Source organism: Hemibagrus wyckioides, linkage group LG13 (assembly GCF_019097595.1).
Source record: "Hemibagrus wyckioides isolate EC202008001 linkage group LG13, SWU_Hwy_1.0, whole genome shotgun sequence".
NCBI classification, from domain to species: Eukaryota; Metazoa; Chordata; class Actinopteri; order Siluriformes; family Bagridae; genus Hemibagrus; species Hemibagrus wyckioides.
Genome location: NC_080722.1, coordinates 63,511 through 135,599, shown reverse-complemented (window position 1 = coordinate 135,599; position 72,089 = coordinate 63,511). Strand labels below are relative to the sequence as shown.

Sequence of the window (72,089 nt, the reverse complement as noted above, 5' to 3'; positions counted from 1 at the left end):
TGGGCTTTGTGATGGTTCTGATCCAGTGCAGGAGTCTGGGCTGTGTGATGGTTCTGGGAGAGTGCAGGAGTCTGGGCTTTGTGATGGTTCTGATCCAGTGCAGGAGTCTGGGCTGTGTGATGGTTCTGGGAGAGTGCAGGAGTCTGGGCTGTGTGATTCTGGGAGAGTGCAGGAGTCTGGGCTTTGTGATGGTTCTGATCCAGTGCAGGAGTCTGGGCTTTGTGATGGTTCTGGGAGAGTGCAGGAGTCTGGGCTTTGTGATGGTTCTGATCCAGTGCAGGAGTCTGGGCTTTGTGATGGTTCTGATCCAGTGCAGGAGTCTGGGCTGTGTGATGGTTCTGGGAGAGTGCAGGAGTCTGGGCTTTGTGATGGTTCTGGGAGAGTGCAGGAGTCTGGGCTTTGTGATGGTTCTGGGAGAGTGCAGGAGTCTGGGCTTTGTGATGGTTCTGATCCAGTGCAGGAGTCTGGGCTTTGTGATGGTTCTGGGAGAGTGCAGGAGTCTGGGCTTTGTGATGGTTCTGATCCAGTGCAGGAGTCTGGGCTTTGTGATGGTTCTGATCCAGTGCAGGAGTCTGGGCTGTGTGATGGTTCTGGGAGAGTGCAGGAGTCTGGGCTTTGTGATGGTTCTGGGAGAGTGCAGGAGTCTGGGCTTTGTGATGGTTCTGGGAGAGTGCAGGAGTCTGGGCTTTGTGATGGTTCTGATCCAGTGCAGGAGTCTGGGCTTTGTGATGGTTCTGATCCAGTGCAGGAGTCTGGGCTGTGTGATGGTTCTGGGAGAGTGCAGGAGTCTGGGCTTTGTGATGGTTCTGATCCAGTGCAGGAGTCTGGGCTGTGTGATGGTTCTGGGAGAGTGCAGGAGTCTGGGCTGTGTGATTCTGGGAGAGTTGTGTCTGCATTATTGCTGTTGATTAAATCCGTTGGTGTGTGTTGTCACCACACCTGTTTGTGGTCTTCATGACACAGCTGAGGCCGGATGTCCAGTGGTGTTTCTAGGATGTTCCACTGCAGGTGAGATGAAAATCAGTCCCTCCGATACTGAGGTCCGGTTCTTCCTCTGGAAATAGTGGGCTGTTCCCTTCAGGTGATTGCAGAAACCCATGACTCTGGAGTTTAAGTATCATCACAAGTCATGAATTCAGAGTGTGAGGTTAAGAATTGGATCAGATGAGCAGCAGTGTTCCAGGGCCGGTCCAGTCTTTGATGGTCCAGTCTGTGATGAAGCAGAGGTGAAGCGTTCTGTCTCAGGGGACATGTCCAGACTCTCTCCTGAGAACTCTGAGAAGTGAAGAGATCCAGGTGGTGAGGTTCCGATTTGATCATGGCGATAGACTGAGGAGCTCAGCAGTTTAGGAGAACCTTGGAGTAGAGCTGCTGATCTAGTTGAGGAACCATTTGAAATGGTTTGGGAATCTTAAACCGATGGACAGAGCTGGACTTCAGTAGAGCTGTCCGGAGGTCTGAGGGCAGAGCCTGGACCTGCAGGACCTCACAGTTGCCTTGGAAATATCTGGGGATCTCCAGGTATTATTTTGTTCTTGATGGTGTCTCTTTGAAGATGGTGTGTGTGTGTGTGTTGACAATGCTAAACCGGTTGAACGTACTGTCAGGACGATATCATACTGAACCGTGCAGTGCTGTGTGTTTAGATCATTATCTACTGGGTGAGACAAATGCCATAAACATCAACAGTGTTACTGTTCATTATCTCTCACACACCTGCACATACCTACACACACCTACACACACACCTTCAGGCAAATCTCACCCAATCACATGCACATACTCATGGACAGAAAGCATACACCCTCGTATCTGTCTGAGGTACAAGAGCTCTGAGAACTTACTGAGGAGAACTTCTACAAACACAAGATATTCCTGTTAGCAAAAAGGCCGTGTTTAAAGAGGCAAGTTCCAGTTAGCTGTCCTGTGTGTGTGTGTGTGTGTGTGTGTGTGTGTGTGTGTGTGTGTGTATATCTAACACCAACTGATCTCATCACACACTGTCCAGAGAAGTGTCCAGTTCATCTGTGGAAAAAAAACACTGTCAGTGAGCACAAATCATGTGCTAAGGTTACCATAACAACCGTGTATAGCTGTGTGTGTGTGTGTTAGTTACAGGGTGTTTCCATCCAAACACTCATGGTATGTGTAATCTTCTGTGGTTAGTAGCCATGTGGTCCAGAGAACAACACACTTCCTTTTCTCTGTGCTAAAACTCTGACCGGAAAAGTGGGAATTGTGTGTGTGTTTGTTTGTTTACATAACTGCGTGTGTATCACACCAAAAGACAGCCAGGAAGATGGTCACACACACACACACACACACACACACAGAAAGTATGAAGAGTGTGGGTCGTGGCCTCCTGTGTCCCCTTACACACAATCTCTCTCTCTCTATGAATGGAGTGTCTGTGTGTGTGTGTGTGTGTGTGTGTGTGTGTGTGTGCGTACTCACTCAAGCATTGTTTACACTTTTATATATTCCTCCTCGTTTGTCTCTCTGTCTGTCTCTGTCTCTCTCTGACACACACACACACACACACACACACTAGTTTAGTCCTGAATGGAGTGTGTGTGCAGTCACTCATCCATTGTGTACACTTGTTATGGGTTCTATTCATTCCTCAGTGGCTCTTTGTTATAGTCTGAATGTTTCACACAGTGACACCACACACACACACACACACACACACACACACACACACAGACAGAGTAGGCCGTGTCCATGCTAACAGATATCACATGATTTAATGAGGAGTATAGATTAAGAGAGCGCCTATGATTGGTTAATGTGGAAAAGTGGGCAGGGTTTACTAACTTATAACATCTGACCCTTTTATTTAAAAATGATTTTTTTCTCTGCTGTGAAAGAAATGTTTTTTTTTTTTCATCTGTTTATTTTCTTTTGTTCATTCTCATACCAGCAGGTCAGAGGAAGACGTTTCTCTCTCTCTCTCTCTCTCTCTCCTGTCTCTCTGTGTAGAATATCCTTTCATGTGTCTCTCCTGTCTCTCCTCAGGTCTTGGTTGGAACAGTGTGTCTCTCATTGAAATGGACAGTGAGGTCTTATGAGCTCACATTCTGAAGGTTCTGGGAAGTGAAAGTGTGGTGAAGAGCTGACCGGAGGAAGACACTTCGGCTGAATCAGCAGGCTAGTCGTGTTGTGTTGTTGCCATGCCGATCCTGAAGCAGCTGGCGTCGGGTTCATCCGGGTCGAATCGCCGCTCTTATGCTGACCTGACGGTGGAGATGATTAGCGCACCTCTCGCCGATTTCCGCCACACCATGCACATCGGGCGTGGCGGAGATGCCTTCGGAGACACGTCCTTCCTCAGTATTCCGCACCAATCGTCCGGTCAGGTCCAAAAGAATGGCTTCCTGCCGCTCAGGTTCAGAGGCAGCAAACGCTCACAGTCCGAGAGGAACTCCAGTGCTATGAGCTACATGCTCCCAGCTAACAATGCTGTCTCTCTTCCTCATGTGAGAGAAGATCAGGACGTGAAACTCTGCCTTCCACAGAGCGCCTCCTTAAATTTTACAGAAATGAAGAGAAAACCTGTAGTGGTGTCTGGGTGGAGCTTAGAGGGAGAGGAGCAGTGTCTCAGAGAGCCGAGTCCCATGTTCACACCACCCTCTAGTGGAGGAATGAAACATGCAGAGTCCATGCTGTCCTTCCACATCGACCTCGGGCCCTCCATGCTCAGAGACGTCCTCGGCGTCATGGACCGGACCGAGCGGGACCGGCAGGACCTCACGGACACTCCGAGGCAGGGCAGGAAGGACCCGTGCCCCATCAAGAGCCCGACATACAGCGTTAACATCAACGACAAAGACTTTCTATTCATGGATGAGGATGAGGATGAGATCAGGGTTTAAAGAAGACTTCATCAATGCTTAACACATCAGGACAGAGCCCAGTAACAAACTGGACGTTTCTGTTATTAAGAGAAATAGCTGAAGTGTATGAGAGCATACACATATACACATACACACACACACATATACACACACACACATACAGACACACACACACACACACACATATACACACACACATACAGACACACACACACACACATACACATATATACACAGACACACACACACACACATACACACACATACACAGACACACACACAGACACACATATACACACACATACACACACACATACACAGACACACACACATACACAGTTTTAATTGGTGGTGCTAAGATTTAAAAGTTCAGTGCCAAAACATTGTTTACATTATTCCTAAAAACTGGACACTAGGTGACGGGTCAGTGTTCTGAACCCACCAGGACCTCAGACCGGACCGCGGTGTCATTGAACTGAAGTGTGTTCAGTGTGAGAGTGTGAGCGGTTAATGTGAGGAGTTTCAGACAGGATGCAGAAGAGTGTTAAAGCTTAAACAGATGGATGACCAGAGACACTCTTTAACTGTGGACACATCACACACACAGGACAGGGGTTAGAGTACGATGGAGATTGGTGATTATTATTCAGGTCAGATAATCAAATGATTAGAAACTAAAACGTAATGATTTAGAGTTCTACAGCATGATCAGAGATTTAAATCAGAAATACTTTAAACATTATAAACTAATAAAAACATTAGGGATACATGATCAGGATAAAATAATAATTTAGCTTTAAACTTTATCAATGTTCCTATCCTTCTGTAAAGCTGCTTTGAGACAAGGTCCAGTTTTAAAAGCTCTATAGAAATAAACTGAATTGAACTGAATTGTGTGTTAGTGCCACATCACACTCCCCACCTCATCCCTGTCTGCTGTCAGAAAGAGTTTATTTCTCCTAAATGCAGGCAAATTCTTCTGCTCGCATTTCTCTTTTAGGCTTTTAGTTTAGGGGTCAGAGAGTGTGGTCAGTTATGATATGCCCCCTGAAGCAGAGGGGATTAGGGGCCTTGCCCAAGGGCTCAACAGAAGCATTACAGAGGTAGAGGAACCTTCAGCTCTGACCAGCACTGTGTCCACTGATTATAATAAGCTGTATTTATCAGGGAAACATTAGCACTGGATTTCAGGGCATGGATGTGGATAACGAAACTGGTGAGGTGAATTATGGGAAATTTAGAATATTTTACAGAACATTGTTAGCATGTTTATGCTAAGTGTTTGTTTGACGTTCATGACGTGACAGCTTAAGAGGTTGTTTTGGGAAATGCGACAGAAAATATCTTTAATTTAATGTAGCATAGTGCTAATGTACTTTAACCTGAAGGGTGTCTGGGGTACACTAATGAATCTAGGGTGATGTTTGTGTTTGTTGTTGTTTTGTTTTGTTTTTGCACAGCAGCAGTGTGAGGATGGAAATGAACACTATGTGTAACATGTTTATGAGGACAATAATTAATATTTTAACATGAATATTATTTCTTTAGTAAAGAGCTGTGATAACAGTTTGCAGTCAGCTGTGTGTGTGTTTAAGATATTTTCCGTTCCTCTTTTAAATCAAGTGTATGCTGCTCTTTCTGCTCTTCCTGCTCCTTCTACTCTTTCTGCTCTTCCTGCTGTTCCTGCTTCCTTCCTAACCCTAACCCTTGGAGGGTTTTCGAGCGTGAATGGACTATTTAAGGTTATGCCACAGCGTCTCAATCGGATTTAAGTCTGGACTTTGACTTGGCCACTCCAAAACCTTAATGTTGTTTTTCTTGAGCCATTCAGAGGTGGACCTGCTGGTGTGTTTGGGATCATTGTCCTGCTGCATAACCCAAGTGCACTTAAGCTCGAGGTCACAAACTGACGGCCGGACATTCTCCTTCAGCAACCCCAGACCATCACACTACAACCACCATGTTTGGTATGATGATCCTATTATGAAATCCTGTGTTGGTTTTACTCCAGATGTGACTGGACACACCTTCTAAAAAGTTCAACTTTTCTCTCTTCAGTCCACAGAATATTTGCCCAAAATTCTTGGGGATAATCAAGATATTTTTTGGCAGATGTGAGACAAGCCTTTGTGTTCTTTTTGGTAAGTTCTTTTTGGAACTCTTCCGTGGATGCCCAGTCTCTTTCTTATTGTTGAATCAATGAACACTGACCTTAATTGAGGCAAGTGAGGCCTTCAGTTCTTTAGATGTTGTTCTGGGTTCTTTTATGACCTCCTGGAGGAGTCGTCATTGCACTCTCAGGGTAATTTTGGTAGGCTGGCCACTCCAGGGAAGGTTCACCACTGTTCCAAGTTTTCTCCATTTGTGGAAAATGGCTCTGACTGTGGTTCGCTGGAGTCCCAAAGCCTTAGAAATGGCTTTATAACCCTTTCCAGACTGATACATGTCAACTATTTTGTTTCTCAATTAATTTTTCACGTAGGGCCAGGCAGGTTTGGACAGCTTTTTTCCCTTAATAACTGAAACCATCTTTTAAAAACTGCATTTTTTGTATTATGTGTAATATTAAAATTTGTTTGATTATCTGAATTTTTTAAGTGTGACTTGCAAAAAATAAAAAAACAGGAAGGGGGCAAAAACATTTTGACAGCACTGTATACGTGATGTTTATATGGCACTGTGCAGAACCGCAGAAACTCAGGGTCTGAGATGAAGAAACTTTATTTTTATTTATAATATAATCAGCTACTTGTTACTAATATAATATGTAAGGGAGGTTACAGTGACTTCATGAATATATTAAAAATCATAAACACACACTCATCTGATGTGCATTCTTTGTGCTTCATTTTATAGAAGTAACATTTAAACATCTTTCTGTGTTTTCTGCAGTTCATTACGAGAAGTGACCAAAGTGACCTAAATGCACTGAGGTGGTAATTCCGACTTGAACTCCATTATGACCCACATGTATTGTGTAAATCAGCAGATAATTTGGGGGCGCGGTCAAGGGAATTGACGCCACCGGATCCTCTCCGATTAATGCGAGATGAGAGCGAGCTCTAAACTGAGGCTTCATTCAGCTGAAGGTAAAACAAGTTTAATTTAATCTCAAGAAATCATATTTTACAGATTAAACCTCTGCAGAGAATCCGGACATCAAACTGGGGTTTCAGGGCATGTGAAATGTCATTAGTTGAAAATAGCCGCTGAACACAAATGGACTGGCTTTCCATAAAAATGTGGTGAAATTTTTATCGTTTTTAAGTCGTTTTTACTTAAATGGAGAAAAATTGCCACTTAGTGTATTTAGAAAACATCAAAAGGTTTAGACATTTAAGTCATCATTATAAATCTTTAAGACAGAAGTATGTCCTTAAACTTTTACTAAACAAACAGAGCTGCATGAGTGTGTGTTTGAGGGACAGCATTACAATCTCAGCACTGGGGTTGGTTCTTTATTTTTTGCCCTAACTGCTCACGTGCCTGATTTATTTAATGGAAATGTGCTAATGCCTGTGCAGGGCAGTACGGGGCAACACCTCACACGTTTTCTGTAGTTTGTGGAAAAGGACTTGGGGTACAAAACATTTTTCTTTCACATTTCACATGTATTCTGACTTCACGTCGCTCATCCTTAAATATTAAATTGAAAAATTAAATCCATTTTACAGTGCTTTACACAACTTTACGTTAGTCCCTCCAACGCATAGTAACAATGAAAAATGGCTAATAAAACCAAACTAAACAAAACTCTTTTTATAAAATAAGAAAATAGATATATTCAGTCATAGTGTCATTATAGAGAGCATATACAGCACTTTATAGGGGGATTTCCAACTTACGGTGAAAATTGGTCTCTTGGAACTAGTTAATGACGTAGGGTGGGGTATGACTGTGTATATACACTTTTTCCATCATTTTGCCCCAGAAAGGAGAGAAGTGAAATGTTAGAACACAGCATATGACCGCTTAGAACCTAACAATTTAAGTTGATTTAGTTAAAAACATCTTTCTCAGCATAGAGGGTTTGGTTTGAATATTATGAACAGATAAGAGAAAAATAATGAAAAGACTGTGTTTTGTGATGCTTATTTTGGAGGTTGTTGGGATGTTCATTCATGAGCAGCTCAATTCTTGAAACCAGCACTGATTGCAAAAAAAACCTTGTGTCTGCATTAATACAGTCTGGGCAGTTTGGCTTTTTTTAGTTAGAGCCTTGCTTGACTGAGCTGTCGGGTCAATGTAGAGTCAGATAATAGCAAAAGTATTAATTGAGTAGTATTAAATAGAGCATTATTATATCGGATAAAAATATTTTCCACACAGTATATCCATTTATTAACTTTTTTAATTAAAAAAAAATCTATTATTTTCTTACTTATTGCCCAGTGATCTGTCTGTGAAGGCTTTCTGTAAGGTAAGTTGAGGTAAACATGATCCTTTCACTGTTTTACTCACCTCCTTCAGACACAAACTGTAGTACACTGCAGATTCTGTTTAAATGTATTTAATCTTGTGGTTAAATACTTCCTGATCTTCTCTGAAAACTTGCTGATGACTGAAGTAACCAACAGAGACCTTCTCCAACTCTTCTCCTTTCTTATTCCTTTCCTTAAGTGTGAAAACTCTATGGAGCATCACATGACAGCTTTGGATATCTTATGAATATCTGGATGGATATCTCGTTTTGACTTGTCCCTCATGATTTTATGTCCTGCAGGTTAAATCCCTGTCTGTTTCTCATGCTGCAGAAAGTAAAATCATTAGAAATTGTGTGAATTGACATGGTTAACTGCACTGAGTAGCATTTTATTTACTTATTTATTTTAAATAGTGGAAAATGTTCTAACACAGCATTACAACATGCTCCTGAGAACTGAGATTCTGACCTAACTACTCAATCCTGCAGGCTATATAAGATGGAGAGACTATAGAGGATTATTATAGGATTGTCCTGAGGGATTATAGATTACAGTGATTCAAAATTTGCCATGTTTTAAATTAACACTAAAAACAGAGCTGAAAATTAACGTGGTAAAATGATTTTCCTTTAATATCTTCCAAATTTGTTTGAAATTTGATGTGATTTTTTTTTCACGTTATTGATATGGCAACCAGAAAATACAGGAAGTTTCTTGTACGTGGGAATAACTAAACACAGTTAAGTACATGCTGTAGCATCCCGACTGAATAATGGTCCCAACTCTTGAACTGATGGTTCACCGTTCTCTATGCACTGATGCAACCGATTTCTGATGTTTCCCTCTACACGTTCCAACATGTCCACCGGTATTCGGGCTATTTCCTGCCGAATAACATTCTTCAGCTGAAGCAGGTTTGTGGGGCGATGTTTAAAAACCTCTGCCTTGAGGTATCTCCATAAAAAAAAAATCACAGGGCATTAGATCGGGCAAGGGCACCGCCCACGGGATGTCACCTCTAATCGAGATGAGCCGTCCGGGGAACATTGCCCTCAAACATGTTGGAATGTGTAGAGGGAAACGTCAGAAATTGGTTGCATCAGTGCATAGAGAACGGTGAACACCACCTTCAAGATATTTTGTTTAAAACAGCATAATTTGAAATTATGTTCTTTCATTATCAAAAAATAAATTTTGTTTATCAGCTACAATTTTTTTCATTCGCCTTCAAAAAAGGGCAGTTTTTGTGCCCCACCCTGTATAAAAAAAACATATAGCTAGCGCGTTGTATGGACAAGCAGCTATTTAGCAATCTCGCGCCGTCTATTTTATAGCATCAAAATGAACTGTAAAAACAAGAAGACAATGAAATCTGGAAACAAATGAAACTCGCACCAACCTTGTGCCTCCTTCAGTCAGGTACTGAACAAACAAAGTTAGAAAATATCTTTCAAGTTGCAGGCGCGACCTTACTATGTTTTCATTCCTCCACTTTTTTATGACACTAAGCCCTCTCCCTTTTTTTAGTGATACATCCTTTAAGATAAAGGCATGGACTTCACAGTAAAGGCAACAACTAGAAAATTAACATATTAAAGCAAACACCAAAATAACAATATAAAATAAATAAATGACAGATTATGAAGTAAAATTAAACCATAATAAGGGGTCATGTACACATGCTCTGTGTCAGGTTGTGCCCCGCTGTCCTCGACATCTAATGCTTGAATCTTCTCTCTGAACAAATCTCAGAACAGTGCTCCCTAAATTCCATCAGCATGTGGACTTTGCTACGAGAGGGGCGAACACGCTGGATGTTGTTTATTCAAACATTCCCGGCGCGTATCATGCGGAGCCCCGCCCCCACCTCGGCTACTCAGACCACATCTCTGTTATGTTGATTCCAGCATACAGACCACTCGTCAGACCGCTCTAAACCGGTTCTGAAACAGGTTAAGACCTGGCCAGCAGGAGCCATCTCTGCTCTTCAGGACTGTTTCGAGTGCACCGACTAAGACATGTATAGGGATGTTCAGGGCGGCCTTAAAAACAGCAAGGGCCAAACTGTCCTGAGCCATCAGAGAGGCGAAGCGTGCACACGCCCAGAGAATCCACGACCACTTCCAGGACAGTGGAGACTCCCGGCGCATGTGGCAGGGCATCCAGGCGATCACCAGCTACAGGACAACTTCACCTGCCTGTGACGGTGACGCCTCCCTTCCAGACGCGCTGAACGACTTCTACACTCGGTTTGAGGCAGAGAACAACACCACAGCGAGGAAGACCATCCCTCCTCCAGAGGACCAGGTGCTCTGTCTCACCACAGCTGACGTGAAGAGAACTCTATGCGGAGTTAACCCACGGAAGTCTGCTGGACCAGACAACATTCCTGACAGAGTGCTCAGGGAGTGTGCAGAGCAGCTGGCATATGTCTTCACTGACATCTTCAACATCTCGCTGAGCAGCTCCATCATCCCAACATGCCTCAAGACAATGAGCATCGTCCCTGTGCCTACAGTCTACAGTTTCCTGTCTCAATGACTATCGTCCCGTCGCACTCACACCAGTCGTGATGAAATGCTTCGAGAGGCTCGTAATGAGGCACATCAAGTCACTGCTACCACCCTCACTGGACCCTTTGCAGTTTGCATATCGTCCTAACCGCTCCACGGACGACGCTATCACCACAACCCTCCATCTTGCCCTCACCCACCTGGACTGTAAGGACTCCTATGTATGAATGCTGTTCATAGATTTCAGTTCGGCATTCAACACAATCATCCCTCACCAGCTGATTGAGAAGCTGAGTCTCCTGGGCCCGAACACCTCTCTCTGCAACTGGATCCTGGATTTCCTGACTGGGAGACCTCAGTCAGTCCGGATCGGGAACAGTATCTCCAGCACCACCACACTGAGTACTGGAGCTCCTCAGAGAATCAACATTTCTCTGCCCCATGCTGATAACATGGTTACCCATATACATCAGCTTTCCTCTGTCTGCTTTAATGCTTTGATCTTTAAGTTGATCAAGGTAAGTAGGCCTAGGTATGCTTGGTGATTCACTGCTCTTCATACTTTTCAGTGTTTTGATGCACTGCTCAACAGACACTTCAACCACAGACGCATCTTAATCTTTCTACTTGAAGACTAAGCAAAGTTCTGCAATGATGGCAAGGATGTCCATCAACATATATGTAGCTGAAATAAGTTTTTTTGCATATCCCTTGGCTTTAGGGTCTTTTTCTGTGCTGAAACTGTAATCAGAGAGTCTAAGCATCTGTACACTCTCTCATCAGTCTTATATATTGACATCCAATGTACCTCAGTCATTTTCAGGTTTGATTCATCATTTGAATTTTATTCAACTTTTCTCATCTGTTTGCTGATGATTTATAGAAATAAAGCAAACCTGTAAGAGTTTCCTGGTACTCTTTCAAATATGGCACAGTGTTTGCTGCTTGAGAACTGACAAGTGCAAGTCTGTGTGCAGTGCAATAACAGTTTATCAACATTGGATTTAAATGTCCTGTGACACTCTCTCCTGTGCCTGTCTCAGCCTTGGCCCCATCACTGCCAAAACCCATGATGACAGACATTGGAACATTTTTTTCTGACAGTTTAAAATTGTCTTTAAAATAACTTGACCAGTTTCATCTGCAACCTTCACATTTTCAGAATATGTACAAAAGTGTCAGGGTCTAATACTGTGGTGAAAATAACAAGCTTTTTCTGGCAATCAATGTCACTACTCTCATCTGCAAATATACTGATATATGGTGACTTCTGAATATTGCTACTTATTCCAGACCTAATCGTTGAGGCCAAAGATTACAGCATGTCATTTGATATTGTTTCAGAATAGTATGTTGCATTGTCACTGTAAGAAAGTTTTCGTTAGCAAGCCAATACACACTTTTCAAAGCCACTATAATAGCCTCCTCTTTCTCTGATACTGACTGATCCCGCAGTCTTTTGATTTGGCATGAGGAGGAAGTGTACTCATGCGAAAGTTGGACGTTCCATTCCATACTTTTATTATGCTTTAAACACAAACTACAATACATTCGATTTTTTTCCTCATCAAATCTCAGCCAACCGAAAGTTTTCAGCCGTAATTCTGGAAGCATCTAGAATCTTTCTTGCCACTCGACTCGGTCAGACTTTCTTTCCCAACCTCATTATTATTTTCAACACTATCGCTGTGATCTGCTTTTTCCTTTTCTAAAGAAATCATCAAGCGTTGGCTCTTGCTTTCGCTTCATCGCCCTTTTGAGATCAACCATGTGCTTTCCAGAATGACAACAAATGATACGATAGGTCGACGTTGTATTTTTAAACCAATAAAAAACCTTAGAACAAAGTGCGTGCTACCTTACTCAATTTTCCTGCAAGCGACATGAAACATTTTCTTATAAATCGAGTTATGAAAATGGGTGCGCTGGACCAGATCTGCAGATTTCTTATGAGATTTTTAGGACATGCTGATCAAGCTATCAAAGGTCAGTAAAAGAGGCCAAATCAAAATATCCCTCTAAATTTCTGCTGTGAATTTCTTGATTTTTTTGTTCAAAAATTAATTCTTAATTAATTATTTTATATATTAAAATGGAGGGAGTTGTATAGAAACACCTACAGCTCCTCATACATGGACTCGGACCAGCATAAGATGCCCTCAACAGCCCAACCCATGGCAGATTTGTACCGCCTCCCCTCGTCTGTTTTGGGCAGGGCTGACTGCTGTGGAATAAAAATTCTACTGTACTCACTACTAAAATCTGACTCCAGCTCCACACCGACCCGACAGCTCAGTCTAAGTGAGACTCATAGTTAGTAAGGCCTCAAAACTAATTAAGCCAATCAAGCAGACTAGATGAATGCAGATAAGAGATTTTATTTTGTAATCAGCGCTGACACAAGAATTGAGATGCTCACGCATGAACGTCCCAAAAACCTCTCTCCGGGGAACTCCAACTACGGCCTTTATATACATTTCCCTTATCTTCCCAATGCAACACGTCACTGGTTCTTTGCCTGGACAATCCCACCCATCTTTCTTTTTTAGACCTTTTAGATTCTTTTTTACACCATTATCTTTGAATTTACAACTTTTCGAATACCATTATAATTAAACTTTCCTGAATCATTATATTAAAAATTGGGCGTTTCCGCCCCCACCAGTGGGATTGTCTTCGGCCTCACTCTCGCCAATACCTCATTCTTCTTCAGGAGACAGCATGGGTAAGTTCTCAGTTCTCAAAGGGGCCAACACCCTTTTCTTTTATTAACCTCTACACCTCACGGGTTTTCTGATTTATCCGCTGTCTTCTACGTATGTACTCTAGATATTTCGCCTGGTACCACCATTGCCATCCAGCACGCGCTGCGTTTACTTCATGATGAGATCACTACCGCTCAAGGTACCAGTGGAGCGAAGATTGACCATAACAATCTAGGGTGCGTCTCTGCCATTGATTGGTCCAAGTTTGGAAAGCCTGGTACCGCAGAGAAGGCCTGCCAGACTGACATCATCGATACAACTATTTGTTCTTCAAAGCCCTTGCAGCCTGTGTGCAAGGCCCGTGACAGGCCAACATGCCGTGTTAAACCTTATATTGTTCTTAAGCTCAAATGACCTAACGAATAAACCTTTCCTGAGAACTCACTTCTGCTGTCCCCCTGATTATTTCACACATACCTCATACATATATTCTCATTTACAAAATTATCTCCCACATTCCCCCCTTTTGTGACTCAAGTCACAACACACTCAACTTGTTCAGACGCTATACATGCCTTATATACGTACATAAGTCAGCACAAGGATTATGTACTCGTATGATTCATTTTCAGTGTTTCACTACTATCATGGTGCTAGTAAACAATTATATACTCGTTAAGGAATGTAATAAGTACTCCAAGCTCTGTGCAGGTACCACTGCATGTAGTTCTTCTCAGTCTTGCTATCGCCCACCTCACTCGTTCTCTCACATTCGCCAGTCAATTTCATACCTACCTGGATCCCAACCCTACTCATCAGGTATTCCCCTGGTTACACGCAAGCCACGTTGTTTCCATTTCATGCCCGGTGACCAGCAGCACGACCGTGCCTGCCTTAGGTTGTCCCACCCAGTGAGATCTTACCCGTCTTTGGCTAACCGGCCTTCTTCTCTGGTCACCGGCTGCCCCCTTTTTTTTTTTTGGGTAGCAGCTTTCCCATTGCCCAACACCTCTGACTCTGGTGTGGCTTTTTGTGTTGCTGGTCTGTCTTCTCTTGATTCTTCAGTAGGGCATTATTGGGATCTATACCATGAGCCAGATTGGAACCTCAGTCACTCTGTCCTCAGTCACTCTCGAGATCTCATCTCCTTACCTACCCAGCCACTGTACCTGCAGAGAGCTTCAAGTGTGCAAACATTAAGTATCAACTAACTCTATGTTTATAACACATTCAGTAATGTCTACCACTCGTTCCCACACGACCAATAAGCCTGAATCATTATTATTATGTTCCCTTTAACCACAAATCAGCAGTTGTCATTAAGATGCATAAATGAGTAACATTCAATCATTCAGTAGTCATTATAAGACTTCTCCAGTGATCCCGGCACATTTGACACTCGGCATACGGATAGATTCATATAAAATCTGATTACACTTTTTCATCAGTAGTATTTCAAAACACACGTAAATGATAATAGTGTTGCATGCATAAACATTAGTGATTTAAAACACAATATAATACAACACGCCAACATAACATATTCCACATCCTTTTATGACGTCCCCTGTTGTTCTTCTGCCCATGTGACTTTGCGCCACGTAGAGGGGCCGTTGGGGGGCTAAGGAGAGGTTACTAGCACATCACTTAGCCCCCTCCCGATGATTGGAACGGCAAGGATCTCAGCAGCTCCATCATTTGTCTAGGAACATTGGTCCACAATACATCTTCTCCTAACTTGACTGTAATGACCTCTACCCTCTTCTTAAGTGGTACACCTATCCATATTCCAAATCTTCTCTTCCTTCTGTACGCAAGATTAAGTAACCGTTCTACACTATAATGTGCATGTTCTACCACGATGGGTAACTGTGCTGTCTGTCTCGGAGTAAATGCAAATGTTTGTATCTCTGTAATATACATCCTGTCTGCGTAAATCTCCCTTACTGATGTACGCCTATCTATAAAAGGGTACTCTAGCAATCCTAAATTTGGCTCCCACTCCCCCAAATCGTTTTTCAACAACCTACCCCATAAATACCTCCATATATGCCTCCAATCCCCCTCCATTATGCAATCATCTTTATTAAGTCCAATTCATCACTGCCATTGCTGGGTTTAAACGGAGACTCAATCTCGTGTCATCTGAACATATTGGCCAAACAATGTGTGCGTCATCTGTGTAATCATGGAACGCAGTAGTGGAACTACACAACACAACAGAACTGCAAGTATCACCAAAACCACACCTACGACTGTTCCTATCCTAAGTATGACGGCTCTCCAATTTGAGGAGAACAACCATGCCAGCCAATCATTTGTTGGTTTATGTGTTCTCTATGTGCTCGTCTCTAAGATCTTTCATCTGCCGCAATATTTTACTCAGGTTACCCTCTGGACCAGTGTGTATTGGAATGTAAGTACAACATTGGTCTCCAAACATAGTACACACTCCTTCTTCCGGGGCCCTCATGGTGTCCAGGATAAGCCTGTTCTGTAAGGCCATGGTAGATGTTGCATGTAGTTGTTCTTGAATCAAATCCAATGCTTGTATTGTGTAGTTCATGAACCTTTGTTGATTGTACCAAATATAGTTAATCCATCTCACGTTTTTACCAATCTGTGCCCATGGCAAGAAAAAGGTCAGTGCTCCTGCTCCTGGTCGACCAATGGCAGCATGTTCATCAGGGACTCCCACCGGAACCCCTCTCCAATCCACGTAAACCCCACTGCTCCTGTCAAATCGTCCCAAGTCGCGCTTAATTCGTCGACCTGATGTATTAATCTCCTTTTCTTGCAGCACAGTTAGTTTTCCTGTCAGCACCACTGTTGCACAGCATCCTCCCCACCCGGGTGGCAAGGTCTGCCTAGCAACACTATATCCACAATACCAGAATACATCAGCCAGTGGCCTAGTCCCATTAGATAGGTCAGGCTGGTTCAGATCAATATAGTCCTTTTTCCACTGTCTCCACACGGTAATCTTTAATCCTTTTGTATCTGCCGTCATGTCAGTCTTTAGAAATGTTGCCGACAAACACCTGTGATCCGTTTGAACATACGCAGAATGGGTACCTCTGTCCCTGACGCTCACTCACTCTGATGGGCGGATGTCCCTCAGTCCCGATCTCCTCATACTCACAGGTGCTATTCAACTTCTTCAACCTGGTTGGGCCGTAGGCACATGAGATAGAATGCATAAGACAAACGAATGGGCATAGGTGGCGTAGGTTGTGCTTGGTGCTGTTACAACCTTCTGGTCCTCTCATTGGAAAAACCCTGGGAGCTCGCGATGTCCTGTCATGGCACACTATGCACGAGGTGTTTCCTGCTTCGTGTGCTGTGTAACTTAGCCATTGGTAAAACAAGTTGTTTGTCCACAACTCCTGGTCTAGTCTACTCATGAGGCTCATTGACTGTGCAGTGTCTCTGCGTACTCTGGGCAGTGTTGTTGGTGATTGCTCAATATAATGTATTCCCCTAGTTTCATCATTCATTTGTCCGTCATCACCAAAGACTCGTATAAGGGTGTACGTCCATAGTCCTATGCACAGCAGTGCTATTACTACAAGTACCAATAAGCCCCAGTCCGTTCTGGTGATTCGATCACCGTTTCCCTCTTCTTCATTTATTTCTTGCTCATCGTTTCTCTCTCTCCCTTTTCTTTCAGTGTTCTCGCCGTGCACGGGCTCTAGTTCTATAGGCAGGTCCTGTATCTCCCACATCGTGTTGTGAAGGCCCTTCCCTTGGGTTGTCTTCTTCTTGTTCTGCTGGACTCTCCCACGGTTGAAACTCCTGGCTCTGCGGGTGGGGCGCTTGTACCGAAGGGGGTTGTGAGGCGGGAACAGCTGGATCACGCCTTCGCGCCTCGAATTCCCTTATCAGTGGATCCTGCTCCTGCGCTCTTTCACGTCTCGCTCCAGCCCCTGGATCTGGTGCTCTGCAACAGTGATTTAGATGAAACCAAGCAGTCTTACCTTCGACCTTTATGGCTGTTGGAGTAGCTAAGACAACTTTTAGTGGTCCAACTCGTCTGGGCTCATTCCATCTTCTCTTGAAGACCTTGACATACACCCAGTCTCCTGGGTTCACAGTCCTCAGCTCCTCGTCAATTTCGCTCGTCCTTCCCTCCGTAGCACCTTTCACCTGTTGGAATATAGCTCGATGTATTTCAGTCAAGTGCTTCACATAATTGCCAAGCTCACTTTCAAGCTGCTCCAGCGAAGGGCCCTTATAGGGCCCTCGTAGATAAGGCACAGGCATAGGTCGTCCTGTAAGCATTTCATGCGGGGTTAGATTGCATTCTCATGCTCATCAGTGCTAATGGCAAAGCTTGCACCCAATTCATTTTTCCCGCTTCACAAATTTTTGCCAGCTTCGCTTTTAATGTTCCATTGGCCCTTTCCACCATTCCCTGTGACTGTGGGTGATAGACACAACCCAATCTGTGTCGTATTCTTAAATACTGGAACACTTTTCGAATCACATTGTTCACAAAGTGAGTACCACTGTCTGAGCTGATCTTATCAGGAATACCAAACCTTGGAATCACCTCACGACACAAAAATTTAGCCACTGAATCTGCATCTGCTTTAGCTGTTGGGTGCGCCTCCACCCATCTACTAAACCTATCCTCCACCACCAAAACATACCTTTTCTTCTCCTTCACCTCAGCCATATCCATGAAGTCAATGATCAGATGCCTGAATGGTCCGTCTGGCTCTGGTATGTGACCTATTGGGGCAGTAAAACTTTTCCTGTTGTTGTATTCTGCGCATATTTCACAATGTGCTAACCTGTGATCAACCATCTGAGCTAAATACGGAGACCACCATGCTCTTTGAATCCGTTTGATCACTTCCCCCCTTGCGCAATGGCTCAAGCCATGTGCATCATTAATCAACGATGTGAGAACTGAGAGAGGAGCCACAAAATGTCCCTGAGGACCCCGCCATACGCCTGTCCGTGCATTCTTAACCGCCCCCCTTTTTATCCACTTAGATATCTCATACACTGAGGCCGAGTTTTGCGCTGCGGCTAAAGAGGTTAAGTCCGTTTCTGGGTAGTCATCGCCTTCAGAGTCGGTCACAAGCATAATGTTGGTATGTCCTAAAGCTGCTGATTTTGCTGCCTCATCTGCTGCAGTGTTTCCATTGGTAACAAAAGAGCCATCTGTTTTATGCGCTAAACATTTGACGATAGCTAATTTAGCTGGCAGAGTAATAGCATGTAACAAATCAGTTATGGCCATTCCATGCGTCACAGGAGAGCCATCTGCTCTCAATAACCCTCTCTGGGCCCATGTAGGGCCGAAGTAATGACACACACCATAAGCATACTGCGAATCCGTGAAAATAGTACAAGATTTCCCTGCGCTTTTAACTCAGCCAATTGTGCGGAACATGGTTGAGAAACAGCCGTAGACTGAACAGTAACAAAGCTAGTCAAATCGTTACTGGGCGCTACTATGGCGTAACCCGCCAAGTTCCCGTCTGGGCCTCTAAAGCACGAACCGTCAACAAAAAAGGTTACATCCGAATGTGGCAAAGGTTGATTTTCAAGGTCTTGACGTGCTTTAGAGTATGTGGTTGAAACTTGCTGACAATCGTGCGGTTCACCGTCCAATGGGGTCATCATTCTATCAGCTGGATTGACTGTCTGGCATCTTTGAATAGTCAATTCTGGTGAAGGGAGAATTACGTCGTAACCTGTCTTCCGTGCATGAGTTATCACAAATGTCGGACTGGTAAGCAGGGCGTGTAACGCATGTGTAGTGTACAATATAGTAGGATGGCCCATTGTAATGGTTGATGCCTTTTGATACGCAAAGGCTGCTGCTGCTAATCCACGGTAACACGGCGGCATACCACTCTCAATGTTGTCTAGCCTGCAGCTAAAGTAAGCAACAGGCTGCTTGCCCGGTCCCTGTTGCTGAGTTAACACGGCATTAGCAAAGCCTCGTTTTTCTGATACATACAGGAAGAATGGCTTACCGTAATCAGGACTCGCTAGCGCTGGTGCTGTACAAAGATCCTCCTTCAGCATTTCGAAAGCTGCAACGGCCTCTGTCGTCCAAACCAATGCAGCTTTCTTCTGATCAGCTGCTTTTATCAACGCACGTAGTGGAGCTACCTTTAATGCAAAATCTACTATCCACTGTCTGCTATAACCCACCATACCCAAGAAAGACAACATCTGTCCAACCGTTTGCGGTTTCGGGGCTTTACGGACCGCCTCTAGATGCGTAGGCGACAGCTTACGACTAGTGCCATGCAAAACTCTTCCTAGATACTCTACTTCCTGTTTGCAGAACTGTAACTTTTCCTTGCTCACCTTGTGTCCGTTTTCTGCTAAGAGTCTCAATACTTTTAGGGAGTCTGCCTGGCACTGTTCTTTAGCTGGGCTACAAATCAAGATGTCATCAACATATGTCAGGAGAAGACTATCAATATCCAATGAAGCTAGATCCCTAGCCACAATTCGATTGAAAATTGATGGGCTTTCACAATAGCCCTGGGGCAATCTCGTGTATGTGTACTGTTGGCCGTTATACGTGAACGCAAACAAATGTTGTGAATCAGGATGCAGTGGAATACTAAAAAATGCAGAACACAAATCAATGACTGTGTACCACTTAGTATTGCCTGGGATGTTGGAGAGTAACGTATGTGGATCTGGGACTATGGGCGCTTCTGCCTCAACTATATGGTTAATAGCACGTAAATCGTGCACAAGTCGCCACTTATCTGAGTTTGGTTTTCTAACTGGGAATATTGGAGTGTTGCAACGGCTATGTGTTGGTATTAGAACCCCTGCCTCCAATAACCCCTCGAGTGTGGGTCCTATCCCTGCCTGAGCCTGTGGTGTTAGTGGATATTGTTTCTGATATGGGTACCTGACATTAGGTTTAAGTTTTATCGAAACCTGTCCTGCTGACTTTGAGTCCTACGTCTGAGTCCAGAGCACACTTGGGATTGTGGCTAACAGCTCTTCAGTTTCTGTATCTGATTGTTTATCTGGTGCGATGTCTTTGTCATCTGAAAGTGGTAACTGATAGATAGGTGACATTTTCTTTTCTGTCAAGGTTTGTGTGGCTCTTAAAGTGTCTGTGCCTTTTTGGGAAATGCGCATACATTTTCCATCCGGTGAGGTGTGCATGTACTGGTTGATGGTTGGCTTCCATTCCAGCACCTGGCTAGTTTCTTTGAGCATTGGTCCCAGGTCTTTCGATTCATAGCCTCCTGCTACCATCAGTGTGATGTGTGGTATTGAGTTTGTAATCTGGTACCAGCTCTCCAAGTTATTGGGTAACTGAACTGCCGCTGCCACTCCTTGAGGGCCCACGAAGATGTCTGTTGTCACCACGTCAAACAGTTTTCCTTCCATCATGTCTGACCATAGTGTTGCGTATTCTTCATTGGAGCTGTCAGGATCAAAACACATAGTACAGTGCAACGGGCTTTTAGGTTCGGTGTAGTCCGGCCGCATAGCCTGTATCCATGGCTTCCACTGTATATAGCTGGCCTGCAACTCTGATAATGAGGGATTGTCGTTCTGTAGCCAATACACTGTGCTACACTCTGTGTCTGCCTGCGTCCCAGCCATGAGATATTGTTCTGCTGTGGTTCTGTCTGGGAATGTTACCCAGAGGCCTGTAGGGCTGCACTGAATTCTAGCCTTAAATTTACACAAAAGATCTCGTCCCAATAAATTGACTGGTGTAGAGGGTGAATACAAAAGTGGTGCCACAATGGTGGTGTCTTCTAATGTTAGTATCTGAGGCTCTGTGAAATGCAAGATCTGTGATATCCCTGAGAAGCCTGTTGTCTTGATGGTCTTCCGAGCGAGAGGGAGATTCGAGCCTTCGCGCCCTATGCATGAATATGTGGCACCTGTGTCGATCATGAATGGAAAAGGACGCTCATTATTGAGTGTTACCATGACAGTTGGTTCCTGTTGCGGATGCAGTGTAGTAGCATACTGCATATTCTCCCCCTCTGGCTTCTCAGGGCCGCTTCAACTCCAATTTGGTGCGGGCCCCAGTCCCGGGCCTATCTGGGGCTGATACATATGTGGGCAGTCTCTTCTCATGTGTCCAGTCCCTCCGCAGCCCCAGCACTCTAGTGGTTGTTGAGGCTGCTGATACTGAGGATTGGGGGGTGCCTGCGCATAACTCAGTCCTTGGGGCCCTCCAGGGCTCTGCGGCGCATATCCCTGCGGTGGTGATCCAAATCGTTCCCACGGCTGCCTTCTCCCTTGCCACCGTCCTCTCATTGGGCGTCCTCTAAATCTTCCTTGTGCACCGCCAATGTGGACATTAATGGGTTGGGCCATTGGGTACACCTGGCTATTTTGTGGATGCTGTGAGTTTGGTGCTGCCACCTGCGGTTGTGGCATCATTTGCGGTTGCTGTGGTGTTTGTCCTTGTTGCGGCAGCATTTGGTTATTCTGTACTGGTTCTTGGCCTGCTGGGATAACCACTGCAGCTTGTATTTTTCCTGCTTTTTCTCTCTCCTTTTCTTTCTGTCTAGCTCTTGTCAACTCGCCAAGCTGTGTTTTATATAGCTGTGTCAGTAGGGCCTCTGAGGCCGTTTTCTCGTCCTTTTGTTTCTTTCTGTATTGTTCCACATAATGTATCACGTGCTTTGTAGGTATCCCACGGCATGGAGTTTAGACCGACCACCTCATCCAACGAGGTTTGGACTGGTTCTGGTAGACATTTCTTCAGCATTAATTTAAACAGTCCTTTACTTGTGTCCGTCTCGTCCCATGTTCCACCTGTCTCTTCCTTCCATTTATTCTGATAATCATGGATGAATTTTACTACATTTTCTTCTTCCTTCAGAATCATGTGTTCCAGTTGTCCTGGGTCCATTTTCGTGGGGTAGGTTTTCCTTATTTCATTCCACAACCTGTTTCTCCATGTCCCCAGTGCTATAGCATCCCAGCCTGGTAGATCCATTGCTCCTTTTAGTCCAGCTTCATCCAGTATTTCAGCTGTCTTTGCTTTCCCTATTGTTTGGGCTAATATGGCCTTCACATCTCCTATTGACAAGGTATGTCCTGCTGTCTTTTCTTCAAACTTTGTAATCCACCTCTGCCCTCCATTACACATCTCCGGTAGCTGTGAGCTTAATCCCACCATATCCATAAATGTCCATGGAACATATTGCACATCTCTTCCTTTTGTCACCAGGGGATTCATTCGAACCTCTTCCTCACCATCAAACCCATATCTCTGCGGTGCTTTTAGTGACTTCTTGTCCCTTAAGGTTCTTGGTCGCGTGCGCTCCCGTTCCAGCTGCTCCTCCAACGCTGTAACTGAATTTTGTAAGCGCTCTTCTAAATCTTCCAGCTGCTGCACGAAATCACGAACACTATCCCTCACCTTCTGCTCTTTGGTGTCCCTCTGTCTCTTTATTGCATCTTCCCTTGGCTCTATGTACAGCACTCCTCTAACCTGTCTCTCTGGATCTTCTCGCCAGTATTCAGCACATGGTTGTTTTTCCGGTGGCCCTGTTGTCTTTTCTGTTCGGGATTGATTATACGCACCCTGTTCCTCACTCATTGGTTCATCTCTTTCCCATTCTTCCGGGAGCATAGGGGGCACTGTAGGCCCACTCGCACGCGTTGAGATATATCTCTCGGCACTGTCCCCCACTGGTGTTGAGTGTGTGAACTCCTTTCCCTTTTGCAAATACTCTTCACTCTCTTTCTTTGCTCTTTGCAGTATCTCCTCTGCCTCCCCTTCTTCCTCATTTTCACTGTGATTTCCCCGTCTCTTTGCTCCTTCTAATTTTTCCTTTAATTGGGTTTTCAACTGATATCTCCACGTCTTCCCATCCTATCCAGTCGGCATAGCAGTCCGTTAAGGTTGGATACACTCCCACTTGTTCCCTGCCCACCACTGGCTCGTTGTAGTTGGGTGGTGGGCAGTAGATTGGCGGTGGTCTTTCTATTTCTTTCTCCTCTCTACTTCGCTCTTCTTCCTTCTTTATCGCTCGCTTCACCGCTTCTTCCGCTTCTCTGACCTTCTTTCCTTCTCTCATGAACCATTCCAGAATCTCTAACCGCCTATACTTCTTTCCTCTGGATTTATCATCATCTTTGCTTGGCTTCCAGTGTCTCAGCATTTCTCTCACCTCTGAGCAGGCCTTTTCATGAAATGTTCCTTCCACCGGCCACTGCCATGTCCCTTGAGTCCTGTCATGCCATTTTCTCATACACTTCCTGACATACTTCTCGTCAGGTTTGTGTTGCGCTATTATAATGTCAACTGGTGTAGGCTGTCTTCTCCCTTCACTCATGATGCACCCCTGTTGTGCCCTGTATGCGCTACTTCTCTCTCCTGGATTCCTGTTGCCTTCTGACCACGTCAGTGCGACGCTGATTCGTTTCACTGTCAAGCTCGGCCTTACTGGATTCTTTCTTATCTTCTCACCGAGTGCATTGATCTTATCAATCAGCACTGACGTTGCAAAACCTCTTTCCCAGTGTACGAGTCGCGGTTCTACTGTCACTGTTGCTGTCAATCCCGAACAATAATTGTACTGGCCTGGTCTGGGCTGGAATAACTCTGCCAGGGGTTCGTCGTCTTCCTTATATGGGTCACTGATGAAATCAAATATTGGGATGGCTACACTGCTGGGCTCAGGAGCGTCAACTAGTGCTCTCAATATAGGACTCAACAACTTGGGACGCCAAATCTTCCTCAAGGCTTCGTACCAGTCTACGTCAGGGAACGTTCTTTGTAGGGTGTACAGTCCGTCAAACTTTGTCAGGGCCCACAATTTATCTCTAATCAAATCTTCTGGCTGCCAGTGCTCTACTCCTTCTCTATCTTTATATGTCCGCTCATCCCAAAAGTGTGTGCGTATTCCCCTTGTTTCTATCTCCAAGTCTTGGCGAAAGGCCATACAGCTAAAGAAAACAGTAGTGCGCATGCAGTATATGGTATCAATATAATAGCTCAATACTTCAATAAGGGTAATGTTGTATTATCTGGGTCACACTTTTTACAATTCACTGAGTGGCCCAATAGTATGCAGACCCAAGTTTTAGGTGGATTTTTCCTAAGTATTCTCTTTTGCTGATCACACAATATCCCTCCCTCGCTAAGCCTGCTTTCAGCCGCTTTTGATTTCGTTCCAAGTCCACAAACTGTGTCTCTAGCCGTTGAACTCCTCAGCCTATTCATATGTACAACTCTTTTCCCTCACTTATTCTGTATGAAATTCCTCCTTCTAGGGGGGAGGTCTCCGCTCTTACTCACTCTTTCTTGGCACAATGCCCCCGCACACACACACACACACACCTCTCCACTACTTCAGAAAGCACTCAATCTTTTTCCACACACACACACTTGTTCTTTTTAATTCTTCATCATCACCTGAGGATCTACTGTTAAACTTCCTGCAATGAAACACTTCCACAACCTACGATCCTGCCCCAACTTCCACAAGCTAACCCAAACTTCTGTGTATTGAGGACCTCTTGGGGTCATAGGCCACATTAAATTGACCCTAACCAGGAGCTTCCCTGCTTCCTTCCTCAACAACTCTAGTGCCGCCTCCGCGAACTCCCTTTCAAACCTATTTGGAAACCTATAGCCAATTCGCTTGAACGGTAGTGGACTGCTAAGACTTAGCTCTAATCCGCGAGTTTTTGCTCTCTCTGTGATAATATTGGGAACTTCCTCACTTAGTTCCTCCGGAACGGTAAAGTAAGCACTTACACGGTGTCGTCCCGTGTAGGCGGATACAAACACTTCCACCATTCGGGAGCAGTAGTTTCCTACAGTATGCTACATCTTCACCTGGACCCCATGGATGTCAAACCACACTTTCACGTCAGTAGAGGGTGGAACAATTATTCTTGTGACCGATACACGTATTCATCCAATTCAATGAGTGCATAACAAATTGAGATGAACCATTAGCTCACACTTGGCACTTGGTCCTTACTTACGGTATGTGGACGCCCGCTTCACTATAAGACTTATTCTAAAGACTATTCTGGTCCACACCATCACTACCCTCACTTTACCTTCATTTCTCACGTAGTGTATCTCCAAAACATATACATCAAACCTTAGTATGATTACATCCATGCACGGTGATTCCTTTACTCTCACAAAGATTTCTGCCTTATTTTCCCACTCTGTTGCAGTTTCTTTTCAACTTCAGCCCTATCATCCCCCACCTGTTTCATATATCACATTCCATATCAATGTGCATGCATGTACACACTGGTTTTCCTATAATCTCACAGTAATAGTGTTAGTAGACAAAAAGGTTAATACAGTGCTATTTACAGTGCGCACATCCAATCACCATTTATTTTCCTCATGCACTCACACTCATACAGCCCCTCGCACTCAACACACCCACACACTGCATGCAATACAATCAGGACAGACAACAGACAAAGGCCGACAGCGGGCCTCTCCTTATTTCTTTGTTTTTCTTTATTTTCCTACCGCCTGGATCCAGGACTTTTCTCTTCAGCGCTTTTTCTCTTTATATTCTCTTTATCTCTTATTTCTCTTACACCTAGATCCGGGATTTTTTCACTATATTTCTCTCTTCTTCTCTTATTTTCCTTTCACTACCACCCGGATCCAGGAATTTTACTCTTCTCTTTTATCACCTGCTACTTGACACTTATTTTTCTTTTTCCAGTGACGGTGTTCACGTTCACAGAACTTACTATTCTGCTACTAAACACTCCGTTTGCGTCCAAATAAGGTCTTTTTCACAGGAATTTCTCTCATACCACCTGGAACCCACCAGGACTTTCGATCATACAGGCCTTTACACATTCATACATCTGGCATCATCTAGTCTTTTCAATACAAAACATGCAGTTTATCATGTCACTCTATGTGGTTTTAACTCACACTCACTCTGCCTCTCTGCCTCAATAGGTTGGAGCAGAGCTGATCCGACCCCGGGCCGAGCGCCTCCGCCTCCCCAGACCACACACAACTAATGCAGAAATTTGGTTAAACAGGCTTCTGCCTTACCTCTGTCCTAGTTGGATCCCGTGTCTGGTCCGTGGGCGGCGGCCGCAGCCTCAGGTCCCGGGTCTGGGGCTCTGCTGTTCTCTCTGTGCCAATCTCGTTTTCTTTGAAATCACGTCGGGGTCACCAAAACAATGTGGAATAAAAATTCTACTGTACTCACTACTAAAATCTGACTCCAGCTCCACACTGACCCGACAGCTCAGTCTAAGTGAGACTCATAGTTAGTAAGGCCTCAAAACTAATTAAGCCAATCAAGCAGACTAGATGAATGCAGATAAGAGATTTTATTTTGTAATCAGCGCTGACACAAGAATTGAGATGCTCACGCATGAACGTCCCAAAAACCTCTCTCCGGGGAACTCCAACTACAGCCTTTATATATATTTCCCTTATCTTCCCAATGCAACACGTCACTGGTTCTCTGCCTAGACAATCCCACCCATCTTTCTTTTTTAGACCTTTTAGATTCTTTTTTACACCATTATCTTTGAATTTACAACTTTTCGAATACCATTATAATTAAACTTTCCTGAATCATTATATTAAAAATTGGGCGTTAAATTAAATTAAAAATCCCACCAGTGGGATTGTCTTCGGCCTCACTCTCGCCAACACCTCATTCTTCTTCAGGAGACAGCATGGGTAAGTTCTCAGTTCTCCAGGGGCCAACACCCTTTTCTTATATTAACCTCTACACCTCACGGGTTTTCTGATTTATCCACTGTCTTCTACGTATGTACTCTAGATATTTCGCCTGGTACCACCATTGCCATCCAGCACGCGCTGCGTTTACTTCATGATGAGATCACTACCGCTCAAGGTACCAGTGGAGCGAAGATTGACCATAACAATCTAGGGTGCGTCTCTGCCATTGATTGGTCCAAGTTTGGAAAGCCTGGTACCGCAGAGAAAGCCTGCCAGACTGACATCATCGATACAACTATTTGTTCTTCAAAGCCCTTGCAGCCTGTGTGCAAGGCCCGTGACAGGCCAACATGCCGTGTTAAACCTTATATTGTTCTTAAGCTCAAACGACCTAATGAATAAACCTTTCCTGAGAACTCACTTCTGCTGTCCTCCTGATTATTTCACACATACCTCATACATATATTCTCATTTACAAAATTATCTCCCACACTGCCCTATTAAATAGTGCAGAATGTTGGATGGTTTCCTGTACAAAAACACAGAAAGCCATGGCAGGTCAGACTAAGTTGGCAAACACAGGCACCATTCTCTCATTATACCTGTGCAGTAAGGCTCAGGAAGAACAGGGTCATCTTGTTTGTTGAACAAGCTTAGGTAGGTTTCCTTTATGTATGTAGTTAGGAAATTGTCAGGGATGTGGCATGCCTCTCAAGATAAAAGCCTGTCCCAAATGCAGGGATAACAAAACAAGCATTACTTATTAACAAAATAACACAGATAACAAGGACAGGAACCAGGAACTGAGCAAAATATAACTCGACTAGAAATAAAACAAACTCTAAACTACATAACTAAATACACAGACTGGAGCCACCGAACAGATAACAAGAACTTGAAGAAGCAACATGGCAGCGATAAATAGGGGACCCAATGACAAACATATAGGGAACAGGTGTGTAGAGGCAGGAAGGAATCCATGGCTAGGGTGGGGCAAAGACGTGTACACAGAACATAAACAAACACAAAAACATAAACACACTAATGGAAAGCCCCCTAACATTTCAGCAGGAAAATTTCCAAGTGAACCCTGATAGAAATAGCAGGAAAACCAGACAGCAGGAAAAACACTGCTTTTCTTTGGGTGTTGCGGTGTCACTTGTGGCTGTCACAGACCCTTGCCCCAGCAGGATGTCCCTTCCAGGATGTTCTCCTCGGCTGCCTGTCAAGCCATTGGTGGCAGTTTTCCAGAGTACCTTCTCTGACAAGTTCTCTACAGTCTATAGCATATATATAAAAGGGAACCTCATCTTGGTGACCCCCTGGCACAGTTTACCCCCACCCCCACCGAAAGGAAACATTGGACCCCATGCAAATAGGCCGCATCTGAAACCTTACCTATGCAGCATCAGCTCCGACAGCAATATAGTAATATGGGCTATGTTTCTACTGTGGCCAAGTCGCCTATCGCTGAATCGACTGTCTGGAGAGACCTTCCAGCAGGCCCTCTTAAGTAAGCCCAGCCCATTGTCCTTTCAGTTTGCTATTTCCTGTAATGTTTCACCTTGGTAATTCCTCTCCTGTTGTTTTATCCCTTGTAGATTACCGGGGATTGAACACCATTACGGTAAAGCAAATAAATGAAATTTTCAGAGACCTTTGAAACCAATGTGTCATTGTTTATATAGATGACATATTTATTCCAAGACTTACAGGGCCCATGTATCCCATGTATGTCATGTATTACATTGACTCCTACAACACAGCTTATTTGTCAAATTCCACAATCACAAAATTACATTCCTTGGGTACATCATTAGCCACCAGGGAGTTCAGATGGATGCAAGCAAAGTCAGCATGGTCATGGAGTGGCCCATTCCATGGAATATCAAAGACCTACAATGGTTTCTAGGCTTCACTAATTCTACCCCCAATTTTTTCAAGGTAATAGTTCAGTGACCTCCCCACTTACTTTCCTACTTAAGGCCAAGCCCAAGAAGTTATTTTGGTCTGACAATGCCCAGCAAGCTGTGGGAAACAAATTTTCTTGTGTCACAAATCTTAGTGGGTATAGTCTATAATAGGTGGTGCGGGAAATGAGGGGGCTGCTTTAACACAACCTGAAGGACAGCCTGCCAAAATCTGTATAAATACCAGAGGTTTCTTGTCTGTCTGTGGAGATCTTGATGACCACAGCACTTCTGAGTGTGTTCTAATCTTCAATAAAAGATTCCTGCAACATACTTCCAAGTCTCCGTGATCGCTCTTCTACTGGTCTTCGGTTAATTTACAACAGTTGGTGCCATGACCCGGATAGAAGTTGACACAAGAATCAGATGCCAGAATTCACATCAATTGGTGCAAGTAACCTGAAAGAGCTAACTGATCCAGAGCTGAGCCTACACCAGCGATGCTGTTTGTTCCAGACTGATCACCTGAAACAAGTCCAGACTGAACTTCTGCAACTCAACTCTCAGATTTGGTGAGTGTCACTCTATTAAACGAACCTAAAGACCAGGATTTGAGTAATCCAGTTATCCTCTGAAAAAGTCAGGGAAGTGTTAAACACAGCTGTGGGGTGTTTTAACAAATTGGTTATCCTCTGTAAATCAGGGAAGCCTCTGTACATATTCTGTTACAGGGAAGGTTAACTACCATTGTGTGTTAATAAATTGGTTATCCTCTGTAAACCAGGGAAGTCTCTGTACATATTCTGTTACAGGGAAGGTTAATTACCGTTGGGTGTTAAGAAATTGTTTAGCCTCTCTTTATTAGGGAAGAAGGTGGTTTATTTTATTTTGTTTGTTGTTGTTTTATTAGGGAAAAGTAATAAAACAGCAGAAATATAACTAGAGGTTTCTAAAGTAACTGGAACTGTAGCGAGCCCGATGCACAGCGGCTCTGTGAAGTTTAAAACAATAACCCAAAGTAGTGTGGTTTTGTCCGACAAACGGTGACAGTGTTTTAAACTTAAGTTTAAGCCTGAAGTACTGTGGCTAAGTCGACTATTTTAAAATATAACAATAACCCGACGTAGTGTGGTTTTGTCCGATGTACTGTAACAGTGTTACATTTTAAACTGTTTGTGAGTGTTGTTTGTGAGCTGTGAGTGTTATTGTAGTTGGACTTGTGGCCCAACAGAGTGTAGCTGTGTCTGAAACAGTGAAACTTTCGAGTTCTAAAGCCCGACGTATTGTGGCTGGTTTATTCATTTTGGGTCTGAAGTACTGGAGCTGTGAATAAATAAACTAATGGGTATCTTAAAGCAATTGGATAACATATAGTCAAAAATTGTTCATACTAAATTCATTAATTCAATAAGATTGTTAAATACATCGCTAAGTACGGCTCTCAGGGAATGTTCGATGGAATCGAGAACATTGTTGATAAGCCTTATGAGTGGGCTATGGCCAAATTTGAAAGTGATCCCAAAATGCCTAAGAACAAAAAAGGAAAAATTGCCAATGTGCTTCAAGCAGTTCTGGGTGCATACAAAGTAACTAAGAAGACTCTAGATGTGTTAAAGGCTGAAAATGAGCAACTTCAATCTAGACTGGGTGATGGGCTAATTTGTAAAAGAAATTTCCAATCTAGTGAAACAATCTGGAAAGATGAAAAGGCCAACATGAAGAATGAGATTGCATTTCTCAGAATTAACAACAGCATGCTAAAGTCATCAAGGATCTGCCTTAATGAATCAAGCTAAAATCACATCTTTCACCTCCTCACATTGGGGGAAATTGGGTAGCCACAGTCACAGCCCCAAATATAATTTTGCAACGTGCCCCAGTCACTAATCCATCCTCTTGTATGATGTTCACAAGGACTGATGTTTCTGAAGAGGATGAGAATGAGGTGACTCATGATTGTGTTATGCTTACACACTCATCTCCAAGTATAATTGCAGACACACCCCTAAAGAATGCAGATTTTGTATTGTTTGTTGATGGTTCTGCACAAGTCATTAAAGGAAACAGATGGGCAGGATATGCCGTTGCCACCTTGACTGAAGTAGTAGCTTCAGGCCCGTTGCCAGATCACTTTTCTGCACAAGCTGCAGAACTGATAGCATTGACCAGAGCATGTACATTAGCTTCAGACTCAACAGCAAATTTTTATACTGACTCTAGATTTGCTTTTGGAGTGGTTCATGATTTTGGAATTATATGGCAAAGTCGTCAGTTCCTCACATCTTCTGGGACACCTATAAAGCATGCTGACTTAGTCAAAGACCTACTGTTTGCTATGACACTTCCTAAACATCTAGCTGTAATAAAAGTGAAAGCACATGCTACACTTAACTCTGAAGAAGCAAAGGGCAATGCTCTTGCAGACACAGCTGCTAAACAAGCCTGTTTAGGTGATACTGTGCAGGTGTGTGCTGGCAAGACAGCTCAAAGTGTTGTTGTGCCCCCAGATTCACTCAGTAATCTGTATAACGATATTCTGCTTTATGAAGTTTGGACATGGCTAGACAAAGGGGCTAAAGTTGATTCATCAGGCTGTTGGGTCAAAGGGGGAAGATACACTATATTGCCAAAAGTATTCGCTCACCCATCCAAATAATCAGAATCAGGTGTTCCAATCACTTCCATGGCCACAGGTGTATAAAATCAAGCACCTAGGCATGCAGACTGTTTTTACAAACATTTGTGAAAGAATGGGTCGCTCTCAGGAGCTCAGTGAATTCCAGCGTGGAACTGTGATAGGATGCCACCTGTGCAATAAATCCAGTCATGAAATTTCCTCGCTCCTAAATATTCCACAGTCAACTGTCAGCTGTATTATAAGAACGTGGAAGTGTTTGGGAACGACAGCAACTCAGCCACGAAGTGGTAGGCCACGTAAACTGACGGAGCGGGGTCAGCGGATGCTGAGGCGCATAGTGCGAAGAGGTCACCAACTTTCTGCAGAGTCAATCGCTACAGACCTCCAAACTTCATGTGGCCTTCAGATTAGCTCAAGAACAGTGCGCAGAGAGCTTCATGGAATGGGTTTCTGTGGCCGAGCAGCTGCATCCAAGCCATACATCACCAAGTGCAATGCAAAGCGTCGGATGCAGTGGTGTAAAGCACGCCTCCACTGGACTCTAGAGCAGTGGAGACGCGTTCTCTGGAGTGACGAATCGCGCTTCTCCATCTGGCAATCTGATGGACGAGTCTGGGTTTGGCGGTTGCCAGGAGAACGGTACTTGTCTGACTGCATTGTGCTAAGTGTAAAGTTTGGTGGAGGGGGATTATGGTGTGGGGTTGTTTTTCAGGAGCTGGGCTTGGCCCCTTAGTTCCAGTGAAAGGAACTCTGAATGCTTCAGCATACCAAGACATTTTGGACAATTCTATGCTCCCAACTTTGTGGGAACAGTTTGGAGCTGGCCCCTTCCTCTTCCAACATGACTGTGCACCAGTGCACAAAGCAAGGTCCATAAAGACATGGATGACAGAGTCTGGTGTGGATGAACTTGACTGGCCTGCACAGAGTCCTGACCTCAACCCGATAGAACACCTTTGGGATGAATTAGAGTGGAGACTGAGAGCCAGGCCTTCTCGTCCAACATCAGTGTTTGACCTCACAAATGAGCTTCTGGAAGAATGGTCAAAAATTCCCATAAACACACTCCTAAACCTTGTGGACAGCCTTCCCAGAAGAGTTGAAGCTGTTATAGCTGCAAAGGGTGGACCGACGTCATATTGAACCCTATGGATTAGGAATGGGATGTCACTTAAGTTCATATGCGAGTCAAGGCAGGTGAGCTAATACTTTTGGCAATATAGTGTATGTCGCACCTGAGTCTTTGTTACCCTATCTGGCCCAACAGCTACACAACTTAGGACACATTAATCCAACAGCAATGGTTCACAGATTTTCTAATCAGTGGTGGAACCCAGCTATCAGAGCAGTAGCGACAGAGACAGCAAAAAGATGTGTTGCATGTCAGCAGAACAATGATGTCCCAGCAACAGTCACACCAGCAGCACACACCCCAGCCCCACCAGGGCCTTTTCAGTGACTGCAGGTTGACTACATATCATTACCATGATGCAGAGGAAAAACTTATGTCTTGATAGTGGTAGACAAATTCTCCAGATGGGTAGAAGCCTATCCCACTGGTCGAGCCACTGCCACACATACAGCTAAATGCCTTGTCAGTGATTTTATCCCCAGATGGGGTCTGCTTGACACTATTGACTCTGATCAAGGTACACACTTCACAGGTGAAGTAGTTAAAGAAGTGGCAAGGATGCTCAAGGTTAAGTGGAATTTGCATTGTCCATATAGACCACAAGCCTCAGGGCAAGTTGAAAGAGCTAATAGGACAATAAAGACCAGACTAAGTAAAATGCATCAAGAAGGAATACCCTGGATTGAAGCTCTTCCTGCAGTACTCTGCAGCATCAGAGCATCCCCCAACCGGTCTGTTGGGCTTAGCCCTCATGAAATAATAACAGGGCGTCCTATGTCTATGCCAGGAACTATTGATCTTAGAAGTGCCAATGTACACATTGCATCAGATGCTCTTATCACATACTTTGAAAATCTTTCTGCAGCCGCTGAAGACATCTGGTACTTTAGCACACCGAAAGTTGAAAAATCTGCCACATAGAGTTTAAAGTGTGCTTGGACTACATCATATCTATAAAACTCATAATATGATAATGGAAAATGCCTCATGGTTTGGAGAGTTCTTTTTGGTGAATCATGGTCATGGATTAAAGAAACCGCTGTTTTTGTCAGTTACCTTCTATTAATTTTACTTTTAGGGTATGTATGTTTCATATGTATTCATATGTTGCATACGACCGACAGCTAAACCACATTATAGAAATGCGTCAACTGTTAAAGTTAAAATATACTACCCCTGAAAATTTATTACAGTTATGAGAGTTTATAAGGGAACTCTCAAAGGGGGAATTGTGGGGAAACAAATTTTCTAGAGTTCTCGCAGAGGAAGGATCACTAACCTGTTCGGGAAAGGTTGTAAACATTCATTCTCGCAACCAAATGAATCGCAAATCTTAGTGGGTAAACATAGTCTGTAATAGGTGGTGTGGGAAATGAGGGGGCTGCTTTAACACAACCTGAAGGACAGCCACCAAAATCTGTATGAATACCAGAGGTTTCTTTTCTGTCTGTGGAGATCTTGATGACCACAGCACTTTTGAGTGTGTTCTAATCTTCAATAAAAGATTCCTGCAACATACTTCCAAGTCTCTGTGATCGCTCTTCTACTGGTCTTTGGTTAATTTACAACAAAGCGTTTGATCAACTTAAGAAAAGATTTACCTCAGCCCCCATCCTATGCCACCCCGATCCCAATACCTTATTTACTGTAGAGGTGGACGCCTCATGCTGTGGTATAGGAGCAATGCTATCAAAACTCCACATGGAGTCGTATGGTTAAGAAGTAATGGTCTGTCAGAATGTCTACTAGCTTTCAGTTTATTTCTCACATAATGTTTTATGTTGAAGGTATTCATACAGGAGTACTGTATACAAATAAATGATAAATATCTAGATTACATCAGATATCAACCGAAAAAGAAATAATGTCAATATAACTTTCCCGTCACCATTAATACACTACAGAATTATGCAATTTAAGAAACAGAGGTCACTCTTTTCCTGGGTCATATTTTGGTATTTTTTTTATTTCTCCTTGTGAAACACCTCTCCATGTGGTTGCACTCTCCATTTCACAGTGATGTCCCCTGTCATCCCAAGATCTTTGAATTTTTGTTTGATCTGAAAAACAAAATAAAAGTTAAAATAATGCTGTAAAGAGACATCCTTGTGAAATCTGTTAAAAAATACTATAGATAAGTACATACTGATTAAAATACAGTGCGCATGTGTCAGAGATTAATATTAAGACATTAATAAAGACATAATGAGGTGGAAAAGGCACATTGTAAGTGGGGTCTTGTGGGGGATGAGACTCACCTGCTCTAGGGTGGTGGCCTGTACTGCAGGGTCATTCATATCCTGACTGGACTGGACATTAAATCTTAGGACTTGTATTTTTCCTGTGATTACTGAGTAGAAATGCATAGATATATACATATACACACAAATACAATTAATCTAATGTTCTAAAAGCAGTTGGTCTAAAAATAAGACCGAGTAAACTTACCTGAGTAACAGAAGAATGGCATTACATCAGAGCACAGTGCATCAACAGCCTGACTATTATTTAAATAACCACAGTTTTCTTTTTTTAGGGCATTATCAGGTTTTCCAGGCATCCAGCTGATGGTAGAGAAGTTAGTTTGGTCTATCCACTTCCAGGAGTGTCTGGTCAGACCAATCCAAGTGTATCCCGTCAAAGGTGTTACCAAATCATGTATGTATGAGTACTCTGTTGCATCTCTTGTGCTGGCCAGGTCTGTGTGATACTGTCTGCAGTAACTCTGAGCATCATACCAAGACTTTGGTGTAGAAAAATAAATATAACTGGAGTTTCCAGTTTTACTCTCTGAGAGAATTAAAAACACAATTAATTCACCCTGAAATTTCACATTAAATACCTCCTACAAATAAACACCAAATAAAGGAGGTTTTTCATTAATAAGAAAACAAATATGCAAATAAAGTAAAAGCACTTTGCACATTTTGTGCAAATGTATTTCTTAAATTTGTATTTTGAAAATAACATTTCAGCATGTGATAGCAAACTTTAAACAGTTCAGAATACTGAAGCTTCTCACCATCGAAGCACACAAAATGAAATGCTTCTGTACATATTCTGTCTGACCAACCCAAAGTAAATATTGCAGCACACTCTTGATGTCCACCACTATTGTTAGGCTCTCCAGTAACCCATTTTATCATAGTTCCCAGTGTCTCACTTCTATAAGACCAGTACCAGCTGTTGATGTCATTGTAGAGTCCAATCCAAGCACTGGAACTGAATTGTTGTCTCTGTACTTCATTCTGAAGGTGAATCATGTTACCGCTACTTTGAATGATGGCCAGGTCATCGTGGTTTGCCTGACAGTAAGCTTGAGCATTAATCCAACTTCTTCCTTGTTGGATCAGATAGTACATACGAGGGACAGACAGTGTGAGGGGTATGACTCCTGTAAAAGAGTTTAAAGGCTTTATAATAATAAATAATAATACATTTTATTTGTTGGGCCTTACAAACTCTCAAGGTCACCTTACAAAAATACATTTAAAATACAAGCATTATGTAAAACATACAAATAGACAACAGAATAATAGAATAAAATATTTAAAATAAAGTAATAAAATAATGAACAAGTTCAGATATAAAATGCAGTTCTCAACATGTAAGTTTTGAGTCTGGATTTAAAGGTTGTCAGAGAGTCTATACTCCTGATGTCATGAGGAAGACTGTTCCAAAGGCTGGGTGCAGAGCAACTGAATGCTGTAAGCCCCATGGTGGAGAGTCGAGCTGCTGGTGTGGTGAGCTGGTTCGCAAAAGAGGATCTGAGTGTACGGGAAGGTGTGTATAATTGGAGAAGGTCAGACAGATATGGTGGAGCAAGATTATGAAGAACCTTGAAAGTGAATAGCAGAATTTTGTAATCAATGTGAAACTTCACAGGAAGCCAGTGAAGCTGGTGAAGAACTGGCGAGACATGATCAATAGAAGGCATTTGAGTAATAATGCGAGCTGCAGAGTTCTGTAGAAGTTAAGGTTTATGAAGATTTTTTTTAAAGGAATCCAAAAAGAACCAACCAAGAATCAAAACGTGATGTAACAAGGGCATGGACTAAAATGGTAGTATTGTGCTGTGTATTGGGCGGAGGGGATTAATATTGCGGAGGTGAAGGTACACGGACTGAGTAACATTATTAACATGAGCCTCTAAGGAAAGCGTGCTTTACCTGAGGAGAAGGAAAAACAGTGGAATTGTCAATATTTAATGACAAACTTTCAGCTTTAGCTAAGGTGGACTTGGAGCCAACAAGAAGGACTTCTGTTTTATTGCTATTCATTTGAAAATTGCAAGAAAACCAAGATTTAATTTCGTTTAGAATGAAAATTAATATTGTGCTTACAAAAGATATTGCCAAGAGGAAGGAGACAGATGATAAATAAGAGAGGGCCTAGCACGGAAACTTGGGGAACACCTCTAGTAACAGGAGATGACAGATCTAAAATTTTTAAGCTGAACAAACTCTAGTGGGAAAGATATGATTTAAACCAGTCGTGACATATGCCAGAGTTGCCATGAGAGGCAAGCCGTTCAAGGAGAATGCTGTCGAAAGTTGCACTCAGATCCAGGAAAATAAGAATTGTTAAAAGTCCAGAATCCGCTGCCATTAGAAGATTGTTTGTGATTTTTACGAGTGCTGCCTCAGTACTATGAGATGGACGAAAACCAGACTGATATTCTTCAAACAGGTTGTTGGTGGTTAAGTGATCATAAATCTGACCTGCGACTATTTTTTCAAGTATTTTGGATAAAAAGTGTAAATTCGAGATGCTGAAAATTATTAAGGTTATTGGGGTCCACATCAGGTTTTTTAAGTATAGGTGTTATTTTAAGGAATGATGGAACATGACCAGAACTCAGAGAAGAATGTATAATGTTAGTTATTAAGGTGGATAAAGAAGGCAAGCAGGCTTTTACTAAATAGGTTGGGAGAGGATCTAACTGACTAGATGAAGGTTTGTATTCATGAATAATCTGTGATACTTCAGCAATAGGTGGCAGTTTATAACTAGATAATGAAGATGCAGAGGGTGTAAGAAGAGAAATGTAAAACAAAGAAGAAGAGGTGTTCAAAGAGGTCAGTTGATGAATATTGTCAATTTTAGCTTTAAAAAAAGTTTAATGATCCTAATGAGCAGTTGAGTGAAGGTGAGGTGGGAGAGTATCCGGTGGCCATAGTAGACTGTTGAAGATTGAGAAAAGTATTATCTGCACCTGACTTAATCAAGTTAGAATAGTAGATAGATTTTGATAGTTTTGGTAATTTTGATGGTTATGATACATTTGTTTATGAACAGTAAGTCCAGTTTTAAGTCCAGTTTTTGAAGATGTTCCAATTGATGACCTTTAGCTTTAAGCTGACGGAGCTCAGGTTTATACCATGGTGCAGAATGAGTAAAAGAGACAGTCCGATTTTCAGAGGAGCAAGAGCATTGAGAAGGCCATGAAGACCATTGTTGTAGTGGAAGACGAGGTCATCAGTGGTGAGTAAATTCTCAGTTCCAGGCAGGCTGTTGATCCCATTAGAAAGAAGAGATAAATCAATGTTTTTAATATTGTGGAAAGAAACGTGACATATTTTAGTTGGGATAAGGTAAAACTGATACTGAAAGATATCAGCATGTGATCAGAGAACAGAAGATCAACTGAAGAACAAGGCCAGAACAGCAAATCAAGTCCAAAATATGTCCTTTTGAATGAGTCGGGAAATTTTTGAATTGCTGGAGACCAAAACTATCCAGACAAGATAAAAAGTCCCTGGTGAGAACATTGGTGGTACTGTCCATATGTATATTAAAATCTCCCAACAATAATATATTTGGAGAAAGTGCACTGAAATGAGTAAGAAACTTGGCAAATTCATTTAGAAAGTCAGTGTTTGGCTTAGGTGGGCGATATATAGCAGCAACAATAATAGGGTGACAAGTAGGTCCTGTCAGTCTAGATACTATGGATTCAAATGAGGGAAACACCGGTACTGACACAGACGAGACTTTCCACTTCTTGTGATAGATTATCGCGAGACTTCCCCCCTTCCAGAGGGACAGGGTTGACAGATATAAACAAACCCAGGAGGAGTAGATTCATTCAATTGTGAAAAGTCATTAGGCTATTGCCCCATCTCAGTCAAACACAAAAAGTCAAGTTTATGGTCCATCAGGAGATCTTGCACAAGATGACACTTGTTCACAAGGGAGTGGATGTTGAATAGGCCAAAGTTGATATTGGCGTTGTCATGTTTAACAGTGTCATTAGCTGACCTTGCTAGGCTAGCTTAAACACAGTGGTTATTCCCGACCAGTGTTTCTTAAGGGGTGATGAGTTGAAGAACAGAAATATTTTATAGTCTTAGAGTCATCATAGTGAAAACTCCTACGGGACCCACAGTGGATGTATTTCAGATGAGGGTGACGAACAATGTCCAAGTGAAATTGTAAAGCCGGTGGCAGCTCCGACAGGTGGAACTGTAGTTGGAAAGCAGCGGAAGCTAACAGCGCCAGTTCACTCAGAGCCAGTTCACTTACTCAACCAGAAATGACCAGATTTATTTCAATGTTAGATCTGTGGCAGATATTCCCATAAGTTCCTTTTTCAATTTAGATCTCAGACTGTAATCTGTTTTTTCCTTGAGTACAAAACATGAAGCATTACATTTTAATGCTTTTTATTTAAAAAAAAATACAGTATGTCCCTAAGCAAAATATTTCAGAATCTATCTACCTCTACTGTGTCCAAAAACATTACGATTCCTGTTCTAAATATTACAGTGTATTGTATCAGACAGTAGGATTACCAATTCAGAAGGATTCTGAAAGGTTCACATGTTCTATAAATACATCAATCCATCACACACTATATTCTGACTTTATTAATCATAAAAAATGTAAGAAGAAGAAATGGAAACCAGAACTCTATAATAGTGCAAAAGTGGACCAGTGCAAACACATTACTCTGAATTCCCCGAACCAAACGAAAATGTTTTAACAATCAGAAAATTTGTTTTAGTAACCTGATTAACATAAAACTAGATGATAGTGAATGCACAGCCAGCATCTTTGATCTGAAGCTAGGACTGTTAAATATAAGATCTGTCAACTAAAACACTTATAATTAATGAACTGATTACTGATCAGGAGTTCAGTGTTCTTTGTTTAACAGAAACATGGATTAAACAAAACGAGTACGTAGCATTAAATGAAGCTTGTCTGCCTGGCTATAGCTATATACATCAACCGCGTCTAACAGGCAGGGGAGGAGGTGTCGCAGTTATTCATGATAATAAGCTAAGCACCACACAAAAACCCAGACATCAGTTCAACACATTCGAAGTTCTTTATACTAACCTAATGTATGCAAGTACTAATAATAAGTTCACAGAGTCAATTCCACTAATTGTTATTTACAGACCCCCAGGGCCACACTCTGAATTCCTCAGTGAATCTGGGGATTTTACTTCAAACCTTGTTGTTTCTTTAGACAAAGCACTAATAGTAGGAGACTTCAACATTCATTTTGATAAGCCAGAAGACCCTCTGAGAACAGCAGGTGTGTCCATCTTAGATTCATTAGGTGTTAATCAAAATGTAATAGGACCCACTCATTATGGAGGTCACACTCTGGATCTCATTTTTACATTTGGATTAAATATAGAAAACATAGTCACTCTTCCACAGTCAGAAGCTCTCAGATCATTATCTAGTTTCATTTAGAATGCGTCTTAGTCACGAGATGTTTCCAAGATGGCACCGGTGAGGTCGGCTGCCGTCATGACTGCTCCTACAACTTTTTCTTTGTTTTTGTGTTTTAAATTAAGTTTAAGTACAGTAATACCGGCTAATTCTCCATCATGGAGTACATTCGTTACAATAGAGATACTCTTATTTCTATTGGTGTACAATGTACTCACAATTCGACATTTTTGACCCCGGATCCAAGCTGGCCGAGTGAGATCCTGAGGGAGAACAAAGGACGCGACCCGAAGTGGCGGCCCCGAGGGAAACGAGCCGGCGTCAGGAACAGGCTGAGAGCCCGTGGACACCGCACACCTCTGCCTAGCATCCTGCTCGCCAACGTCCAGTTGCTGGAGAACAAGCTTGATGACCTCAGGGCCAGGGTAAAGTTCCAGAGAGACATTCAGGACTGCAGTCTCCTCTGCTTCACCGAGACATGGCTGAACCCAGCGGTGCCGGACCACGCCATCCAGCCGGCCGAGTTCTTCTCGGTCCACCGCATGGACAGAACACAGGAGTCGGGGAAGTCGAGAGGAGGCGGAGTGTGTTTAATGGTGAACAGCAGCTGGTGCGACAGTGCGAGCATTGTTCCTCTCACACGCTCCTGCACACCCAACCTGGAACTACTGACCATCAACTGTCGTCCTTTTTATCTTCCTCTGGAGTTTACATTGGTCATAGTCAGCGCCGTTTATATTCTGCCTCAGGCGGACACTGCTTTATGCGAGCTGCATGAAGCACTCATACAACACCAGACACTACACCGGGACGCTGTGCTTATTGTGGTGGGGGACTTTAATATTGCCAACCTCAAACGCACAGCGCCAAACTTTTACCAACACATCAGCTGCCCCACGAGGGGTGAAAGGACACTGGACCATTGCTACACTACAGTCAGAGACGGCTACAAGGCACAATCTCGCCCACCGTTTGGGAAATCCGACCACGCCGCCATCTTCCTCATGCCGAAATATAAACAAAGGCTCAAGCAGGAAGTTCTGGCTCAGAGGGAGGTCTTACGCTGGACAGACCAATCGGTGGACGCTCTGCAGGACGCTCTGGAGGACATAGACTGGTACATGTTCCGGCACAGCTCTGATGACGTCAACATGTTTACGGAAGCGGTTGTGGGATTCATCTGGAAACTAGCAGATGAGACAGTTCACAAGACTATCAAGACTTTCCCCAATCAGAAGCCATGGGTGGATAAATCCGTCCGCGATGCTCTGAGATGCCGCTCCGCTGCGTACAACACGGGGCTCACCAGCGGAAATATGGACGAGTATAAAGCTGCATCCTACAGCGTGCGCAGAGTGGTGAAGGAGGCGAAGCAGTGCTATGGACAGAAACTAAAGTCACAATTTCAACAGAGTGGCTCTAGGAGTCTGTGGCAGGGACTAATTACTATGACGGACTACAAAACACCATCTTCTAGATCGGTGAATGCAGACTCTTCTCTGGCAGACGAGCTAAACACCTTTTATGCTCGCTTCGAGGCTGCAGCTCAGAGCGCTTACGGCGTTAGCAGTGCTAACAGCGCTACAGGCAGCACACACGAGGAGCATGCCGGAGAGGACGGCGTGTTCACAGTCCTGGAGCACGACGTGAGAAAGGCATTCAGGAGAGTGAACACCAGGATGGCAGCAGGACCAGATGGCATCACGGGTCGGGTCCTGAAGGCCTGTGCTGACCAGCTTGCTCCTGTGTTCACTGAGATTTTCAACCTCTCCCTGGAACAGTCTACAATCCCGATGTGCTTCAAACGGTCCACCATTGTTCCTGTCCCCAAGAAACCCCAGCCCGCCTGCCTGAATGACTACCGTCCAGTGGCCCTGACCTCAGTGGTGATGAAGTGCTTCGAAAGACTCATCAGAGACTTCATCACTTCTTCCCTACCTGACACCTTGGACCTGCTACAGTTCGCGTACCGTCCCAACCGATCTACAGAGGACGCCATCGCACACCTCCATCATGTAGCTCTGAGCCATCTGGACAGCAGAAGGGGGAATTATGTCAAAATGCTGTTTGTCGACTACAGTTCAGCATTTAACACCATAATTCCCTCCATACTCACTACTAAGCCTTAGCCCATCCCTGTGTCGGTGGATCTCCAACTTCCTGTGAGACAGACCTCAGGCAGTACGGGTGGGCAACCATGTCTCACCCTCACTCACCCTCAGCACTGGAGCCCCCCAGGGTTGTGTTCTGAGCCCCCTGCTGTACTCTCTGTACACCTTTGACTGTGTGGCCACTTCCAGCTCCACCAACATCGTGAAGTTTGCGGACGATACTGTGGTGGTGGGCCTGATCTCCAATAACGACGAGACGGCCTACATAGAGGAGATTAAAAACCTGGAGACATGGTGCCAGGTCAACAATCTCCTTCTGAACGTCAGCAAGACTAAGGAGCTGATAGTGGACTTTAGCACAAAGCAGGAGAGGAATTACCAGCCCCTCACCATCAACGGGACCCCAGTGGAGAGAGTGGACAGTTTCCATTACCTAGGTGTTTACATCACACAGGACCTGACATGGTCCTGTCATGTTAACACCCTGGTGAAGTGTGGACCCTGGAGGGTCTTTATCATCTCAGACGCCTGAAGGACTTTAAACTGCCCTCAAAGGTGCTAAAGACATTCTACACCTGCACCATTCAGAGCATCCTGACAGGAAGTATCACTGCCTGGTTTGGGAACAGCACCAAACAGGACAGGCAAGCTCTCCAGAGGGTGGTGCGATCAGCCGAGCGCACCATCCGCACCGAACTTCCTGACCTGGACACCATATACAGCAAGCGGTGCTGGACCAAAGCCAGCAAGATTATGAAGGACCTCAGCCATCCCAACAATGGACTCTTCTCTCTGTTGCGGTCAGGGAAACGTTTCCGTTCCTTGAAGGCGAATACTGAATGAGAATGAGGAGGAGCTTCTTCCCGCAGGCCATTCAGGGCCTCAACCAGTACACCTAGGATCTGGATTCTCTGTTCTTACCCCCACACAACATAACATTCTACCTCAGCTGATTGTTGCACATGCTATATTGCACTACTCTGTACACACAATAACACTCACTGTACATCTTCTCTGTACATCTTTGTGTGTGCACTGCACTGTCAATTATCACACATGATTGGTTCACCTTCTGACCCCACAGAACTTGACCAGGCGACTGATTACTTGGAGTCATTATTTCGGAACACCCTAGACACTGTAGCTCCACTTAAAAGGAAAAAAATTAAAAAGAAGAAACTAGCACCCTGGTACAACGACCACACACGAGCTTTAAAACAATCAGCTAGGAAACTAGAACGTAAATGGCGTCAAACTAAATTAGCAGTATTCCAGATTGCGTGGAAGGAAAGCCTTCTGAGATTCAAAAATTCTCTTAGTGCTGCTAGATCAGCATATCTCTCTGCCCTAATTGAAGATAACAAAAACAATCCTAAATTTTTATTTAGCACTGTAGCAAAACTAACTAGGAGTAAAACCACTGTAGAAAAGTGCACACCATCTACATTTAGCAGCAATGACTTCATGAATTTTTTCAATGAAAAAATTGACAATATCAGGCAAAAAATTCAGACTATTAATTTAAAACCATATTATTTGATAGATAATCCTTTAGATAATATAACTATTTCTGATCAGAGCTTAGAGTGCTTCACTCCACTTCAAGAGCCTGATCTAATTTCACTAATTTCTTCTTCAAAATCTTCTACCTGCATCCTAGATCCTTTGCCCACATCTTTCCTTAAACAGATATTACCAGTAGCTACTGAACCCCTTCTAAAAGTAATTAATTCTTCTCTAAGCACTGGCTATGTGCCTAAATCTTTTAAGCTAGCAGTTATCAAACCCTTGATTAAAAAAACGGACCTCGACCCCTGTCAGCTGTCTAACTATAGACCGATATCAAACCTGCCCTTTATCTCCAAGATCCTAGAAAAGGCTGTAGCACAGCAGTTATGTTCAGACCTGCATAGAAATAACATTTATGAAATGTATCAGTCAGGATTTAGGCCTCATCATAGCACAGAGACAGCACTGGTTAAAGTGGTCAATGACCTGTTACTGACCTCTGATCAGGGTTGTGTCTCCTTACTGGTGTTACTGGATCTTAGTGCAGCTTTTGACACCATTGACCACACTGTTCTACTTGATAGACTAGAACATATTGGTGTTAAAGGAACAGCCCTCTCCTGGCTCAGGTCTTATTTGACTGACCGTTATCAGTTTGTAGATCTAGATGGTGACTTCTCCATGCATACCAAGGTTATGTTCGGTGTTCCACAAGGTTCGGTCTTAGGCCCACTGCTTTTCTCCCTATATATGTTACTCCTTGGTGCAATTATTCATAAACATGGTATTAGCTTCCACTGTTATGCAGATGACACACAGCTATATGTTTCATTCTAAATCAGATGAGAGACACCAGCTTATTAAGATAGAAGAATGTGTAAAGGACATTAGACATTGGATGGCCACTAACTTCCTCCTGCTTAATTTGGACAAGACAGAGGTGCTTGTACTAGGACCACAGGCAGTTAGAAGTGAGCTTTCTGATTACAGAGTAATGGTGGATGGTCTTTTGGTTTCATCTTGTCCAGCAGTAAAAGATCTTGGTGTGATTATTGACTCTGGTCTTTCATTCGAAGCTCATGTAGATAATATCACTAGGGTAGCCTTCTTCCATCTTAGGAATATTGCTAAGATAAGAAATATGTTGTCACTTCATGATGCAGAAAAATTAGTTCATGCTTTTGTTACTTCTAGGTTGGATTTTTGTAATGTCTTACTGTCTGGATGTTCCAGTAGGAGCAGGAACAAGCTCCAGTTAGTCCAGAATGCAGCAGCTAGAGTCCTAACTAGAACCAGAAGATATGAACACATCACTCCTATTTTAGCCACACTACATTGGCTCCCAGTCAAATTTCACATTGATTATAAAATTCTGTTACTAACCTATAAAGCACTAAATGGTCTCGCGCCGCAGTACCTGAGCGATCTTTTAGTCTTTTATGATCTGCCACGCCTACTCCGATCAAAGGGTGCTGGTTACTTGGTAGTACCTCAAGTAGCAAAGGCTACAGCAGGGGGCAGAGCTTTCTCTTTCAAAGCCCCAAAGTTATGGAACAGCCTTCCAATTAGTGTTGGGGATTCAGACACAGTCTCAATGTTTAAGTCTAGGCTGAAGACACATTTGTTTAGTCGAGTTTTTAATGTATAGTTTTCTTATGTAAAGGAGCAGATCTGGAAGGTTCATGGTCATAGAGTGTTTGGTGTACTGGGATGTGTTGGATGCTGTCATCTTACCACCCTCACAAGTCGCTCAGGTTTGCTGACTGTGAAGTGGTTGGATGCTTTATGTCCCAGGAAGCCTTCATGTCTGTGACCTTCTGGCTCTCCCTTTTAGTTATGATGTCATAGCTAGTCTTGCCGGAGTCCCTGCCTGCACTTTACACATAATTCCACACTGTCTTTAAGCATCACATGATCAGAAACTTAATATCTTTCTCTTTCTCTCTCTCTTTCTTTCTCTATCTAGCTATACACCCCACTCCTGAGCTCCCAGTGTTCACCAGTTTCCAGTGTGACCACTGCCCTACCCCTGGTCAGAGTCTTGCTGCTTGATGGTGCCCACTGATGCTGTGGATGGATCTGTGTGGACCAGGAGACAGCCATGGACAGAGCCACTTGGGGACTTTCACACCATCACAGATATGCCATTTCATCTGTCAGCCAGTGACAGCAAAGAACTAGTGTTTATAATGACCTTAGAAACTACACTGACCTAATAGTTCCTCATGGTCATTGATTTCTGTTGTAGAAAGGACATTAATCAGTTACAGTTACATTATTTACTGTTTAGTGTCACCCAAATGAGGATGGGTTCCCTTCTGAGCCTGGTTCCTCTCAAGGTTTCTTCCTTTCCATCCCAGGGAGTTTTTCCTTGCCACAGTTGCCACAGGCTTGCTCATTAGGGATAAAATAGTCTAATTATAGAATTTAATAATTTATTCTTATTTCTAGTTAATTAGTTACTTTTATTTTTTATTATTATTTTTCATTTTCCCCTCCCCTTTCTCTGTTTTCTTCTTTTGTAAAGCTGCTTTGAGACAATGTTCATTGTAAAAGGTGCTATACAAAATAAACTGAATTGAATTGAATTGAATTGAATTGAATGAAGCTCTGTGGCAAACTGAGTGGTTGAGATTCGTCTCACACATTTGTACTTTTCTATTCAAGAAATGAGAAATATTATATACAGAAAAGAACAGTATGTACTAAAAATAATAATAATAGCACTAGAGTGAGCACTTTCTGCAGACTTGTATAAGTAAAATCCCTTTATGATAAAAATGGAGAAATGTTGAAATTCCTATAAAAATAAAATAGAATTAAATATTTTCTCTCACCTGTGAAACACAGGAGTATGAGCAGATGCTGCTCCATCACTGATGATATTCGGAAACTTGCTATGAAAAAAGAAAAGCTTTTAAATTCCCACAGCAGAGACCTTAATAAAACTATATATGATTATATTAAATGCAAATATTTAGTAACTAAATTATTAATTAATTAATTTCATCAATATAATAAAAGCCTAAAAAACATTAATCTACAGAAGTGGATCTGTGGATACATCTTACCCATGATAACACTTTTTTTGGAAGTTTCTTTTCAGCCTCATCAGTCAGGAAAAAATGCCATAATAACCCTTACGTTACATTAACATTATTACAGATATTACAATAATACAGATTCTCAGTGATTGAGGGATTTTACCTGTATAATTTATAACCAAGACTAAATGTGTTGTGCATGTAGTTTTATTACACGAAAGAAGTATTAATACACTACAGGCTACAGTGTGTTGGTTAGAGAGATGTAGTGTGGTTGAGGTGAGAGACAGAGCCATTGAAGGTTCAGAAGTTTGCCCGGGCCACAGATCTAGAGTGGAGTGGTCAATATGGAAAACTACACCAGGTTACACCTGGGGTGTGGCAAGCGACACAGCATCTCGTTCCCTTCTCAGGGAATCGGGTTACATACGTAACCTGGTGTAGTTTCCTTTCAAGGCTGCATCATGACTGATGCTCTGGGAACATCAATACCCTTGCCACCACATGTCGGTCCATGTCTGTCTCAGGAGCTGTGAGAGAGCATGAGCAAACCAGGAATAGAACATCCATAGGACTCAATTGTGGTGCACTCTGGCTAGGACTTCAAATTCAAATTCAAACTTTCATCACATACATAATTGTACACAGTATGATATTCAGTGAAATGCTTACACAACTATTTGCTTTGACCCTTGAAAAGGAAAAGGAATAAGGACAGAAAAGACATGGATAAAATGTAAAATATAAAATACGTAATATAAAAATATGAAAAACTACAATTCACAGTAAAAATAGAATATAATATAAATAAAATAAAAATATAAATAAAGTAAGGTAGGGTATCTGTGTATACAGAATATGTATATAAAATATAGAATATATATAAGAAATGTTTCATTTCATTTCATTGTCTGTACCGCTTATCCGATCTATACTCGGGTCACGGGGAGCCTGTGCCTATGTCAGGAGTCATCGGGCATCAAGGCAGGATACACCCTGGATGGAGTTATCAGAAATGTAAGATATGTAAAATGTAAACAACTGTATTATACAGAACTATATAAAAATGTAAAATGTAAACAACTGTATTATACAGAAATATATAAAATGAATAGTGTGCAATAGTGTCCAAGGTGCAGACAGCAGCAGTACGGGGTGGTCATTTAGTGAAATAAGGTGATGAGATAATGAGAGCAGTGGTATTGTCCATCTTAAGTGCAGATGTGCACAAGTCCTCTTTGTGTATAACAGGACCAGAATGTCCCATATATATTTGTTTTTTATGTATTGTGTGTCACAGTCCTACAATGTGCAAATGTACGGTATGGTTTGGTGTTTTCCAACACGTGTGTAGGAAACATTGCAAGTCCAATCAGTGAGTCATATGTGGAGTTCTGGTTGAGAGACCGTATAGCCTGCAGGAAGAAGCTTCTCCTCAGTCTTTCAGTGTTGGTTTTCAGGGAGCGGAAGCACTTCCCTGACCTCAACAGGGAGAAAAGTCCATTGTTGGGGTGACTGAGGTCTTTCACGATCTTCCTGGCCTTGGTCCCGCACCGCTTGTTGTAGATTGAGTGCAGGTCAGGGAGCTTGTTACAGACGATGCGCTCAGCTGATCGCACCACCCTCTGAAGAGCTCGTTTGTCCTGCATGGTGCTGTTCCCGAACCAAGTGGTGATGTTTCCTGTCAGGATGCTCTCTATGGTGCAGGAGTAAAAGTTCCTAAGCACCTTAGCTGGCAGTCTAAAGTCTCTCAAGCCTCTGAGGTGGAAAAGACGCTGCTGGGCCTTCTTCACCATGGTGTAGATGTGACAGGACCATGACAGGTCCTGCGTGATGTGAACACCGAGGTATCTGAAGCTGTCCACTCTCTCCACTGGGCTGTTGTTGATCACAGGGGTCTGGTAGTTCCTCTCCTGCTTTCTGCTGAAGTCCACTATCAGCTCCTTAGTCTTGCTGATGTTAAGGTGGAGGTTGTTCCTCTGACACCAGTCCTTCAGAGTCTTAATCTCCTCCAGGTAGGCCGTCTCGTTGTCGGAGATCAATCCGACCACAACGGTGTCATCAGCAAACTTGATGATGTTGGTGGAGTTGGTAGTGGCCATGCAGTCATACATGTACAAAGATTACAGCAGGGGGCTCAGAACACAACCCTGGGGGGCTCCAGTGCTGAGGGTGAGTGAGGCTGAGACATGTCTGCCCATCCTTACTGCCTGTGGTCTACCAGTTAGGAAATTGGAGATCCACTGACACAGAGATGGGTTGAGTCCCAGGTGCTCCAGCTTGGTGGTGAGTGTGGAGGGGATTATAGTGTTAAATGCTGAACTGTAGTCAACAGACAGCATTCTAACATAATTCCCCTTTCTAGTGTCCAGGTGAGTGAGTGATGTGTGAAGGAGGTGTGAAATGGCATCATTGGTTGAGTGGTTCAAATGGTAGGCAAACTGTAGTGGATCCAGTGTGTCTGGTAGTGAAGTGATGATGAAGTCTCTGACCAGCCGTTCAAAACACTTCATCACTACTGAGGTCAGGGCTACAGGGCGATAGTCATTGAGGGAAGCAGGATGGGGTTTCTTCGGGACAGGAACAATGATGGACTCTTTGAAGCACGTGGGGATTGCCGACTGGGTTAAGGAGAGGTTGAATATGTCTGTGAACACGGGTGCTAGCTGGTCAGTGCAGGCTCTGAGGATTCGACCTGAGATTCCGTCTGGTCCTGCTACTTTCCTGGTGTTCACTCTCCTGAACGCTCTCCTCATGTCATGCTCAGAGATGATGAACGCATTTCTGGTGTTGGCATTCTCTTCCTGTCTGCAGCTATTAGCATTAGCTGTAGCATTAGCATCATTAGCTGCAGCCTCGAAGCAAGCATAGAAGGTGTTCAGCTCGTCTGCCAGAGACACTTCCGCATTCATCATACCAGATGTTGGTGCTTTATAGTCTGTTATTGTCCTTAATCCCTGCCACAGGCTCCTAGAGTCACTCTGTTGGAGTTGTGACTCTAGTTTTCTCCCGTAGCACTGCTTTGCCTCCTTCACCGCTTTCCGCACATTGTATGACGCAGCCTTGTATGAGTCCATGTCACCTGGCACAAGTCCCGCGTTGTAGGCAGCGGTGCAAGATCTCCACCCACGGCTTCTGATTGGGAAACATTCTGATGGTGGTTTTCTGCATAGTATCATCTGCTAGTTTCCTGATGAATCCCACAACTGCTTCTGTAAACACATTGATGTCATCAGAGCTGCGTCGGAACATTATCCCAGTCTGCGTCATCCAGAGCATCCTGTAGAGCAGCCACCGATTAGTCCGTCCAGCGGGCAACCCCTCTGAGCCGGAACTTCCTGCATGACGCTATGTTTATATTTTGGCATGAGGAAGATGGTGGCGTGGTGAGATTTCCCAAACGGTGGGCGAGATTGTGCCTTGTAGCCATCTTTGACTGTTGTGTAGCAGTGGTCCAATGTCTTTTTACCCCTGGAAGGGCAGCTGATGTGCTGATAAAAGTTTGGCACTGTGCGTTTGAGGTTGGCACTGTTAAAGTCCCCCGCCACAATAAGCACAGCGTCCTGGTGTTGCGTCTGGTGATGAGTGAGAGCTTCATGCAGCTCGCATAAAGCAGTGTCCATGTCCACCTGAGGTGGAATATAAATGGCGCTGACTATGACCAATATAAACTCCCGAGGAAGGTAAAAAGGACGACATTTGATGGTCAATAGTTCCAGTTTGGGTGTGCATGGGCATGTGAGAGGAACAATGCTCGCGCTGTCGCACCAGCTACTGTTCACCATTAAACACATGCTGCCTCCCCTTGACTTCCCCAATTCCAGTGTTCTGTCCATGCGGTGAACCAAGAAGAACTCGGCCGGCTGGATGGCGTAGTCCGGTACCGCTGGGTTCAGCCATGTCTCAGTGAAGCAGAGGAGATTGCAGTCCTGAATGTCTCTCTGGAACTTTACCCTAGCCCTGAGGTCATTGAGCTTGTTTTCCAGTGACTGGACATTGGCTCTCAGCCTGTTCCTGACGCCGGCTCATTTCCCCAGGGGCCTCCACTTCGGGTCGTGTCCTTTGTTCTCCCTCAGGATCTCACTCAGCCAGCTGGGATCCGGGGTTAAAAACATTGAATTGTGAGCACATTGTATACCAATAGAAATAAGATTATCTCTATTGTACCTAATGTATTCCATTGTGTAGAATTTGCTGGTTCTACTGTACTGAAAGTTAACTTAAAGAACAAAAACAAAGAAAAAGGGGTCAGAGCAGTTGTGACGGCAGCTGACCTCACTGGCACCATCTTGCCATCTTTCAGGGAGCAGAGCTACTGGGGGAAAGGCGTACAGGCATAGCCTCAGTGAAGTCTATACCAGAGCCCAGACGGGCTGGTTGAGAAATAAAATGCCACAGTGGACAGTCTTGGAGGCGAACATATCCACTTCTGCATGGCCGAAAATCTGCCAGATGCTCTCCACCACCTGTGAGCCACTCCCTGGGCCTCAGTGCCTACCTTGACAGGAAGGCTGTATCCCAATTTATGTGCCCTGGGATGAAAATCGCTCTCAGCAAAAGAAAACTGATCTCTGCCCAGAGTAGAATCGCCTACACCAACCTGAACAGAGGGTGCGAATGCAGACCATCCTGATGATTGATATAAGAAACTACTGTAGTGCTCTCAACACATGGTAGCCCTGATGTGTGGGAGAAAGTGTTTCATTGCTAGAAACATGGCTTTCATCTCCAGGCAATTTATGTGCCATGAGAGATGAGGGCCCTCCCAGAGACCTAGGGTGGGGTGGCTGTCCAACCCTAACCCTAACCCAGCCCAAAAGCGAGGCGTCCGTTGAAAGAGTCTTGTGATGATGACACGCCCTTAGAGTGGGACCCAAGGTCAAAAACTGGGGCCTTTTCCACATAAGAAGGGTACGAAGCCCATGGCACATAACCCTTATGGCACTGAGGGGATGCCTGATGCCTTCACAGCCTGCAGGTCCAAAATTGGACGCAGCCCCCATCTTTTTTGGGAATGACAAAATACCATCTGTAAAAGCCTGAGTCTTGATCTGGTAGGGGAACATGTTATATCATTCCTGTTCTGAACTCCCTGGCACAGCGAGCCTGTCAGGCGCAGACCTGGGGCATAGATTCATACAGGAAATAGGAGCGAGGGTGTACCCTACAGACCCCCGAGATGCCAGAGGCAGCGGGGCAGGAAGTAGGAGAAACCAGTTGACTACCGTGCTCACTGCATCGCTGAACAGGCTAATTACATGGCTGATTCATGGCTAATTCATAGTCAAAAGAGTGATATCTTTAGTGACACTGTTGGCCTGGGAATTAAATGTCCACAGTTATATGTTAACAGCGGTAGGGGTATTGGGTTAAGTCAGATTCCAGCTAGTACTCCTGTGGAATGGGTTCCTAGTCATGGTCCATACACTTTGACACCTAGTGATCATGGAGTTGCTTTTGACCACTTCACAGACATGGTAGGCCAGTTAGGTGTACATATTGGCGAATCAATAGTTGCAAATCTAGTGTCTGCTGGCTTGATTAATGCAAGCCCTGAGTGTCAAAGTAATTCACCCAGTTACACTCAAACACCGACACGCACAGTACAGCGTACACATACAGTATTGACACCACAAGTTACAGTGCACATGAAGTCAGAACATGACACATTTAGGGGTGATGGCTCTGATAAGTATGACATTGAAGAATGGGTAGATAGGACAAAAGCTTGCTTAAGGAAGCAGCCTGTTCATGATCAGGCTGAGGAGATAATGAGTAGACTTTCTGGCAAGGCAAAGATCATTATTAAAGTCAGCTTGCGCAGTAATGATATGCTTAATGTCAGACAGAACCCCAAGTTAATCTATGGTATCCTCATGCAGTACTTCAGCGAAGTGACTTCTTGTCTACCACTCGCAGACTTTTATGCCACTCTCCCCAGAGCTAAAGAGAATCCTGTGGACTACTGGATCCAACTGAATAAAGCAGCTGATCTGGCAAATGAAGGATTGCACAGACAGGGTAAATGTTTGGATAACATAGGGGAGGAGGTATCGCAAATGTTTATTAAATTCTGTCCTGACTCCAGTTTAGCTAGTATATTCAAATGCAAGCCTATTCATGAATGGTGAACAAAAGAAATACAGAGCAGGATTGATGATTACCAAAGAGAATTGAGAAGTCGGCGAAATACTGGTATGAATTCACAGAACTTACAGTACAGTACTACAGTATTTGGCAGTGAACGTGATATGTATGATCGCCCGAACACTGATTTACCTGTTGTTCCAACCAAATCACTCTGCTCTTTACCTGATGCTCAAGTGTGCTCCCAGCCAGAGCCTACAGTAGTGCTTAGCCAGGCACATCAGTGCTCCCCCTATTTATCAACGACCCCAGTAAGGTTTAATGACACACAACAGACCGAGAGTCAAGTACTCACTTGAATGATGGGGAGGATAGAGCAGCTACTGGATAGGATGCAATTTCGTGATGTTTCCAACCCCAGATGTGGCTCTAGACAGAGGCGTAGCTTTGTTAGCAGTACCTGTTTGTAACAACAACAAACATAGCACAGTAACTCATTGTATGACAGACAAACAGTGTTTCGCATGTTTCTCTCCAGGGCACACAAAGATGAAATGTCCTAAACTTTCTTCTGCCCAATCATAGCATATGGGAAACTAATAGACCCATTCTCGGAGGGAGGCAGTATGGGTTTTCACCATTGTAACTGCCAAACTGTTAATGATTGTGAGTCTCAGAATGCTTACCATTCAACCAAAAAGTCACTTGTGATCAGTCAGAAGTCATTTATCAGAACACTAACGTTGTAGGTGGATGTGATAGCCTCTTTTATACACCAGGAAAGATTGGAGAGGTGGTGACATTGAATGCAATGTTGGACAGCGGTTCCATGGCCTGCACTATAAGTGAGTCTGCCGAAATTACTTTGAGTTCGGCTGGTGCAGCAGATGAATGTGGTGAGTTTGATGCTGATGTCATCCTAGTGGGTTATGGAGGGCTGCGCGTGAAACCAAAATCATCATATAATCTTACCATGGAAGTGTATGGTGTAAAGATGATAGTTCCTACTCTAGTAGTTCCAGGACAGCATGATAAGCTAATACCTGGGACTAATGTTATTAAACACATTCTCAGATACTTCAAATTGTGTGATGGATTTTGTCAGGCAGTGTCTAAACCAACTTCTTCAGACCCTGAGTGTGAAAATTTCTTGTCAATGCTTGCTGGTTTGAACCGGTGGAGGGGAGAGGAGATTCCTGAGAAGATAGGGACAGTAAGATGCAATTCAGCAGTCCATCTTGAGCCAGGCCGTGAGTATGGGGAAAGCTGCCCAAATCTGCTATCATGTCTCCAGGAAGTGCGGTCATAACTGAGCCTACATCATCTCACTCTGCTCCCAGAGGTGTCATGGTGGCTAGACTAATCATGTCTTTGTGGGGAGATGGATGGGTCCCACTGAAGCTTATGAACTCATCAGGCAGGCCATTGTTATTGAGAAGGAATGTGAAAATTGCTGATATCTATTCTTGCATCGCGCTTGAAGATTTTAATCATCATAATAACGTCAGTCCTCTCCTAGTTAACAGCTCCAAAAGTTTTTCAGATGATGTAGCAAACACCTTTCCTGTAAGTGAGTGACTTAAGTCAGTCGGTTTGGACAATCTCAACATTGACTCATGTGACATTTCAGATGCGTGTATGCAAGTACAACATAAGTTCACACAGCATATGTGAGTGCCGCTGCTGTGTTTGTATCTGCAATACTGTACATCCTTCAGCCAACCTGAATTATTTCTGCTTTTTCTATTTAAAAAGGTATGTTGCTTTTATGTTGCCATTAGCATGAAGTTTTCTTGTTGGTATCTTTAGCCTATTGCTTAAGTACCACTACATAGTCACAGTTTTCATGTTGTATATTATTATTATTTATTTTATTTGTACAACATAAATTCACACAGCATATGTGAGTGCCACTGCTGTGGTTGTATCTGCAATACTGTACATCCTTCAGCCAACCTGAATTATTTCTGTTTTTTCTATTTAAAAAGATTTGAAGAAATCCCTGTGTGCGAGTGTGTGTTTTTGCACGTCCGTGACAAATGCAAGGGCTTGGCCTGCTGCCGCATAGGCCTTCCCCACAAGGGCTGAAGTGGCTCTACACGGCTTATAAGGGAGTGCAGGCTCCCTCCATTGCCGGTGATTTAGAGGAGAGATAGCTCGCAAGCATCTTTTCAACCCTGGGCATGGCTGTATACCCATGATTTTCAAGCCAAACAATGACTGTATAATTAGAGGAGCCCGGGGAAAAAATGCATGCCGAATAAGGATTCCTCCATGACCTCAATACTTCAACATGGAGATCGTGGAAAAACGTCATTTGTCTGCATCGGGGGCGACACCTGGCCTGAAGTCAGGAAGCGATCGTCAAGCTTCCTCTTCAGGCCAATTTAAATTTAATTTAGCAACAGCTTGTGTTAAAAGATTGAGGAGCTCCTCGAACCCCACTGACTGTGGTGGCAGCTCAAGATAGGAATGCCCCTCTTCGCCTACCTCGAGCTCCTCAGAGCCTGATGCAGGCAACAAAATATCCTCCTCCGGGTTGGAAGAAATCTCAGCACGAGCTCCCAAAACTGAAGCGGGGATGTCTGAGTCAGGGGAGAGGACAAGAGAAAGGGAAGGACCAGTCTCTTGTTCCACTTCCGTCAACTCAACCTGCGCACCCCATGATCTAAGCTGCTGTGTCACCTGCTCTTTTCCCAAACAAACGACAAAGTTCTTCTGATGAATCCTTCTGATGTACTCCTGGTGGCCTAGCAGCAGGATCCTGCACTCTCACTTTCGTGGCCCAGGTTCGATTCCCAGGCAGGGAACTAACCCTGCCACTGTAGAGTTAACTCTTAGAGTTTAGATCTAGATCCCTGAAGGTGTGCTATGGTATCTGGCACCAAGATGTTAGCAGCAGATCCTTTAAGTCCTGTATGTAGTGAGGTAGAGCCTCCATGGATCTGACTTGGCATCACTTCCTGTGTTTGAAGCGCTTACCGCGAGTTCTTGCCTGTGTTGGCATTTTTCATTCAAAGTTTATATCTTCTGTTTCTTTTTTCTCTTTCACCTAAATTTCTTACTCTGTCAAGTTTTGTTTGCTAAATCTTTACTTGCATATTGCAGTTAATTGAAGCCCCCCCCCTGGTTTTTACACAGCAGTCAGAGGATAGATTCACTCAAAGGTACGTGATCATTCATTATGGCTAACTTTCAGCTGGTTCAGTGTTTGAGCTGCAGGATGTTCAGTAATTCTTCCTCCGTCGTTAGTGTTAATTTTACCTGTGATAAGTGTACGCTAGTTAGCTCTCTGACGGAGAAGATATTAGCTTTAGAGGTGCGCATCCAGACTCTAGAGAGGGTTAGTGATGGTGAGAGCAGTGTAGTGTCTGTAGGAGGAAGTCTGGATGCCTTAGGTGGAGTTAGTAACCCCCCAACTCCGGCATTAGAGCCCTCACAGCGGGGCGAATGGGTGACGACTCGGCAGCATAGTCGTGCAGCCAAGGCTAACACTAAGGCTTGCTCACGGGAGCACCACTCCTCTCCGCTTCACATGACCAACAGGTTTGTTCTCCTCAGTGAAGAACCCACTGAGAAACCTGAAAGAGCTCTGGTTATAGGAGACTCAATTTTAAGGCATGTGAAATTAGCTCCAGCAGCACAGGTTAGGTGTATTCTGGGAGCCAGGGCGCTGGACATTGCAGGTAATCTTAGGGTCCTAGGCAAGCACAGGTTGTCCAAGATAGTTTTCCATGTAGGAGCTAATGATATACACCTTCATCAGTCTGAGGTTACTAAGAGTAATGTTGTAGAGGTGTGTAAATTAGCGAAGGCAATGTCCGACGCCGTAGTATGCTCTGGCCCCATCCCAATGCGGCGTGGTGATGTAGCTTACAGCAGGTTATGGTCACTGAACTGCTGGATGTCCAGGTGGTGCTCTGAAAACAATGTGGGCTTCATAGACAATTGGAGCTCTTTTGAGGGCAAGGCTGGCCTGTTAGGACGGGACGGTGTCCATCCCACTCGGGAGGGTGCTGCCCTCATTTCTTGCAGCATAGCACATAGTGTTAGAGCAGATCTAGTTAATCGGTGACAATCCAGGGCCAGGGCCAGGGAGCAGACAAGCAGGCTAATCCAACCATCTGCTGGCTGCAAAGAGTCGTCACTCAGGGTTCATAACATTGAGACTGTGTCTGTTCCCCGAACCAAACGAAAATGTTTTAACAATCAGAAAATTTGTTTTAGTAACCTGATTAACATAAAACTAGATGATAGTGAATGCACAGCCAGCACCTTTGATCTGAAGCTAGGACTGTTAAATATAATATCTGTCAACTAAAGCACTTATAATTAATGAACTGATTACTGATCAGGAGTTCAACGTTCTTTGTTTAACAGAAACATGGATTAAACAAAACGAGTACGTAGCATTAAATGAAGCTTGTCTGCCTGGCTATAGCTATATACATCAACCGCATCTAACAGGCAGGGGAGGAGGTGTCGCAGTTATTCATGATAATAAGCTAAGCGCCACACAAAAACCCAGACATCAGTTCAACACATTCGAAGTTCTTTATACTAACCTAACATATGCAAGTACTAATAATAAGTTCACAGAGTCAATTCCACTAATTGTTATTTACAGACCCCCAGGGCCACACTCTGAATTCCTCAGTGAATCTGGAGATTTTACTTCAAACCTTGTTGTTTCTTTAGACAAAGCACTAATAGTAGGAGACTTCAACATTCATTTTGATAAGCCAGAAGACCCTCTGAGAACAGCAGGTGTGTCCATCTTCGATTCATTAGGTGTTAATCAAAATGTAATAGGACCCACTCATAATGGAGGTCACACTCTGGATCTCATTTTTACATTTGGATTAAATATAGAAAACATAGTCACTCTTCCACAGTCGGAAGCTATCTCAGATCATTATCTAATTTCATTTAGAATGCGTCTTAGTCACGAGATGTGCAACTTGCCACATTATCGTATGAAGCGTATATTTACGTCTGCTACTGCAGTGAGATTTACCGATAGTCTCCCAGAATTATCACACATGATTGGTTCACCTTCTGACCCTATAGAACTTGACCAGGTGACTGATTACTTGGAGTCATTATTTCGGAACACCCTAGACACTGTATCTCCACTTAAAAGGAAAAAAATTGAAGAGAAGAAACTAGCACCCTGGTACAACGACCACACACGAGCTTTAAAACTATCAGCTAGGAAACTAGAGCGTAAATGGCGTCAAACTAAATTAGCAGTATTCCAGATTGCGTGGAAGGAAAGCCTTCTGAGATACAAAAATTCTCTTAGTGCTGCTAGATCAGCGTATCTCTCTGCCCTAATCGAAGATAACAAAAACAATCCAAAATTTTTATTTAGCACTGTAGCAAAACTAACTAGGAGTAAAACCACTTTAGAAAAGCACACACCATCTACATTTAGCAGCAATGACTTCATGAATTTTTTCAATGAAAAAATTGACAATATCAGGCAAAAAATTCAGACTATTAATTTAAAACCATATTATTTGATAGATAATCCTTTAGATAATATAGCTATTTCTGATCGGAGCTTAGAGTGCTTCACTCCACTTCAAGAGCCTGATCTAATTTCACTAATTTCTTCTTCAAAATCTTCTACCTGCATCCTAGATCCTTTACCCACATCTTTCCTTAAACAGATATTACCAGTAGCTACTGAACCCCTTCTAAAAGTAATTAATTCTTCTCTAAGAACTGGCTATGTGCCTAAATCTTTTAAGCTAGCAGTTATCAAACCCTTGATTAAAAAACCGGACCTCGACCCCTGTCAGATGTCTAACTATAGACCGATATCAAACCTGCCCTTTATCTCCAAGATCCTATAAAAGGCTGTAGCACAGCAGTTATGTTCAGACCTGCATAGAAATAATATTTATGAAATGTATCAGTCAGGATTTAGGCCTCATCATAGCACAGAGACAGCACTGGTTAAAGTGGTCAATGACCTGTTACTGGCTTCTGATCAGGGTTGTGTCTCCCTACTGGTGTTACTGGATCTTAGTGCAGCTTTTGACACCATTGACCACACTGTTCTACTTGATAGACTAGAACATGTTGTTGGTGTTAAAGGAACAGCCCTCTCCTGGCTCAGGTCTTATCTGACTGACCGTTATCAGTTTGTAGATCTAGATGGTGACTTCTCCATGCATACCAAGGTTATGTTCGGTGTTCCACAAGGTTCTGTCTTAGGCCCACTGCTTTTCTCCCTATATATGTTACCCCTTGGTGCAATTATTCATAAACATGGTATTAGCTTCCACTGTTATGCAGATGACACACAGCTATATGTTTCAGCTAAATCAGATGAGAGACACCAGCTTATTAAGATGAATGAAAGAAGAATGTGTAAAGGACATTAGACATTGGATGGCCACTAACTTCCTCCTGCTTAATTCAGACAAGACAGAGGTGCTTGTACTAGGACCACAGGCAGTTAGAAGTGAGCTTTCTGATTACAGAGTAATGGTGGATGGTCTTTTGGTTTCATCTTGTCCAGCAGTAAAAGATCTTGGTGTGATTATTGACTCTGGTCTTTCATTCGAAGCTCATGTAGATAATATCACTATGGTAGCCTTCTTCCATCTTAGGAATATTGCTAAGATAAGAAATATGTTGTCGCTTCATGATGCAGAAAAATTAGTTCATGCTTTTGTTACTTCTAGGTTGGATTATTGTAATGTCTTACTCTCTGGATGTTCCAGTAGGAGCAGAAACAAGCTCCAGTTAGTCCAGAATGCAGCAGCTAGAGTCCTAACTAGAACCAGAAGATATGAACACATCACTCCTATTTTAGCCACACTACATTGGCTCCCAGTCAAATTTCACATTGATTATAAAATACTGTTACTAACCTATAAAGCACTAAATGGTCTCGCGCCACAGTACCTGAGCGATCTTTAGTCTTTTATGATCCGCCACGCCTACTCCGATCAAAGGGTGCTGGTTACATGGTAGTACCTCAAGTAGCAAAGGCTACAGCAGGGGGCAGAGCTTTCTCTTTCAAAGCCCCAAAGTTATGGAACAGCCTTCCAATTAGTGTTGGGGATTCAGACACAGTCTCAATGTTTAAGTCTAGGCTGAAGACACATTTGTTTAGTCAAGCTTTTAATGTATAGTTTTCTTAAGTAAAGGAGCAGATCTGGAAGGTTCATGGTCATAGACTGTTTGGTGTACTGGGATGTGTTGGATGCTGTCATCTTACCACCCTCACAAGGTAAGTCTCCAAGATGGCGGCGCGGCAGTAGCACGCAGCGGCCACTCCGGAACCAAAATGGTGCTTTCTTTTTGTTTTAGCACTAAACTCAAAGTGCATGGACACCAAAGACAGTGGTGTTCATGTATACGACCGCCAGACGATATTACGGTACAGAAATCATGCAGTTACTAACTTGCATGATGAACTACTCTGCAAACTTCGCGAACTCAGCTTGCTGCGAAGTCCAGGCCTTCAATCCTCGGCGTCGCCTGATGCCGGTGGCCGGGAGAGAGGACGTCGCAAGCGTTGTTCGAGGAAGCGGAAGCGCGGTAAAAGAGCAGGTGTCCGTGCTAGGCTAACAACCAACCCTAGCCGGCCGGCACTCCCTTCCATCATCTTGTCCAACGTCTGCTCACTGGATAATAAACTGGACTACATCCGACTCCAGCAAACTACACGGCGTGAGTTCAGAGACTGCTGCGTCTTTGTTTTCACGGAGACGTGGCTCAGTGACAGAGTTCCGGACACCGCCATTCAGCTAGCCGGGCTAACCGTGTTTCGTGCCGACAGGAATGCAGCTCTGTGCGGTAAGACTCGCGGTGGCGGTGTGTGTGTTTACATCAACACGGAATGGTGTAAGGACTCTGTGCTTGTGTCTAACTACTGCTCATCGGCAGTGGAGTTTGTAACTGTTAGATGCAGACCTTTTTATTTACTTTTTATTTATTCAAACATTCCCGGCGCGTATCGTGCGGAGCCCCGCCCCCACCTCGGCTACTCAGACCACATCTCTGTTATGTTGATTCCAGCATACAGACCACTCGTCAGACTCTCTAAACCGGTTCTGAAACAGGTTAAAACCTGGCCAGCAGGAGCCATCTCTGCTCTTCAGGACTGTTTTGAGTGCACTGACTGGGACATGTTTAGGGAGGCTGCAACCAACGGCGACTCTATTGACTCTATTGACTCTATGGAATACACGGCATCAGTGACCGGCTACATCGGGAAATGCATCGATGACGTGACTGTCTCCAAGACCATCACAACACGCTCCAACCAGAAGCCGTGGATGACTGCGAAAGTGCGTGCTCTCCTGAAATCGAGAGACTCTGCCTTCAGATCGGGGGACAGGGCGGCCTTAAAAACAGCAAGGGCCAAACTGTCCCGAGCGATCAGAGAGGCGAAGTGTGCACATGCCCAGAGAATCCACGGCCACTTCCAGAACAGCAGAGACTCCCGGCGCATGTGGCAGGGCATCCAGGCGATCACCAACTACAGGACAACTTCACCTGCCTGTGACAGTGACGCCTCCCTTCCAGATGCGCTGAACGACTTCTACGCTCGGTTTGAGGCAGAGAACAACACAACAGCGAGGAAGACCATCCGTCCTCCTAATGACCCAGTGCTTTGTCTCACCACGGCTGACGTGAAGAGAACTCTATACAGAGTTAACCCACCGAAGTCCACTGGACCAGATAACATTCCTGGCAGAGTTCTCGGGGAGTGTGCGGAGCAGCTAGCAGATGTCTTCACTGACATCTTCAACATCTCGCTGAGCAGCTCCATCATCCCTACGTGCCTCAAGACAACGACCATCGTCCCTGTGCCAAAGAAGTCCACGGTTTCCTGCCTCAATGACTACCGTCCCGTTGCACTCACACCAATCGTGATGAAATGCTTCGAGAGGCTCGTCATGAGGCACATCAAGTCACAGCTACCACCCTTGCTGGACCCTTTGCAGTTTGCGTATCGTCCTAACCGTTCCACGGAAGACGCCATCACCACAACCCTCCATCTGGCCCTCACACACCTGGACTGCAAAGACTCCTACGTTCGAATGCTGTTCATAGATTTCAGTTCAGCATTCAACACAATCATCCCTCAGCAGCTGGTTAAGAAGCTGAGTCTCCTGGGCCTGAACACCTCTCTCTGCAACTGGATCCTGGATTTCCTGACTGGGAGACCTCAGTCAGTCCGGATCGGGAGCAGTATCTCCAGCACCACCACACTGAGCACTGGAGCACCTCAGGGCTGTGTGCTCAGTCCATTGCTGTTCACTCTGCTGACTCACAACTGTGCAGCAATGCACAGCTCCAACCACATCGTCAAGTTCGCTGATGACACGACCGTGGTGGGTCTCATCAGCAAGAACGACGAGTCAGCATACAGAGAGGAGGTGCAACATCTAACAGCCTGGTGCAGAGCCAACAACCTCTCCCTGAACGTCGACAAGACCAAAGAGATGGTTGTTGACTTCAGGAGAGCACAGTGTGACCATTCTCCGCTGTCCATCGATGGCTCCTCTGTGGAGATCGTCAAGAGCATCAAATTCCTTGGTGTCCATCTGGCGGAGAACTTCACCTGGTCACTCAACACCAGCTCCATCACCAAGAAAGCCCAGCAGCGCCTCTACTTCCTGAGGAGGCTGAGTAAAGCCCATCTCCCTTCCCCCATCCTGACTGTGTTCTACAGAGGGACCATCGAGAGCGTCCTGAGCAGCTGCATCACTGCCTGGTTTGGGAACTGCACCGTCTCAGATCGCAAGACCCTTCAGCGGATAGTGAGGACAGCTGAGAAGATCATCGGAGTCTCTCTCCCCTCTATCACAGACATTTACACCGCACGCTGCATCCACAAAGCCATCAGCATTGTGGCTGACCCCACACACCCCTCACACACACTCTTACACACCCCACACACCCCTCACACACACACTTCACCCTCCTGCCATCTGGAAAGAGGTACCGGAGCATTCGGGCCTTACAACCAGACTGTGTAACAGTTTCTTTCCTCAAGCCATTAGGCTCCTCAACACCCGGGACTGAACTGTTCTACACTCTCACACACACTCTCACTCAGGACTGAACTGTTCTACACTCTCTCACACACACACACTCTCACTCAGGACTGAGCTGTATACTAACTCTCTGTCTCTCACACACAGATACACACACTCTCTCTTGACTGTGTGGACACAAACACACACACATAATTTATACTGTTCATTACTTACTGCACTACCTCTACCTGTCATCCGCTGCTATAGTTATATTTATGTTTATTCTATTTGCACTACCTCAACTGCTGCTGTGTATTTTTGCACAATATTTTTGCACAATACTTTTTTTTTTTTTTTTTCTATATCATTTCACTTTATCTATTTTATTTCACTTACATTCCAGTACACGTTCTTTTATTTCCTTTCAGCGCTAAGTGTCCTGTGTTCTTTTGTGTTGTCTTTATTGTATTTATTGTCTTTTTTGCACTGTCTTGTCTATGCTCTGTTTGCACCTAGCTGCACACTGTGCACTTTACGTGGCTAAGACAAACTTCTGTCCTAGCTCTGTGGTGTTGTTTGTTGTTTTTGTATTGTACTAGTAGTTGTATGTTTATGTAGCACCAGGTCCTGGAGAAACGTTGTTTCATTTCACTATGTACTGCGCCAGATATATGTGGTTGAAATGACAATAAAAGCTTCTTGATTCTTGATTCTTGATTCTTGATTCTCACAAGTCGCTCAGGTTTGCTGACTGTGAAGTGGTTGGATGCTTTATGTCCTGGGAAGCCTTCATGTCTGTGACCTTCTGGCTCTCCCTTTTAGTTATGCTGTCATAGCTAGTCTTGCTGGAGTCCCTGCCTGCACTTTACACATAATTCTACATTGTCTTTAAACATCACATGATCAGAAACTTAATATCTTTCTCTTTCTCTCTCTACCTTCTCTGTCGAGCTATACACCCCACTCCTGAGCTCCCAGTGTTTGCCAGTTTCCAGTGCGACCGCTGCCCCTACCCCTGGTCGGAGTCTCGCCGCTTGATGGAGCCCACTGATGCTGTGGATGGATCTGTGTGGACCAGGAGACAGCCATGGACAGAGACACTTGGGGACTTTCACACCATCACAGATCTGCCATTTCATCTGTCAGCCAGTGACAGCAAAGAACTAGTGTTTATAATGACCTTAGAAACTACACTGACCTAATAGTTCCTCATGGGTCATTGATTGCTGTTGTAGAAAGGACATTAATCAGCTACAGTTACATTATTTTCTGTTTAGTGTCACCCAAATGAGGATGGGTTCCCTTCTGAGCCTGGTTCCTCTCAAGGTTTCTTCCTTTCCATCCCAGGGAGTTTTTCCTTGCCACAGTTGCCACAGGCTTGCTCATTAGGGATAAAATAGTCTAATTATAGAATTTAATAATTTATTCTTATTTCTAGTTTAGTTATTTTTTATTTTTTATTATTATTTTTCATTTTCCCCTCCCCTTTCTCTGTTTTCTTCTTTTGTAAAGCTGCTTTGAGACAATGTTCATTGTAAAAGGTGCTATACAAAATAAATTGAATTGAATTGAATTGAATTGAACTTGTTTGTCCAGCATATCCCATGGAGGCCAAGTCAACACCTTAAACTCATTGTTCTCATCAAACCTTTCCTGAACCATTTCTGCTTTGTGCCATGGTGTATTATCCTACTGAAAGAGACCACAACCATCAGGGAATAGCGTTTCCATGAAAGAGTGTACATGATCTGCAGCAATGCTTAGGTAGGTGGTATGTGTCAAAGTAGCATCCACATGGATAGTAGGACCCAAAGTTTCCCAGCAGAACACTGACCAAAGCAGGACACTGCCTCTGCTGGCTTGTCTTCTTCCCATGGTGCATTCTGGTGCCATGTGTTCCCCAGATAAGCAACGCACATGCACGCGCACCTGGCCATCCACGTGATGTAAAAGAAAACATGGTTCATCAGACCAGGCCACCTTCTTCCATTGCTCCGTGGTCCAGTTCTTATGCTCATGTGCCAATTGTTGTGCCAATTGTTGTAGAAAACAAGATGGTGCCAGTGAGGTTGGCTGCCGTCACGACTGCTCCTACCACTTTTTCTTTGTTTTTATTTTTTAAGTTAACTTTTAATTCAGAAAAAAAAAGCAAATTCTTCAACATGGAATTCATTCGTTACAATAGAGATACTCTTATTTCTATTGGTGTACAATGTACTCACAATTCAACGTTTTTAACCCCGGATCCCAGCTTGCCGAGTGAGATCCTGAGGGAGAACAAAGGACATGACCAGTTGCTGGAGAACAAGCTCGATGACCTCAGGGCCAGGGTAAAGTTCCATTCAGGACTGCAATCTCCTCTGCTTCACTGAGACATAGCTGAACCCAGCGGTACCAGACCACGCCATCCAGCCAGCCGAGTTCTTCTCGATTCATCGCGTGGACAGAACACTCGAATTGTGGAAGTCAAGAGGAGGCGGTGTGTGTTTAATGGTGAACAGTAGCTGGTGCAACAGCACGAGCATTGTTCCTCTCACATGCTCCTGCACACCCAACCTGGAACTATTGAGCATCAAATGTCGTCCTTTTTATATTCCTCGGGAGTTTACATCGGTCATAATCAACGCCGTTTATATTCCACTTCAGGCGGACATGGACACTGCTTTATGCGAGCTGCATGAAGCACTCACACAGCACCAGACTCAGCACCAGGACGCTGTGCTTATTGTGGCGGGGGACTTTAACAGTGCCAACCTCAAACGCACAGCGCCGAACTTTTATCAGCACATCACCTGCCCCACGAAGTTCCCAACTTGGAGGGAGGTCTCACACTGGACAGACCAATCGGTAGCCACTTTGCAGGACGCTCTGGATGACGCAGACCCAGACATGTTTCGTCGCAGCTCTGATGACATCAACATGTTTACGGAAATGGTTGTAGGATTCATTGGGAAACCAGCAGATGACACACTTCACAAGACTATCAGAACGTTTCCTAATCAGAAACCATGGGTGGATAAAACTGTCCGCAATGCTTTGAGATCTTGCTCCGCTGCGTACAACACGGGGCTCGCCAGTGGAAACATGGACAAGTATAAAGCTGCATCCTACAGCGTGCGCAGAGTGGTGAAGGAGTTGAAGCGGCGCTATGGACAGAAACTAGAGTCACAATTTCAACAGAGTGGCTCTAGGAGTCTGTGGCAGGGACTAAGAACTATGACAGACTACAAAACACCGTCTTCCAGATTGAATGCAGACGCTTCTCTGGCAGACGAGCTAAACACTTTTTATGCTCGCTTCAAGGCTGCAACTCACAGTGCTAACAGTGTTAGCAGTGCTAACAGTGCTACAGGCAGCACACATGTGGAGCATGCCCGAGAAGAAAACGCATTCATCATCTTGGAGCACGATGTGAGAAAGGCATTCAGGAGAGTGAATACCAGGAAGGCAGCAGGACCAGATGGCATCACGGGTCGGGCCCTGAAGGCCTGTACTGACCAGCTTGCTCCAGTGTTCACTGAGATCTTCAACCTTTCCCTGGATCAGTCTATAATCCCGACGTGCTTCAAACGGTCCACCATTGTTCCAGTCCCCAGGAAACCTCAGCCCACCTGCCTGAACAATTACTGCCCAGTGGCCCTTACCTCAGTAGTGATGAAGTGCTTCGAAGGACTAATCAGAGACTTCATCACATCTTCCATACCTGACACTTTGGACCCGCTACAGTTCGCGTACCGTCCCAACCGCTCTATTGAGGACGCCATCGCATGTACCCAGCTTTAAGTTCCTTGGGGTCCACATCTCAGAGGACCTCACCTGGTCCGTGAACGCCTCATTCCTGGTTAAAAAGGCACAACAGCACCTTTATTTTCTGAGGAGACTGAAAAAGGCCCACCTCTGCTCCAAGAATCTTGTGAACTTTTACCGCTGTACCATTGAGAGCATTATTACCAACTGCATCTCAGTCTGGTACGGCAACTGCGCAGCTACAGACTGTAAAGCCCTTCAGCGGGTGGTGAAAACCTCCCAATGTATCACTGGCACTCAGCTACCCTCCATCAATAGCATTTTTAATAAATGCTGCCTGCAGAGGGTGAAAGGCATTATCAAAGATGCCTCACACCCGAATCATGGACTATTTAGCCTTGTCCCTTCCAGAAGGCACTTCCGGTGTATTAGCGCCCGCACAAACAGACTGAGAAATAGCTTCTTCCATGTGGCTGTTTCCTTACTGAACAGCTGAACACACTGATACACTGTAATATCTGTGTACTTTTACTTACCTATTTATATTTCCTACTACACCTGTACATAAGACATCCATTCTCCTTTACATATCATCCCCATAGCTGTATATCTTTATTGTAATTTATTGTAAATATGCCACTTACGCACTTCTGGTTGGATGTTACCTGCATTTCATTGGCTCTGTAAATGTACTCTGCACAATGACAAAAAAGTTGAATCTAATCTAAAGATAACTGTGGAGGTGTCTCATGAACAGCCCTGTGTTACCCTAATGAGTGTTCTTGCTAAAACTGTGCTCATGGTTTATTTATTATATAGTGAATAACTTTACCTGGATATTATAGTTTTAAAGCCTCTACAGAAATAAGACAAATGATCCTGGTGTATTTATGGGTGATATTTCCAACACACTTAGCACTGCTAAAATCTATAATATACACTTTTAGAAGAGTAATGATTCTCAATATCATTTTCTTCCTCATATCATCTCAGGGTTCGTCACACCTGGTTTGTTCATTATGGATAAATCTATATCCAGATTTCTGTAAACCCACTTTGTGAAAATGTTGATTGTTAAAAGCACTATTATAAATAAAATTAAACTATAGATATTGTCACAAGGATGTAGTTTTAGTCCATCAACAAGCCAGCCAGAGAAGGACAAGGGAAAATCCCATGTGTTAAGCTATAGAAAACATTTTTCTTATTAATTGGTAGGAAATGACTGCTGTATTACAGTAAAATATTAAACATACCTGAAATGTGAAGTGAATAAACACAAGCCAATGTTCTTCAGAGACTTTCTGCATTATCTGTGAAACTGATCATCCCTTTATAGGCTTGATGACACTTTTCTTAATTTTCACTGAAATTTACCTAAACCAAATCAGAGCTTGTGGGAGTGAGTTACTGCTGAAATAGGAACACCTGGAAATGTTTTAAGTTGTATTTATTGGGTAATTTTAAAAAGAAGTATGCATTCAATAATTATATTATTTGAATTGATATAATACTGCTAAATAGATTTGATAGATAAAATACACTTTACACATTACTATTCATTAACTCATAGATTACTTACCAGGAACTAAACAGGAAGCACTTTTTTTATTAAATTTACAATTATCTTATTTCTATGAACCGCTGGTTAATTATGCAGTAAGTATGATAGGAGGAGTTCACTATTAGCTATGTAGTAATTGGTGTCTGACGTTTTCTCTGCAAAAGGAGAAAGAGAAAATCTCTTACATGATGTTATTAGTTGTACACTGATGGAGACATGAGTGCAAAACTCTTACAATTGCTGTCCAAAGGCATCTCCATGGTCTTAAAGTGGTTCTGTCGACAGCAATCCAGTGCATGTCCAGCATCCACGTGGGACCTCCGCAGCAGTCACGAGCAGCCTCCAAGTGATGAGAACAGATGTGTATTATACTTTTAGTGCATTATTGTCAAAAATGTACTGTAAATATTTGAGATATTATAGGTTTTCCCAGAGGAGCGTAGGTTCAGATTGCTATGTTTATTTAGCCAGTGAAGATCTAAAAGACATAAATGGTCCAAATAACAGACACCAAATATTCTCCATTAACATACTTTCATTTTTGTAAATAATTTAAATAACAGAAATTAATAAGGAATTACTATGTGTAATACTGCTCAATATCACCATTAACTACTGAAGAACATAAGTTTTTTCATGTTTAACTTTATAATACTGTTCCACACCTTCATTGACTCCTGAACAACAATACAGTAATACTTGAGTCATTAATAATAATAACCCATATAGACATTTATAGTTTAGACACTGAGATACTTGAATAGTTAATAATGTATTCATAGTAACGTCCTTGTTGATTAAATAAAGATTATATTGTTTCTGCTCTGTTCCTGCATAGAATAGAATAGTAAAGTCTTACTGACTTTTGCAATTAGTGTAGGGTGCTAAAGTCCAGAGTGGTGATGAACCCCTGAGCTGGACTACGGTGATTTGAGGGAACCCCTGAGCTGGACTGTTTGGTTGTACAGGTTTCTGAGACACTTCTCTCCCTAGTTTCTTTGGCTTCTGTTTTTGTGACAGTCTATAGATGGCTTATAAAATGTCTACACTGCAGAAATCAATGTGTGTTGTTTTGTTAAAATAAATAATTATTCCAAGCTATGTACTGTATGTTATTTAATGGTCACAAAAAGAGGAAGTAACTGAAAAAGTGCAACCAAAGTGCTGTAAGGAATAAATATGTCTTGTAAGTATCCTTTAGACATGTTCTGAAATATCTAGTGAATTGATTTAAAATGTCTCTTCTTTCATTTTTAATGGATTATGCAAACTGGCATGTCTCTCCTTCCTTACTTTCCATAGAACTTTACATGAACCAAATCAGATTGGTGGTAGGGTATGGCTGAAAAAGCAAGGAATGGAGATGTTTGTCAGGCTCTTCTTCTTGCATAATTGTAGAGTTGTGGACTTGGTTCTGTTTTGATATTTAAGTCTATATATAGGAGATACACTATATGGCTAAATGTTTGTGGACACCTGACATTTTTCTGCATTATGTAGTGAGATTATATTTTGTATCTTAGCAATATTTCTGAGATTAATGATTAAACAGAAAGGCCATCCAGAGTTACTCTGTGATAAGAAAGCTTAATTCTAGCTTCCTGTGGCCTTGTCCGAATTAGGCAAGGGTGACTCAGCATCCACTGTCTAATGTCATTTTGTCAGGAACAGCTGGACAGTTCCCTGCCAGGCCTGGAGGGGGTGCTGGCAGGTGATTCTGTGAAGCCTGCCTTATTGTGTGTATTTTGTGCCATGCCTTTCCTATTGTTTTCATTCCCACCATGTCACCTGTTCCCCATTAGTCCTAATGATGTGCCCTATAAATAGGGATCCTTTCATACCTGTCTTTGTCGGTCATTGTTCTATGTTTTATGTTCCTTGTTTGTTGTCCGTAAGTCAGGTAAGTTGGGTTTGCGTCCCGCACAGGCGGGGGTGCCTGGACGTTACACTTTTACACATTCCTCAACTTTGTTGCATTGGTGTCTATCATCTGGCAGAAGCATATAACTGTGTGTCATCAGCATAGCAGCAGAAGCTGGGACCATGTTTACAAATAATTATATAATATTATCTATAGTATTATAAGCTGCACTACAATCATAGAGACAGGAGGTCATTTGTAGGACATTTCAATTCATTTCAATTCAATTTGTATAGAGCTTTTGACAATAGACATTGTCTCAAAGCAGCTTTAGAAAAACATATTTTAAAAAAAGGTTTAAAATTACATTATATTTATATATTATCCCCAAAGAGAAAGCCTATGGCAACAGTTGTGAGGAAAAACTCCCTGAGATGTTGAGTGTGGGATTATAAATCACATCACAGTCGTGTCATCGGCAAAGTTGATGATAAACCTTGATGGTTGGAGCTGTGCATTGCTGCACAGTCATGAGTCAGTAGAATGAACAGCAGTAGGCAGAACTTTTCATTTGAATCTATTCCATATGGTAAGGTAGGATTCTGACTTTTTACTTGGTTGGTTCTATAGCTCTTATTTGAACTGTGTTATATTGTGAAGCTTGTTGATCCTTTAGTGTTGGTCTATGCTTCTTAGTTGTCTCAGGTGATTAATCAAGTGTAGTTTCAGTCTCCCTTAAAGTGTGAATTGTGGGCAGGGCTTACTTATTTATACTGAAGATTGTCTCTGCCAAGACCTGTTACAATTAAATAGTAAGTGTCTACTCACATACTTTTCTTGTTCTGTTCTTAACTCATACTTAACCTCACTTTGATTAGACCACAGACATGTGCCTCACACCCATCTCTGTTGTCACCTCTTACAGACACAGGCATGCTCATCCATGAAGCAGAGTTCATGTTTCCAGCAATCTACCCTCCTCTGTTGTCTCAGTCTCAAACAGTGGTGGTAGGTGAGCTCAGGAACTGCCAGTCTGCTGTAAGGAAGGCTGATTTAATCTCTGCTTTATCCTCCCACTATTCCTTTGATTTTCTGCCACTAACCGAGACCTGGATATCCACACAGAACACTGCTACACCGGCTGCTCTATCCTCTGCCTAGGCTTTCTCTCACTCACCATGAGAATCAGGCAGGGGTGGTGGCACAGGTCTGCTGTTATCACAGAGACCTGTTTCACACCTCTCCCATTGTCTCATCTAACCATCTCTTCTTTTGAATTCCATGCAGTTTCAGTTACCTCTCCGATCAACCTCTTCATCATTGTCATCTACTGCCCTCCTGGTCCCCTAGGAAACTTCATGGAAGAAATGGACACACTACTCAGTGTCTTCCCTTTTGATAGCACCTCTCTGACGGTCCTTGAAGATTTCAACCTCCCATCCAACAAACTTCAGTCTTCTGGCCTTCTGGCTCTTCTGAATTCATTTACTTGTTCTCTGGTTTCCTCCCACATCTGCTGCGCTACTGCTTTCCATTATTAGTTATTAAAGTTTAAATAAGCCGGTTTTCAAACAGCAATCAGAGGAAAACCCTCACCAGATCTCTTTATTATCAGGATA

At 43.5% G+C, this 72,089-nt stretch overlaps 3 protein-coding genes across 3 annotated transcripts in view; 1 reads left to right on the top strand and 2 right to left on the bottom strand.

Moving 5' to 3' along the window:
* The window catches only part of LOC131363397 (neurofilament heavy polypeptide-like), a 3,872-nt gene extending 848 nt beyond the window's left edge, over positions 1-3,024 (bottom strand). Inside the window, exons 1-2 of the mRNA XM_058405895.1 lie at positions 2,455-3,024; positions 1-2,025 (exon numbers count right to left, since the gene is read on the bottom strand). The exon at positions 1-2,025 is cut by the window's left edge and continues 848 nt beyond it. Coding sequence (XP_058261878.1) covers positions 1-896 — 896 coding nt within the window. The 5' untranslated portion in view covers positions 897-2,025; positions 2,455-3,024. The remainder of the gene's footprint in view (positions 2,026-2,454) is intronic.
* LOC131363399 (cdc42 effector protein 5-like) overlaps positions 1-6,645 on the top strand; it is a 7,752-nt gene extending 1,107 nt beyond the window's left edge. The window contains exon 2 of the mRNA XM_058405897.1: positions 3,019-6,645. Coding sequence (XP_058261880.1) covers positions 3,174-3,875 — 702 coding nt within the window. The 5' untranslated portion in view covers positions 3,019-3,173 and the 3' untranslated portion in view covers positions 3,876-6,645. The remainder of the gene's footprint in view (positions 1-3,018) is intronic.
* Positions 6,646-34,249: 27,604 nt separating this feature from the next.
* Positions 34,250-68,336, bottom strand: LOC131363398 (macrophage mannose receptor 1-like). Its single transcript, XM_058405896.1, has 6 exons — positions 68,302-68,336; positions 46,995-47,054; positions 35,871-36,242; positions 35,297-35,638; positions 35,107-35,198; positions 34,250-34,908 (listed from the first exon to the last, which is right to left on the bottom strand). The coding sequence occupies exons 2-6, from the start codon at positions 47,029-47,031 to the stop codon at positions 34,813-34,815; spliced, it is 939 nt and encodes a 312-aa protein (XP_058261879.1). The 5' UTR covers positions 47,032-47,054; positions 68,302-68,336; the 3' UTR covers positions 34,250-34,812.
* Positions 68,337-72,089: the final 3,753 nt, after the last annotated feature.

What these genes read in the sequence shown, in the direction of transcription:
- LOC131363398 (XM_058405896.1), bottom strand. Translation starts at nt 47,031, where the DNA reads ATGGAGCAGCATCTGCTCATACTCCTGTGTTTCACAG. An exon ending in CATACTCCTGTGTTTCACAG is followed by an intron (nt 36,243 to 46,994) that starts GTGAGAGAAAAT and finishes ACTCTTTTACAG; the next exon opens with GAGTCATACCCCTCACACTG. An exon ending in GCCATTCTTCTGTTACTCAG is followed by an intron (nt 35,199 to 35,296) that starts GTAAGTTTACTC and finishes ATTTCTACTCAG; the next exon opens with TAATCACAGGAAAAATACAA.